The 72089-nt window shown below is 44.2% G+C and overlaps 1 protein-coding gene across 1 annotated transcript; it reads right to left on the bottom strand.

Annotated features, from left to right (window-relative positions):
- Positions 1–28259: 28259 nt before the first annotated feature.
- LOC311229492 (DNA (cytosine-5)-methyltransferase 3B-like) lies at positions 28260–57095 on the bottom strand (the record flags this gene model as incomplete). Its single annotated transcript, XM_084315573.1, is given in 14 exon segments — positions 28260–28395; positions 28851–28969; positions 29120–29189; positions 29779–29864; positions 37022–37170; positions 43093–43153; positions 44130–44146; positions 44149–44277; positions 45455–45539; positions 46149–46332; positions 49073–49185; positions 50709–50788; positions 56736–56835; positions 57081–57095. Coding segments are annotated over 14 exon segments (1344 nt in total).
- Positions 57096–72089: the final 14994 nt, after the last annotated feature.

Raw genomic sequence — 72089 nt, 5'->3', positions numbered from 1 at the left:
TACACACAAATAAGCATATTGGAGAGAAACCATTCAGTTGTTCAGTTTGTGGTAAAGGGTTCAGTATGAAGGGACATCTGAGGAAACACATGATGACTCATACAGGAGAGAAACCATTTAGTTGTTCAGTTTGTGGAAAATGGTTCAGTAGGAAAGGAGATCTGAACAAACACATGATAACTCATACTGGAGATAAACCATTTAGTTGTTCAGTTTGTGGAAAAGGGTTCAGTAGGAAAGGAGATATGAAGAGACACGCAATAACTCATACTGGAGAGAAACCATTTAGTTGTTCAGTTTGTGGGAACGTGTTCAGTATGAAGGGACATCTGAAGAAACACATGATGACTCATACAGGAGAGAAACCATTTAGTTGTTCAGTTTGTGGAAAAGGGTTCAGTCAGAAAGTAAATCTGAAGATACATGCAATAACTCATACAGGAGAGAACCCATTTAGTTGTTCAGTTTGTGGGAAAGGGTTCAGTATGAAGGGACATCTGAAGAACCACATGATGTCTCATACAGGAGAGAAACCATTTAGTTGTTCAGTTTGTGGAAAAGGGTTCAATAGGAAAGAAAATCTGAAGCGACACGTGAGAACTCATACTGAAAAAAAAAAACATTAGTTCAGTTTAAGCTCAGAGTAGACTTGAAAAGAAGAGAGAACGGGTCCCAAAACACAGTTTTCAATTTACATAATAGGATCCCCATGTACTTATCCTAAACAGTATATTCAATAGGATCTCCATGTAGTCATACTAAACCGTATACTCAATAGGATCCCCATGTACTCATACTAAGTTCAAGTTTCAAGTTTCTTTAATAGTTGTCATACAGAAGTACAGAATACTTTTGTACAAAATGCTTCTTACTGTTGCGCTCCAGAGACTGTGCATGACAAGATAAGTATGAAATAAAAACATAGTAAAAATTAGAAGAAAAAAAAGAGGTCACAGTGTTCAGTTTAGACATATGTACAATGTTCGTAGACGTAGTTACCATACAATATACAATACTGTGCAGTGTACTAATATACAATACTATATAGTGCAAGGCATAAATGGACAAGGTGCAGTTTAGGTACAATTCACAGTAGGTGTACGAGTTGTAGTGCAAATCCTTTATCAATAAATATAAAGTGTAAGTGTGTTTGTGTGATCTAAAGTGTGGAGAGTGGGTGCTGCAGTGTGTTGTTTGTTTGAGTGAGTGTGTGTGTGCGTGTGGGTGTGTGTGCTGTGTGCATTTGATGGTTGTTGCATAGTGATTATTGTTCGTTTAGCGATTATTTTTCGTTTAGCAGCCTGATGGCCTGGGGATAGAAGCTCCTTCTGAGTCTTTCTGTGCTCGCCATAAGACTCCGGTATCGCTTGCCTGACGGCAGCAGTTCAAAGAGGCAGTTGTTCGGGTGGCTCGAGTCCTTAATAATTCTCTTAGCCTTCCCCTTGCACCGCTTGTTGTAAATGTTCTGGAGGGTGGGAAGCCCCCCTCTAATTGTGCGTTCGGCTGAACGTGTCACTCTTTGTAGTCTGCTACGGTCTTGTGCAGTGCTATTCCCAAACCAGGAGGTGATGTTGCCGGTCAGGATGCTCTCTATTGTACATGAGTAGAAGTTCCTAAGGATCTTCTGACTGACTTGGAACTTCCTTAGGCGCCTGAGGAAGTAGAGGCGTTGTCGTGCCTTCTTCACAACACTGTCAATGTGTTGTATACTAAACCGTATACTCAATAGGATCCCCATGTACTCATACTAAACCGTATACTCAATAGGATCCCCATGTACTTTGTTTTATGTCGCTCCACACCACTGCGGGACACAGGACGATTATGAGGTAACTATCACCATAGCCAGACTCAGAGGATTTGGAGCAGCTGTCGTGTATTAAGCCAGGCGTGTATGCTTTCCCCAACGCAGTTGTGTTTCCGCGTTCCCATTTTGCGCTCTCATTGGCCGCTGCCCTACCCTAGCATGCCCCCCTCGCTACGCCCGCTAAACCCTCGCTATCCACAAGTCATTGATAAGCGACGGCCATATTGGACACATAGCCATAATTTAAGATATAGTTTATGCATTCGCAAATATGAGAGCTCTGTCATTGAAGTCGGTGGTGGCACGCAACAGCGTTCACCCTGATGTAAACAAGACGAAAGTGAAAGTCGTAGCATGCGTAAACAGCTGTTTGCGCGTCACTCATAGCGAGGGTTTAGCGGGCGTAGCGAGGGGGCCGTGCTAGGGTAGGGCAGCGGCCAATCGGAGCGCAAAACGGGAACGCGGAAACACAACTGCGTTGGGGAAAGCATACACGCATTAAGCCAGTGGTTCTTAAACCAGGAGTTCTTCCGGTAGTTCCAGAGGGTCCCCAGAAAAATGGGGCCAATAGTCCAATGAGAGAATACAGTACATAGGTTTCACTTACTACTGTTATCTCAGCTATAGAAGCTAATCTCTGGACTAAATCACATTCAACAACAAAGATCTTCTCAGATGGAGGGTCCCTGAGACAAAGTCTAATCAAATACGCTGGATTTTATCATTTTAATCCCACTGGATTATATTATGCAATGTATCAAGCTACAGAAGGGTCTGTTTTGAGATTTTCTGCAATTTGGCAACCTTTCTTGACATTTAAAAATTTTTCAAGAAAAACATCGAAAAAATTTAACCAGAGAATGTAACCCCATAATATGTTTATTTCTGTATGTGTGTCACAATGTAGCCTACTGTTTTGTATAGTTGAAAATGTACAATAAAAATACCCTGATCAAAAACAAATAGTTTGCTACCTAACTAGCCACTTTGTTGTTTCTAAAGTGTCTCGTCAATTTTGGCCTAAGCAATTGAATGTACTACAGTGGGCTGTGGGGAAATGTATCAATACACTTTTCACACTTGCATTCACGCAGTGGCCGACTCAGGCTGTTGGAAGGGCAGGGGCACCTAGCAATTGGTTGGTCAATTTAAATGTTTAAGAGGGGAAGCGGGTATTTATCTTTCCCGACTACGCACCGGAGATTGCCAGGAAGCGGGCTGCCTTCACAGCAGTGAAGCACCTTCTTTATGAATATGACAAGCCATACGTCAAATTCGGCCTCCGCTTCCCTGCCATACTCCGGCTCACATTCAACGGAGTGGAGAAATCATTCGAGGACCCCGATCTGGCCATGTCCTACGTGAAAGAGAAGATTCGATCAACACCATGACATGAGTATGGTCAGGTAATGGCTGTATTAGCCACAATTTTGTTTCGAACTTGAGATGCTATTGTACCTATTGAATGTAGATGATTCAGAGCCTAAATGTCACCTATCTATGTCAAAGGTATGTCAGTATTCCAATGTACAGTGCCCCCCCCCTACCCAACCTCCTCCAATGCACAGTTTCTATGTCAAATGTATATACTCTTTCTGGATTTTTTTAGTATCACAAACAGTACTGTATTTGCAAATCTGGTATGTCATAAATGTATAGATGTAGCAGTACTGTCTATCTGTATGTCGGGTGTGTCATATGATGAATTGAAAATGGGGGACCCTGATGGAAACAAGACGAAAGTCTTTCTCAGGTCTGCATCCTCTTAACAATTGTATGTATTGCGCTGTACTGTACTGTACCCATTCTGCAATCTGTTAATAAACTTTTCAATCAATCAATCAAACCTAAGTTGTACCATATTCAAGCGTCCAGGAGATGGACCCAGATGCTAATTCTTTTACTTGATTTACAGGCCAGACAATAAAGTCCATTCCTTTCTTTTTTTTCTTTATTTGGGTTCCCATCCTACGCCCTAAGCATCGGGCCCTACTAAGTAAGCGGTGGGGCTAATCTAAAGGACTGGACACGGACGCGTTAAACTAACCTAAAGTTAGTTGTTCACCAACAATCTACAGACACAAACAAGCACAGAACCGGACTGTTATATTAAAGGTCCCATGCATTATAAATGTCATTTTTCAGTCTCTAGCATTGTATTATAGTAATAGGAGTTCGTATCAATGTGTTTTAGGGTCTAAATACCATATTGGCGAATTGCTCCGTTTCAGCCCACCCCCTCTGTGCCTCTAGTAAATCGGGTCATTTTGATTTGAAGTCCCTGAGCACGTCACTGGGCGCTGTGGATAGACACAGTGATGCGATTGGCTCTGTGGTTGGAGCTAATGCCCGCCCCCATTCTACCTAGACTAGACAGCGAGTGGGGCTGCGGGGCCGAGAGGAAGAGAGAGCCGAGAGGGAGCCGAGAGAAAGGAAGAGAGAGGGAGGGAGGGAGAGAGAGGGGGCACTTGGGGGGGGGGGGACCTGCCGCACGGAGGTCCGCGCGACACACACCTCCGAACGGGAGAGTGATAGAAAGAAAAAAAGGAAGAGGGAGGGAGGGAGAGAGAGGGGGCACTTGGGGGGGGGGGACCTGCCGCACGGAGGTCCGCGCGACACACACCTCCGAACGGGAGAGTGATAGAAAGAAAAAAAGGAAGAGAGAGGGAGGGGCTTCTCTCTCTCTCTCTCTCTCATGGTATAAATGATTATTTGTGTAAATAAGGTTATACGCCGACCATTAAGAAAATACATGTTAGTTTAGGAATAAGGGGCAGGTAACTATATAACTATAAGATTTATTCTTCTTCCTGCTCCTTTTGTCCATGGAATGACTATTTATGATTTTTTAATGAAGAAACTATGATTGTATTATTCCATGTGGCAAATAAAAACTCTGAACTGAACTGAACTCTCTCTCTCTTCCCCCCCCTCCCTCCCTCCCTCTACCAGTGCAGACTGTGGTCTGACTGTCACTCAAAGTGCTTATGGGCGGAGCCAGGCCATAACAGCCTGATTTCTCGAGGCTGAAAAATGATGGTTTCGAGTACTTGATTAGAAATATAAAACAATGAATTTTTTTGAAAAAGAAATTACAAATGTCTTCAATAGACTAACAGGAATTGTGTAAAGTTGCCCAAATAGTGCTAGGAATAGCAGTGCATAGCCCCTTTAAATTAATTGATTGCTGTTTAACGCGTCCGTGTCCAGTCCTTTAGATTAGCCCCACCGCTCATTGTAAACCATGATGCATGTAGTTACTGTGTCTGTGTGTTGTTGTAGCCACCGGGTAAATCGTGATTTTTTTTTATTGGTCTGTCATGACAAACCAATTACATAATCCAACATATGTGTAAAGGCACAACATATTCCAGTTAACGGTATTGTTTTTTAATGATTCGTTATGGCGCAATCAATACTTCCATTTGTATAAATTGCGTTCGGGACCTCCATGTTTTGGGGGTATTCATCAGAAAAATCGGATCCGGGATTCGGCTCCCATCAGTCGGGCAAGAACTGCGGGTTTTCAGCCTCTCCCCTCTCTCCTGGAGCTTAAGGGGGAGCTTAGTATTCCTGCCTCTGAGGAGCGCGTCGCGGCTCATGCACATGCGCGCGCTCGGCCAATCAAAGCAACGCGGAAGGGCATGTTGGTTGCCGAAAGTGTTCACGCCTGCCGGCCGCTGCCGGCCGCTGCCGGCCACGCTTTGGTTACTGAGTTGGATCGTTACGTCACATCACTACACCTCGTTCCAAATACAGTTCAGAATGAGGAAACACAGCGAGAGTTACGTTCGTGGTCATTCTTCCTCTTTTTCACCTATGTTAATTATTGTTATTAAATGTGTCTAAATGTTTAAAGCAGTAGATATTCCTGGTCATATGGAAATATATAGAGTTGATATTTGATGTGTTTACCGTGTATACATGGAGAATGCATGCTAATGTAGTACCCTCAAAAATATGTGAATATTCTTTTGTATTTTATTTTTTTATTATTTTTTAAACAAACGCATAAACAAACATGACAACATAAAATTAGATATACAAGCATTAATTAACAGTGCACATCCAATGAAATCACCATTTAGATAAATGTCTTATACAAGATATACACCTAATACCTGCTATCTAATACTCTACATACATATGCTCCTGCTCGCTACCCCCCCCCCGGACCCCCCATTGGATAATCCATCCATTATCATTCGCTCCTAATCAGGCATTACCATTATATGCTAGCTTTTATTCTCTCCACCACTTCTAACCACATTGTCATTTTGGATTCATTGAGACCCAAAATTCTTGCTGTAGATATTTCTAGATAAATCACATCGAGATATGTAAGAATCCAGACCTTCCGGCACATTTTTTCCGGTTGAAACCATCGTGATGCTATCAGCTTTTTAGCCACTGTGATACCAGATAAAACCAATCTCTTTAGCTGTATAGGTACTGCACACTCAAAAACATCATTCAGCAGTAATACAGAGGGGTGTACAGGTATATTCAGAGTTAAGAGATTTGATAATTGCTGGGTCACTTCTTTCCAGAATATCTTAACTGGTGGGCAGTCCCAGTACATGTGCATAAATGTCCCCTCGTCCCCATTTGTACATAAGAAGCATTTGGAGTCTTGTTTAAGACCCATTCTGTTCAGTCTTATAGTATGTCCTATGAATATAGTTAAGATTGATTTGTTGATGGTCCGGGTTCCTTGGAGTGGGCTGTAATTGGCTGAGATACGTCACGTGGTGTCAGTGAAAGTTGTAAACAGGAAGTTGCGGGGAATTTGACAGCCAGAGAAGGGATACGAGGGGGAACTGGTGAGTGGATGTGAGAGTAAGCGATTTGTTTTCAGAATGATAGTAGTGTTGTGGTTTTTTTTAATTTATTTTTTCCACTTTGTGTTGTGGTGGTTATTGACTGAATGTGTGTTTTGTTTCACGGTTTGTAACATGTTGGAGAAACAAATTAAAGCTTTTGACAACTGAGTGGCATCCTGTCCATCCCTTCACCCCAGCTGCGGGCGCAAAGCAGCACAATATGATTATATTCTATAAAAAAAACTAGAGCATCTGGCTGGTTGTACATCTGAAATGAAAGTGCGTGCAGGAAATCACCAGAGAAAATGTGAGATGGGATGCACTATTCCTCTCATTCTCACCACTGATCATATTATTTATCTCATTCTCACCACTAACTAAATTGTTCAGGGGGCCACATTGTCAGAAACCCAAGGGGCCAGGGGCCGGACTGCCACGGCGCCTCCCCGTGCTATGAATATATGTACACTTGACACAACACGCAACCACATTTTCGCAACTTTTATTTAACTACATTGCAAAAGTAGTATACTTTTCAAAAAAAGTGCTTCATTTATGTGCCACATCTGCAACATCTCCTGCAAAAACTGCTTAATTTATGACTGTGCAACAACTGCAACATCTCCTCTTCAACATTTCAATATAAAAATAAAATAAAAAACAAACAAGTGCATGATGTGCATCTGAACATTCTAACATCAACACTTGAACAAAAAAACACATTTATAGTGCAGCTGAGCTTATGAAAAAGTGCTTCATGTCTGTGCAACAACAGCAAATCACAGCATCTTATTAGCACTTATTGTCCACTCTTAACTCTCAAACATCAGGGGGGTGGGGGGCAGACAGGCCTAGCCTACATACACACATCTAATGAGAGCGATTGCACTTCTTTGACTGGGCAATGGCAGAGAAAGAGGGTTCATAGGAAGTGAGGGCTACCCGCAAACAGTGATGCAAATGCTCATTTGTCAAGGAGGCACGGTTGCTTGTTTTAATGGCATTCATGTGAGAGAAACTGGATTCACAGGTGTATGTTGAGCCAAACATTGTTAGCACAGATATTGCGAGCGTTTTTATTTTGGGGAATGTCTTGACATGAATACACTTTATCCAAAATGTTGTGGTGGATTCATTCTCAAGTGCCTGCTTCAGAGCAGATGATGCTTGCATGTCAATTATTTCAAGTGATGATTAAAAAAAAGATGATTAAAAAATTATAATAATAATAAAAATAAATAAAAAAGATTTTGTTTAAATTTTTTTTTGCAGTCAGGCCACTGAACTTAGAAACAGGCCAGGACAGTGTTTCTAGTTGCAGCAGCGCAATAGTTAGATAACCTAGGTGGGGAACAACCAGGAGATCACTGCAACTCACACAAGTTGGAGAACTATCTCTCTCTTCTCTCTCTCTCTCTTGCTCTCACACACACACACAAAAGGAGCCGCATGTGATTGGTGGAGGCGGGACCCTTACAAAAAACTGTTGTTGCTAATCATTGACACATGCTAGCCTGTAATAATCGCCCCCAGAAAAATCTTCTTTGCATTTGATATATTGCAAATATATGCCATCACACACACTGGCATTTAAAGGGTTAGAATTATCAAATTAATATGTGGTGTTATGATCAGGGCTGAAGTTGAATAAAATATTGTGTTATTTTCAATCTGACATTACAAAAAAACTGAAAATCCATCAAAATCAGTGTTGTTGCTAATCATACATTTATGCTAGCCTGTTTTTTAACAATAATTTGTGATGCCATCACAAACACTGGCATTTAAAGGGTACAAATAAAAAAATCCCTGCACCAGAATGCAGGAAATGAAGTCTTTGTAACAAAAAAAATGTCCTGGTGGGGGACCCCCAGACCCCCTGCTTAAAAAGTGGCCTGACTGGGGCTATATTTCGCACTATATTTCCTGGCCTGAATGATTTCCCCAGTCCGGCCCTGGTTAAAAGCCTCCAATGCTTATTAGTGTGTGTGCGTGTTTGAACGTGTGCATGTTTCAACCATACATTTCCATTTATAAAAAATTAAAGTGGCTTTTATCCAAAGCCACTTACAAGTTCTGTACGACTGTAATTATTTAATTAATTACAGCGCCCCTTTAGGCCAAGTGGGGTCACGTTTGTTGGAGAGCATTTACACACAACCCAATGGGAGTTCATGTTGCTACCGCATTTACCATCGCACAGGAATTTGCTAAAGCATTTCTGAAGGACATGTGCTTGAAACCCTAACAATGATTCCATTCCTTATCTACAGAAAGACCGTCACCTTGGACTTCTAGACTGACTGCGAGGCAGCACGACCTAGAGACCTGAAACTGCTCCAGGGGGCTCCCCTGCGCTCTGACCTCTCTGAAGAAATGTGTAACTTCTAGGAGGGATAATTATGTGAAAAGACAGATTTCAATTGGCTTGTGTATATTGACAATAAAATAATCTTCTACTTCTTCTTACACAAAAAAGGGGGGGGGGGGGGCAGAATGGTTTGAAATGGCACCATGAAATTATGTAGATGGAAAAATAACAATACATCATTATCATTTAATTTAGCTGTAATTAACTGCACAACACAGGGATTCAATGTCCCCGATTACATGGTGGCCTCATTAAAACTGGTTTACTCTTAATTAACTAAATTAAAGTGTGCAATTTTTTTATTTCTTTGATCAAATCAGCGTTTTTATTTTCTTTGTGAAGCGGCCATTTAAACCGCTGACATACAGTAGAATAATCCATTTCGACCATTAAAATCCTTTTCTATGCGGTGATGCTTGTGTGGCTAAAACGATATACTGTTGTATACTCAGCGTTATGCACGATGAGTCAGTGAAATGCGCTGCGGGGTTGATGTCCTGCTCTAGCAAAGTGGCAGCTGACGCAGTATCACGGTACAGCCCGTCCCCCACGCCCACGCCCACGTCCCAACCAGACCCCGGCATATGGAGCTGCTGATAGGGGGAGCCGTAAGGGGTCTGTCCCCCACACCCATGTCCCAACCAGACCCCAGCATATGGAGGGGGAGCCGTAAGGGGTCTCGCACGAAACCGTTATCTCCTCGTACGATACCACTCCTCCCTCTTCCTCTAAAGTTTCAAGTTTTGTTTTATTTGTCACATAAAGTACATGTACATTACAGTGAAATGCTTGGTTCTGTATGAGCCCCCCATACAGTAAAAAAGTTAAAAGAATAAAGTCCAAACACTATACAAAATATACAATATACAAACGTACAACCTAAAGTACAAAATGCAAACAATGAGGTACAAAATGCAAACCTTTTCAAATGCAAAATGCAAATAGGGATATTAATTACTTCGGATCAAATAACAAACTCAGCAAGGCCGACGGCTTCTCAGTTACAGTGGGTGACAATATTGTCACAAGGAAAGATGAAATTACATACATAGGTTCCATCCTAGAGGCAAATCTTTCCTGTGACAAAATGGCATCCAATGTAATAAAAAAAGTCAACCAACGAACTCGATTCTTGTACCGGATCTCCTCTCTGGTAAACAAGAATACCCTGAAGACTCTGGCAGGAGCACTCATTCAAGGGTACTATGACTATGCTTGCACCTCATGGTACCAAAGCACCTCAAAGGCGCTAAAAACTAAATTACAAACATCTCAAAACAAACTGGTCAGACTACTGCTTGACCTGACTCCTAGAACCCACCTCACCCCTGCCCACTTTGACAACCTAGGATGGCTTAGAGTAGACGACAGAGTACAGCAACTTGCAATGGGCCTGGTCTACAAGATACACTACACCACTAAGGTACCCATGTACATGTCAAAATACCTCCCAAAGGTCAGTGAATACCACGATCACAACACCAGAGGGAGCTCCACAAATCATGTTAAACCCAGATTCGGCTCAAACAAATGACTAAACACGTTTCGCAATTATGCCACATCAATGTGGAACGCCCTACCCAAAGCTGTAAAGGAATGTGAATCACTACCCACTTTCAAAAACACTCTCAAAGAACACCTACGGGAGACTGCAATTCGAAACTGGCCCCAGTAAATGTCCTAACCCAACCCCCTCCAATGTACAGTAAATTACCAAGTATGGTCTTGTCAATATTCCAATGTACAGTTGTTTGTACAGTTGTACAGTGTCCCCCACCCACCCCTCCTACCCAACCTCCCCCCCCCACTCCTACCCAACCTCCCCCCCCCACCCAACCACCTCCAATGTACAGTTTCTACGTCAAGTGTATATACTCTTTTTTCTGGACTCTTTTCGTATCACAAACAGTACTGTATTTGCAAATCTGGTATGTTATAAATGTATAGATGTAGCAGTACTGTCTATCTGTATGTCATGTGTGTCATATATGTTACGATGAATTGAAAATGGGGGACCCTGATGTAAACAAGACGAAAGTCTTTCTCTGGTCTGCATCCCTTTAACAATTGTATGTATTGAGCTGTACTGTAATGTACCCATTCTGCAATCTGTTAATAAAGTGATCAATCAATCAATCAATCAATCCATCAATCAATCAATCAATCAATCCGTTCAGAAAAGTGAAAAGAAAACGTCCGCTCGGCAGATCATGTGAAATCAAACCCTACACATACGCAGCAGCTACACTAAACGTTGTCGCCGCCCAGCGGTTGTACACAGAAATGCACGAGTCGTACTCTGAAATGATACTAGGTTGGTTTATTATTATCTTCAACATGATCACACAACTGAACTGCACATTCACTGAACAAGGCGAGAGCCTATAGCACCCATGTATCTAGTGATGAAGTGTATCTTCTTAATTCATGTATCTCTTATCTAAGTTCATTGATCGTATAGTGTTCTATTTCACCCTTTCCTCTGCATGGTTTTAGGTATTTTCAGATGTTCGGTTTCAAGTAAGAGGAAACTGACGATATGGTCAAAATCAACGGGCGGCGGTGTTTATTAATAAAACAGCTTTAGGAATTAAAACAGTACATCGTCTCTTTCATTTGGCTGTTGTCTTCTCTCGGTGCTGTTCGCTGTCTTAGGTTGTCCATGGCCAACACCGAGTCCTCTTCTTGTGGTTCGCTGGTCTGGTTGTCAAGACAACCTGGTCTCCTCGCCGATCAGTCAGGGAGTGCTTGATTTCGTATCGGCGGAGTCCGCTATGAACCTCGGCTCGGTCATCTGGTCTCAATGGCTCTCTGAGTCATCGGCTCTTCAGTAGCCTGAGTGGCGAGTCGAGTCGCGAGTCTCCCTCTGTCGGTGGAGGTTTTCAGCGCTCCAGTTGCGATTCGATCTCTGTCATCGTCTGTCCCCATGTCTCTGGGTCTTCAGGTCCTTTCTGGTGTGTCAGCGCTTCTCCTGATGAGAAGCGATTTCGTCTGTCATCGGGTCTCAGTCCCTCTGTGTCACGGCTTGGCTCTGCAGGGATCCTTCTCCGTCTCCTCTGAGTGTCACCGGGTGTGTGTCTCTCCAGGTTCCTTCTGGTGTGAGTCGTGTGTGTAGTGAGTCGCCATTCGCCCTTTTTATCAGAGGAGAGAGAGAGAGGGGGCGAGAGAGAGGGAGGGGGAGACAGAGAGCGAGAGGGACGGGGAGACCCTGCCTATTCCTGTCACATTCCAGCAGAACTTGTCTGAGGGTGTCCTGTGACCATATGTTACACAATTTTCCTCTGCTGACACAACCAGTTGGTTCTGGTGACAACGGTTTTCACAGTCTATGGGGAGACAGACTGGCTTTTGATGCATAAATAATAAAACATGAGCTATTTCCATCTACAAACTATTTACCATTCTGTGATTGCATTTTAGAATACTAAGATAATTCTTTATTGTCTAGCCAGTGACTCACTTTTTCAGACAGTGTCCAGACAACAAACCATATCTCCCCGTCCTTTAATAGAACACTTTATTTTCCTGATGAACATTTAACCAATACTTATTCTTTATTGTGACTAAGTTATTCTAATAGTTTCTAAAAGTTTATGCCTACATGTAACCTTATTAGTTTTCTCTATATCCTGGATGCATTTTGAACATTTGGCCTTACTTGAGTGCTGCTGACTCGTCTATCTGAGAGGCTCTTTTTACCACTCCTTTTACTCTGTCCCCTAACCATTCTGCCATGTCGTAACTTGAAAGTCCTTACTTAGGGTAGGGGTCAGTTTTATTGTCTTTAAGGTCAGCCATCTGTTTTCTGGGGAGTCAACCGCCTCTACCCTAGGGTCTCAGGAATACCTTCACATGGTGTTCTAAATAACCTCTCTATCAAGCAGCATTTTGTCTTTCAAATCATTTTCCTTGTACATTTTCACTTGCATTTATTCATGGTTTCATTTAGAAATATACGACAATCCACCCTTAGGGGGTTTAATAACCTCCTATACAACATCAATATTCTAAATTAAAACATGTTAAAAATCATATCCATAATTTTTGCTAATATTTTTCAAAATTTCAAAAAAATCCAAAATTGACCCAAATCGAACTACAAAACCCTTTCCATCTGTACAGTTACAAAATCATCATTTCACCTACCTTTTCCTCCTTTCACAGTTTATACACATTATCAGTTATTATTATGACATCCAGTCTAGGTCCGTCTCTCTATGCAAAGAGATGATCGTACCATTCTCAGCTTCTTTTCGTTTAAGACTATATTTATCCATGTACTTAGCTTAAATGTCTATTTTGTGTAATGGACTCTGCAAGAAAAGATTAATACATCACACCACTAAAAGATTAACTCTCTAAACATTTGAGGGAAATTCAAACAAGCAACATAAATCATTTTTACTCCTTAAAAAGACCACTGAGGCCTCAATTATCCTTTGCTTTCATCCCTGTCAGTTATCCCTGTTTAAACCTCCTAAGGCCTTTACTGCTAACTCGTTTTTGACCGTTTTCTTCTTGTTGTATCTTGTGCTAACCACCGCCCCTTCTTTGTTGTATGCAGGTCTCTGGTACTGCTCCGATTTTCCACAGAAGGAATCGATTTTCCCTCTGTCCTTTTTGCATTTTGGATTATTATTTACAAAACACACAATAGATTGGAAACAGTTATTTTCGCAGATACATTCTCTACTGTTCTGCATTTTGACAATACATTTTTCTCCAATTCATTATCTATGTATTTCACAGCTTCTTACGTTAGCATTCAATCAAATCATCTTTGTCCCATTTCTTTTTGTGCTGTACTGTTTTACTAGATTCAATATCTCAAGATCAACACAACTACCTCCACCCTTGACAGTGGAATAACTATTATTTCACTTCCAAATACCTCGTTTCCCGACAGCTCCTCGGTCCGGACAGTCAGCTCTAGACGAGGCCAATCACCAACAGAACCTATGTGCATGGTCAACAAACCACAGTCCCTTTAAACACACATCACACACACTCCGCCAGCTTTCAACAAGCCGGTGCAGAGTCTTCCATAAGTCAATCATCAAATTCACATGTCTGCACCCTACATGAACACTAACTGGCCAAATTGCGACCAACAACCCACAGAGCTTTCTTATAGACAGAGAAATATGTTCCCCCAACACTTACCACAACCCAAAAAGTGACACAACCCTCCAGATTCTACATCTGGAGCCTTAATGAGCGGAAAACAAACCATGAACCAGCTCCCGTCCATCCTCAGTTTCCAGCTCATTATATCAGACCTCCTACCAGTCTCGCTGTGTCACCACCACCTGCTATCCCTGACCGGCGAGAGAACCCCCCCAGCCAGCCAGTTCCTAAAAAAAAATATAGTCAACCAAAAACAAAGAAAATCAAAAATAAACAAAAAAAAACTGTGAGTGCCTACATGCTACACACCCATCCAACAGAATTAAACTATCATCCAGAGGCATAAATACCCCCGCAAAACTAAGACAGCAAAATTAGAAATCCAAAAAGAAATAAAATAAGTAATGAAATAATAATATTGTTGTTCTTTTTTTTTTTTTTTTTTTTTTTTTTTTTTTTTTTTTTTTTCCCACCTTGACCACCCTTTGATCAAGTATTGTAATCACTACTATAAATAGTCCTTTGTTTCTAACTCTGTCTAATATCATATGTTCCATTGTTCCTGTCTAAAACCCAACTGTTTAACCCTTCTCTGACACCGTCTGGTTCAGTGTTCACATGACCACAAGAGCCATTGCGGTGACCATCTTTCTCTCTCTCTCCAATCTGTGCAGCCGGGCCAGGCTGCACAGGTGGGAGATACCAAAAATCGTCCACCATACCATTCTCCCTTATGTTTTCCTCACTGCCACAGCAAGAGTTGATCAGACACACTGTAGCAAAAAGGAAAACCCATGATTTGTCTATTAATTAACTGTTAGTACGATTGGCTCATGCATCTGTCAGTCATTTCATCTCTCCCTGTTAGTTGCACATCCATCTTAGTCGCTTCCACTCATAATCTAATGTATCAACGCTCCTATATATTTTTTTTATTCTATTTTTTGTTCCAATCAGTCCTTCTTCCCATTTTAACTTATTAATAACTCTATTTTCCCCAGCACTATTAGCTCCGCTTGTGCATTCCTGCCTCGTTCTTAATTAACCTATGACCTATGCAGACACCCCCTCTGACAATGTCCCAACTCTCCACATTCCCAGCAACCCTGTTTGGACTCTTGCTTCCTTCTGGACGGTCGCTGAGGCCTCCACCCTTTGTAACATGACCGAGCGAAATGGCCAACCTCCCCACAACCCCAGCACACAGCCGACGCCGGCCATCCCAGGGGTTCCAGTTCACCCAGTTTACCACGACTCCCACAGTCTCTCGGCTGGCCTCCCACCGTCCTCTCCAGGTCCACCCCTCTCCTGTCCTCTGGTCGCATGTCCTGTTGCCTGGAGGAGAGAGGGGCATACCTGTCCTTTTCTGCTGCCTCTCCTCGGGCCTTCTCTTGTTGGGAGGGGCCTGGAAACTCACCCCTCCTGCGGTTCTGTTCACCCTGTCGCGGCCCAGCTCCCTGTCCGGGCAACGGAGCACAGGGCACTCTTTGATCACAGCGGCCTAGGTCAGACGCCCGAAGCATGATCTCAACAGCTGTCGCTTCTAATAGCACAGTCTTTCTCGCCAGTTCTCGTCCCAGTCTCTGAGTCTCGTGTGCGGCCTGACCGATCTCCAGCTGTATCTTCATCAGATCTCGATGAACTGCCTCGTGTTGTTCGAACGCTGTCACAAACGCTCTCTGTTGTCTATAGTATGCTGCCTCTTCCCCCATCTCAGCACGGGCGGTTTGACATCCCACCGTTGGGCTCCGCCTCTCATCTTGGCTTTGGTGCTGAGGGCAGGATGGATGTGGGAAACGGGTGGGTTGTAGAAACTGTTCGTGTATTCCATACCTGCTGTCGGTCTCAGTTCCAGCCATCCGGCCAGAGTGGACTTCGTGGGAAGGCTGTAACCTCAGTCTCTTTTTCTGCCCCTTGGTTAAACCGCAGTCGCCTGCAATGGACACTCCAGCTTGAATCGGTTCTGGTTGGAGTAACACCGTTGTCACTGGTTCACTCCCCTGTGTTGGAATCAAAGTCATCATTCCAAGTCCCTCTGTCGTACTGGTCACATGAGAGAAGTCCATATTCAAATCAATCAGATCATCACTGGTATAGTCTATCTGGGAAATGTCTGCAGAGGCCCTCGGCCTACTCCCCCCAATGGCCCGATCACTAAGGCCCTCTTCCATATTGTCGTTGTTGTTATTCTATTGTTATTGCATCTAACGCTTCAGTTGTTCCTATCAAATGTCCCACTAAAGTGAACTTCCTATGTTACTGTCATTCATTCCACTTTCAACACTCTCTTGTAATCACCGTTTGAAAAAACAAATTTCTCCGTCTTACACTATTTTCTACTTACTTGAGTTAAAACACTCACACTGTCAAATTTTTACTGTGCAGACAAGGATTGATAACTGGCTTATCATTCATACTTATACCAAGGCGCATTAAAGCCGTTTTCCCTAGATGGTTGTGGAAGTCGTTAGAGCTTCTGTCCGGCCGAGCATCTGTATAGAAAGAAAGCAGAAATCCAGACTTAATACAGTGGCATTTCCCTTATTATTTCCACTCTTCGTTACGCATTGGAAATGTCGGGCAACACTATACTAATATTTTAAAGAGACACAGTGTGATTTGCTTGAAAAAATAACGATACAGCTTATCTTGTTTTTTGTCCGTTCCTTCAACAGGAACACTGGAGTTTTCCAATCCCCTGTGTGCTCTCTCCTCTCGATTTCCTGGGAAATATAATCATTAATCCCCTTCCTATCCATTTGTCTAATAATCCTTTGTAAACCTGGTCCTTCATCTGATTCTTATCTCTCTTTGCTTGATGAATCTGTTCATCCTAACCTTATTTCTTACTTTTAAATGCCCGATTAGCGTATCGACTAAATGTATTATTCGCTTTCGCTTCACTTCTCATACTACATCCATTTCATTCATCCTTACACACAACCATTACCCCCCACAACACTTAATAAAAATTAATCAGTGTTGCTACTGCTACCAACCACCTAATCAGGGAAAACAATAAACTTTTAGCAACTTAGATCACTAAAACCCTGACCGACACATAGTACAGCTGGCCACGTTAATAATTTCATGGACACCCGCACTATGCCACCGCAATATCCTCCCAGTTCTCTGAATATACAAAGAACCGTCAACTCACAGCCCAAAGCGTCCTCCCTTCAGTTTCGAACCTGAACGGAATCACCCCAAGCTTCTACCACACCAAGAATATCACAAATCATCCTACCACCACCTGCACCTAGACAGGCCAGCGCCCATCCGGTACCTACTTCACATATACAATAACAACGCAGTACAAATAAACCTACAACCAAATGCCCACAACACGCCGCAATCTAGGGATGGCGAAATACAAGGAGAGACAGGGAAGGGAAAAGAAAAAAGGAGGGAGGGATACAGGGATCCAGGGACTAAGGGGAGGAAAGGGGGGGGGGGGGGGGGCACACAATGCAACATTAACTATCACCAAAACCGTCTAAATCAACCTTAACCTTAATCAGACCAAAAGAATGACCATGAACATTCTATCAACCCTTATGTAACCCTATTTTAGCAAGTAACACTATATTAACATAACCAAATCTAATATAACCAACACTCCACGCCCATGATGAATTGAAAATGGGGGACCCTGATGCAAACAAGACGAAAGTCTTTCCCCGGTCTGCATACCCTTAACAATTGTGTGTATTGAGCTGTACTGTACTGCACCCACTCTACAGTCTGATAACAAAATCCTTCAATCAATCAATCAATCAGGCAATCTATCCTAAACAAAAACCCCCTTTGTGCACCTGTCCTCTCACAAAGTTAAGCCGGGAGACAGGGATGGAGCGGAGGGGGGCGGGGGGGGGGGGGGGGGGGGGGGAGGGAAGGAGGGAGGGAGGGAGGGAGGGAGGGAAGGAGGGAGGGAGAGAGCGTGAACGAGGGAGGAAGAGACAGAGGAAAAAGGGGGGGGGGGGGGGGTTGTTCACGCCAAATCCCACCAGCGCCATTACACCTGGCCCATAACCAACACAGACCTATAATCAAACCAGTAAACACACCCATCATCAACAACAGAAAAAACCGAACATAAAGAATTTATAAATCCCCACAAATGGTCGCTACTCAAACCCTATAATAATTACAAACCCCTCTCTACTGCCTACTGCACCTCGTTTTACCTGTATAGGTGAAACTATAAAAGAGGCAACAGCGCCCTCCACTGGAACGTACGCTCATCACCACCAACGCACTACAACACTCACCACTTCCTGTAGGAGGCGCCCACGCCTCCCCCGCAAGTGCGTCACTACGTAAACCACCCCAAGACGTCAACTCGACGTTCCACCTCAACCACAAAACTACAATTCCCAGAACCCTCTACACCGGAAGTACCTGTCCATCACCTCTCTAAGATCCCGCACTAGCAAAGAGTAGCAACACGCGAGATTCCCCGAGAGTTCAATCATGCTATTTTGTTAGCACAGGTAGCTTAGCATCTTAGCTTCGTTAGCTCAGAGCCGCTAGCTCCAGCTTAGCCTAGCACCCAACACCACTCCTCCTAAACGGCCCCTTCTTCTGTTGATCCGAGCGGCACAACACATCGCGACGTTTACACAACCCCAGCTACACCCCGTAACATAACTTTAATCCTATTAAGCCCCCGTTTACAGAACCTATATTATTATCCTCATTCTAGCATGCTCGCCCGCTTGGCCCCGGCCGGCTCCGTATTTTAAATCTAACGCTCCCGATCTAGCCCCGTTATTCCAAATCTAACGCACCCCAAGCTCCGACGCTCCCTATGACGTCACCAGCTCTAAAATCCCCGTTTTCTTTGATCTTTACTACATTACTCTTAAACTTCTACAGCCCCGATTTGAAAAATTTCAACGCACATTACACATCTCCTAGATTCCATCTCACATGTCATTCATTCAATTCACTCGAAAACGCAACACAGCGTCCACACGCTAGTCCCGTCGCGCCAGCTAATGCTGGCAGGACAGGGGTGTGGTTTCTCCGTTGCAGCCTTGGCCACCAGCTGGTTCATAATAATACAAAAAATACCTTGACATTTACTCAGAGCTCCTAACATTCATCCATTCAAACACATATACTTAGCAAAACAATTTCCCATTCATAAGCACCATTCATTTATGCACACATTCTTTCCAAACGCATTTGCTTGCTCTTTTCACACAACATCCTCCTATGTTCTAATCTCATGTGCAGTTACCCCACGCATTTCCCCCACAAGTGCATTATCTCCAAAGGTTACTTTCCCCCCCCCCCATCATTCCTCTTCTCAGCCTCTCAATCTTCATATTCAGCGCCGTTTGGGGAGCTTTTACCTGTCTCACCCCCAAATCGACCAAATACCTTCTCAAAAATCCGTACCAAAGGCGAATTTTTTAAGCAGATTCCGTCGGGTCACACTACAACAGATCTGTATGAAAACGTCTTTCTAAACTCGTCTGTTATACGTGCCGATTCTAAGAGTGAAGTCCGCGAATGATGGCGCGGAAAAAAAAGCAACCAATTACCTCCCTGTTCTCTATTTCTCTTTGCGGAACCAGGATTTCCTGTACTACACCACGGCTATCTTATTCTCAGTACTCTACACTACACACCGTTCTCTGTTCTCTTCGTGGAACCAGGCTACCCCGTACTACCCCGGTTTTCTCATTAAACTCTTTAAGATCTGACTACTCCTCTTTACCCTTCTTATGAACCACTACGTCACGCACAGTCCCACTTCCCGCTATCTGTGACTAATCTCCGTTCTACTGCTCCTACGCCGGTACCCTCAAATAATTTACCTAATCCCAAGCCTATCCCCTAAACTGATATAACTAAATACAGACATCTATTTCCTCTCCTCACTTGGCCTTGTACCAATTATAGGCATCCTAACTGAACATCTCTAAGTGCAGCGCCGGTGTGTGGCTGAGACCAGAGCCAGGTTGTGAAACCTGGACCCCGGTACCCCTCCAACACCAACATTATCCTGGTCCATTTCCAACACATTTCTACCTAATGCAACAGCAACCCCAAAAAGCGAGACTGCTTCGACCATTACTCATCTTAAACACCATCATCACTACTTACCTAGTCCCGCTGGCCTTGGCTGAAGTGGACGATCATCCAGTCGCAGAGGGCTTCGATGATGGGGAGAGAACCTCTCTGTGGTTCAACCGGTTTTCTGGTCGAATGCAGGACGGGTCATGGCACCAATTGAAGTGTATCTTCTTAATTCATGTATCTCTTATCTAAGTTCATTGATCGTATAGTGTTCTATTTCACCCTTTCCTCTGCATGGTTTTAGGTATTTTCAGATGTTCGGTTTCAAGTAAGAGGAAACTGACGATATGGTCAAAATCAACGGGCGGCGGTGTTTATTAATAAAACAGCTTTAGGAATTAAAACAGTACATCGTCTCTTTCATTTGGCTGTTGTCTTCTCTCGGTGCTGTTCGCTGTCTTAGGTTGTCCATGGCCAACACCGAGTCCTCTTCTTGTGGTTCGCTGGTCTGGTTGTCAAGACAACCTGGTCTCCTCGCCGATCAGTCAGGGAGTGCTTGATTTCGTATCGGCGGAGTCCGCTATGAACCTCGGCTCGGTCATCTGGTCTCAATGGCTCTCTGAGTCATCGGCTCTTCAGTAGCCTGAGTGGCGAGTCGAGTCGCGAGTCTCCCTCTGTCGGTGGAGGTTTTCAGCGCTCCAGTTGCGATTCGATCTCTGTCATCGTCTGTCCCCATGTCTCTGGGTCTTCAGGTCCTTTCTGGTGTGTCAGCGCTTCTCCTGATGAGAAGCGATTTCGTCTGTCATCGGGTCTCAGTCCCTCTGTGTCACGGCTTGGCTCTGCAGGGATCCTTCTCCGTCTCCTCTGAGTGTCACCGGGTGTGTGTCTCTCCAGGTTCCTTCTGGTGTGAGTCGTGTGTGTAGTGAGTCGCCATTCGCCCTTTTTATCAGAGGAGAGAGAGAGAGGGGGCGAGAGAGAGGGAGGGGGAGACAGAGAGCGAGAGGGACGGGGAGACCCTGCCTATTCCTGTCACATTCCAGCAGAACTTGTCTGAGGGTGTCCTGTGACCATATGTTACACAATTTTCCTCTGCTGACACAACCAGTTGGTTCTGGTGACAACGGTTTTCACAGTCTATGGGGAGACAGACTGGCTTTTGATGCATAAATAATAAAACATGAGCTATTTCCATCTACAAACTATTTACCATTCTGTGATTGCATTTTAGAATACTAAGATAATTCTTTATTGTCTAGCCAGTGACTCACTTTTTCAGACAGTGTCCAGACAACAAACCATATCTCCCCGTCCTTTAATAGAACACTTTATTTTCCTGATGAACATTTAACCAATACTTATTCTTTATTGTGACTAAGTTATTCTAATAGTTTCTAAAAGTTTATGCCTACATGTAACCTTATTAGTTTTCTCTATATCCTGGATGCATTTTGAACATTTGGCCTTACTTGAGTGCTGCTGACTCGTCTATCTGAGAGGCTCTTTTTACCACTCCTTTTACTCTGTCCCCTAACCATTCTGCCATGTCGTAACTTGAAAGTCCTTACTTAGGGTAGGGGTCAGTTTTATTGTCTTTAAGGTCAGCCATCTGTTTTCTGGGGAGTCAACCGCCTCTACCCTAGGGTCTCAGGAATACCTTCACATGGTGTTCTAAATAACCTCTCTATCAAGCAGCATTTTGTCTTTCAAATCATTTTCCTTGTACATTTTCACTTGCATTTATTCATGGTTTCATTTAGAAATATACGACAGTGACAAACCAGATTTAAACATATCGAAATGCTTTACTAAATTAAACATTTACTTAAAAGCACCATCAGAAAAGCATGTCCAGGGAAATGTATTGTAAACTGTAAACAGTTTGATGTATTGAAAGGAACATGGAAAATAGGCTAGTTAGTGGTTTCACTTATGGCTGAGTCATGTTTTCAAGGCAGTTATTTAAGACCCATATGGAATACTGCCCTGCTGGTGTCTGGGGGACCTGATATTTTACACACAGTAAAAACCTACAGTAAAATGTACACAAGGTGTAAGGGTTAAAGGCATGTTCACTTTCTCTCTCTGTATTGAGTGAGACGATAACTCTTGTCATTCTGTGTCAGGCCACACAGTAGGGTTCACACGTAACAGCGTTTAGAGTTATTTGAACACTGTAAAAAAAACTATTCTAGTAGCAACGTATAACATACTTGGGCTGAAAGAGCACTTCCGTCAAATTCCTGTTTACAACACGTACACACATTATATAATGTCACTGACCTCCTATAAATAACATGTTACAAATTGGTAAAATAAGTATGCGTTAGTAAAAACACAAAGTACATTGAGGTTATTGTGGAGAAGAAGATAAAATAAAAATGTATAAAGTTCACAGTTCACAATTTCAAAAGGGGTTTGAAAATGATGTCAAAATGGTCTCTTCCCACAGATGTAAAAACGAACAAAAAGAAACACGGATGAACATGATCAGATTAAACTCGAGACCCCTTGATAATATTACAGTATAGAGAGCAATATAGAAAAATATGCATTGTTTCAAAAGTTTCAAGCATTTCAAGCAATAGTGTTTATTGTTCGTTTAGCAGCCTGATGGCCTGGGGATAGAAGCTTCTTCTGAGTCTTTCTGTGCTCGCCTTAAGACTCCGGTATCGCTTGCCTGACCGCAGCAGTTCAAAGAGGCAGTTGTTCGGGTGGCTCGAGTCCTTAATAATTCTCTTAGCCTTCCCCTTGCACCGCTTCTTGTAAATGTTCTGGAGGGTGGGAAGCCCCCCTCCAATTGTGCGTTCGGCTGAACGTGTCACTCTTTGTAGTCTGCTACGGTCTTGTGCAGTGCTATTCCCAAACCAGGAGGTGATGTTGCCAGTCAGGATGCTCTCTATTGTACATGAGTAGAAGTTCCTAAGGATCTTCTGACTGACTTGGAACTTCCTTAGGCGCCTGAGGAAGTAGAGGCGTTGTCGTGCCTTCTTCACAACACTGTCAATGTGTGTGGTCCATGTCAAATCCTCGGATATGTGGGCTCCGAGGTACTTGAAACTGTTCACTCTCTCAACCGGTGCCCCGTCGATGCTGAGGGGGCTGTAGTCCTTGACCCCCGACCTCCTGAAGTCCACAATCATCTCTTTTGTTTTGCTGACGTTCAGGGAGAGGCAGTTCTCCTGACACCACTGTGACAGGTTCTCTACCTCTTCCAGGTAGGCCCTTTCGTCGTTGGCAGAGATCAGGCCCACCACTACTGTGTCATCAGCAAATTTGATGATGGTGTTGTTGTTCCGCTGTGCTACGCAGTCATGTGTGTACAGGGAGTAGAGGAGGGGGCTCAGAACACAGCCCTGGGGGGCCCCTATGTTGAGCGTGATGGATGAGGAGGTGCAGTTGCCTGCTCTTACCACCTGGGGTCTGCCCGTCAGGAAGTCCAAGACCCACTGGCAGAGGTCATAGTTCAAGCCCAGGTCCCTGAGCTTGGCTATGAGTTTGGAGGGGACTATGGTATTGAATGCTGAGCTGTAGTCGATGAACAGCATTCTCACATAGTTCCCCTGCCTCTTGTCCAGGTGTGATGCTGCTGTGTGCAGCACATGGGCTATGGCGTCCTCCGTGGACCTGTTGGGGCGATATGCAAATTGCAGAGGGTTGATGGGGAGGGAGGAACAGATGTAGCCCTTTACTAGCTTCTCAAAGCACTTCATGGCTATGGAGGTGTCAATGGAAAAAGTAAATGGAATTAACCATTCCAATGAATTACATTAAATAAACGCAGTGCGTTCCTGCATCGCTTAAAGCCCATCCAACAGTGGTGAGGTAGACACTGTAGTGAGGGTTAGGGTTACAGTGGTGACGTAGACACTGTAGTGAGGGTTAGGGTTACAGTGGTGAGGTAGATACCTGTAGTGAGGGTTAGGGTTACAGTGGTGAGGTAGATACCTGTAGTGAGAGTTAGGGTTACAGTGGTGAGGTGGATACCTGCAGTGAGGTTTAGGGTTACAGTGGTGAGGTAGATACCTGTAGTGAGGGTTAGGGTTACAGTGGTGAGGTAGATACCTGTAGTGAGAGTTAGGGTTACAGTGGTGAGGTGGATACCTGTAGTTAGGGTTCAAGTTTCAAGTTTCTTTAATAGTTGTCATACAGAAGTACAGAATACTTTTATACAAAATGCTTCTTACTGTTACGCTCCAGAGACTGTGCTAGACAAGATAAGTATGAATAAAATAAAGTAGCATGTAAAAAGAAGTAAAAATAGAGGTCCCAGTGTTCAGTATAGACATATGTACAATGTTCGATGCAGACTAGAAGTAACTGAGTTACCATACAATATACAATATACTATGCAGTGTACTAATATACAATACTATATAGTGCAAAGCAGAAATGGCATGAGGTACAATTTAGGTACAATTTACAGGTTAGGGTTACAGTGGTGAGGTAGATACCTGCAGTGAGAGTTAGGGTTACGACACGGGTTCACTGCTGACGAATGAACACGGACGGACGGACGGGCGGCTGCCTCTTCACTTCCGCCCCCATGTTAACGGACGATAGTAGGCACACTGGCCGCAAGCGGGAGCGCGCCTCGCGAGCGGCTCCCGAGTGGCAAGCTATCTTTTCGCTTCAATCCTATTTGAGGCGGCGCGGGAGGCGTGCGCCACGCGCATTGTCACAGAAATACAATTGAATATCTGCATTCTTACCACAGATATAGATGTTGTTCAACCAGCTGTGTCTGTATCTGCAAATAAACGCCTCGAATGTTTGTCTGTATGTTTGTTTATACCTATAACTATTACAATGTTGCATAATAATAATAATAATAATAAGCTCTTGCTGCTGCTGGGGCTACACACTGCTCTTTCAGGAGTACAGTCACAATGATCATCATTCTAAAATGACTGACTTCGCATATAGACTAGGCATTTACAGCTGTCCCAATGTAAATGTGCCTTCCTCGGTGCGCTTCCGCGCGCTCAAGTCGTAGGTCCAGTGTGCCTGACCAGGCGCGCGATCTCACGAGGGAGCCGCGCGTGAAATTCATTCGTTAGCAGTGTGCCCGTGCCGTTACAGTGGTGAGGTGGATACCTGTAGTGAGGGTTAGGGTTACAGTGGTGAGGTGGATACCTGTAGTGAGAGTTAGGGTTACAGTGGTGAGGTAGACACTGTAGTGAGGGTTAGGGTTACAGTGGTGAGGTAGATACCTGTAGTTAGGGTTAGGGTTACAGTGGTGAGGTAGATACCTGCAGTGAGGGTTAGGGTTACAGTGGTGAGGTAGATACTTTTCAGGTACTTACAGGTTAACCGTCTGTAGTGTGGTAGTGAAATGGTTAACCTTCTGTAGTGTGGTTGTGAAAGGGTTAACCGTCTGTAGTGTGGTAGTGAAAGGGTTAACCTTCTGTAGTGTGGTTGTGAAAGTTTCAAGTTTCTTTAATAGTTGTCATACAGAAGTACAGAATACTTTTATACAAAATGCTTCTTACTGTTACGCTCCAGAGACTGTGCTAGACAAGATAAGTATCAAATAGTATAGCATGTAAAATAGAAGTAAAAATAGAGGTCACAGTGTTCAGTATAGACATATGTACAATGTTCGATGCAGAATAGAAGTAACTGAGTTACCATACAATATACAATATACTATGCAATGTACTAATATACAATACTATATAGTGCAGAGCAGAAATGGGATGAGGTACAATTTACAGTAAGGTGTACGAGTTGTAGTGCAAATCCTTTACCAATAAATATAAAGTGTAAAGTGTGTTTAGGTGATCTAAAGGGTTAACCATTTGTCGTGTGGCAGTGAAAGGGTTAACCTTCTGTATTGTCGCATTGAAAGGGTTAACCATTTGGTAGTGAAAGGGTTATATATGCACCTCTGTGCGCCAATAAGGAATATTCCTCGGAGGGAACAAGAATGTTCTGAATACTAGCATGGAGCCAATGTAGATAATATTTGTATGGGTTGTTTTCCCAATACGTCACATTGTGTCCCAAATCTAAAACGTGCTGTAAGTGGTATCTGCATTTTGGCTAACTTCCTGTCAAACTATAGGTGTCTTCCTGTCAAACTAGGTGATCAAATATGAATTTAAAACCCAGCAGTTCCATATCCCATTTCTCATCTAAAATGTCCCCACACCGATTTAGTCGAGTTCTCTCCCCGGATTGGATAAAGTGGGAACAGGATACTGGAACATGTATTTTCTGTTTACTGAGCGGAGGGACTGGGAGACATATAGATATATATAAAGACTAGATGGCGCAAGGCGGAGTCTCCCGCGTAGTTCACCGGCGGCCATTTCGCTACAGTTAACTACTGACAAAAATACTCTTAACTCGCTGAAATCTTGACGGATCTACAAACGGTTTGGTTTATTACAAATGTTATTAACGTGGCTATGATTGAAATAATTATCTTTTTTTTTATCTACCTTTTCTCCTTTTTCTGTGTTTTTCTCCAATCCCAATTTAGTCGTTATGCCAATCCCCCCCCCCCCCCCTGGTCGTTGCGCGCATTTTCCCCCCACTTGCCGGTCTAGGTAGGCTTGAAGCCTATCACATGTCTCCTCTGATACATAGGAGACAGCCAGCCGCTTTTCACCTGACAGCCAGAACTCTCATTGGGGAAGTGTAACGCGTGGGAGGATCACATTACCTCACCCAGATCCCTTCCTCGCTGAGCAGGCGCCCCGACCGACCTGTAGGAGTCGCTGTTTATAACGACCAGGATACACACCCCCCGCCGGCTTCCCACCCTCTAACTCTGCCAATTGTGTCATTATGGACGACCGATCAAGCCGGAGGTACCGCGGCAGCTGGATTCGATCCCACTGTCTCTGCGGTGGTAGACAGACGCTTAGTCCGCTGTGCTACCCGGCCGCCCTGATTGAACGAATTTTCTTAATTTGTATTGAATTTAAAAAAAAATCATATGAAAATCCATTATATTTATGACGTTTTTAACAAACCAAATGGTTGAAATGGTTATTTCAATAGTACATGCACTATAGACATTCATGTTACGAGTGGGCGTGCTACCCTGTAGCAAGATGGCCGACATGTGGCAACGTCGGTCTCCATTGTTGACCAGCAGCGCGGGTGAGTCATCTAGTCTTTATATATATCTATGCTGGGAGACCCCTGTTACTGCCAAACACTTTATATCAGTGATGGCTAATGGAATATAGAACTATTTAACACTTATTTTAACAAAGAAAATACCACGTACAGCACCTTTAATTGAACCGACTGGCTTCCGGAGCCAAAAACGTTGTCATTGTTTACGAATACGAACAGTAAAACGGTCTATAGAAAGGACACAAAATGGCCGATATAAAATGGCTGCAGAAGGGCATCGTGACATCACGTGAAAATAAAGGATATCCTAGCTATCATATGCCGATTTCTGATCATCAGAATGAGAACTTATTCTACTTTTTGTAAACAGGATTTATGAGTATCAGAATATTAGTATTTGTGTGCATGTAAAAACACTTTGAAAAGCTGGTAAAAAAAAACAGCCGGATAATTTGGACTAGCCTACCTATAAAGCAGGAGGACAAACATGTAGGTTTTCCTCATTGCGTTGATGTGCTGCATACACACATTTAGAAAACAAGTAGGTCATTGCTAAAGTAGTTTTGTTGTACTATACATCTTTCTCTACACACTAGACACATTGTCTTTGTTTTAGAATCCTCTCAAAGAAAAATTCAAAGAAAAAAAGAGCTACGTTGCCAAAGCAATACAACAAACACAATAAACACCAAACAGCAATCAAAGAATAAAATCAAACAAATGAATCCTTAGACAGTGTTGTAGTCGAGTCACTAAATATCGAGTCGGGAGTCGAGTCTCGAGTCCCCAGTGTTCGAATCCGAGTCCAAGTCTGAGTCACCAAAGAAGAACTCGAGTCTGAGTCCTGGACTCAGTACTATAACACTGTCGTTAGAATATAATGAACCCCTTAAGCACAACCAAGATTTATTTCACGTCATAAATAGATTAATACAGTCTTGTATACATTTTTGTTGCTTTTGGTTTTCAAATGTAGCCAAGAGTAAAGAGCTCCAAGCGGCTCATGATCTCTTCATGGACATTCAAAGTAGTCCTTCAGGGGGGCCAGCAGGTGGCGCAGGACCGGGGCGCTGCACGCTCCACCCAGAACCCCCTGACTCCGCCCCATGTTGTTCACGTCAGTGGAATGTTTGGGAAAACCAAAGATCCTAGACAAAATTAAATTATATAAACAATGTTAGAAAAAAAATAAAGATTGTTGTGAAAAATCCCATTCTACAAAAAGGCGATTGACAATTCTGTAATGACGGATGTTCATAATATCCCGCGTTTCAAACACAATTCATCTCCGAGATAAGATAAGAAGAAATATTCCTTCATAGATCCCCTTGGGGAAGTCCGGGCGTCATAGCAGCATGGGGGGGGGGTACAGGTATGGGCCCGGCTTCCCACCTGCCAACACTGCCCAATGTGTTCGTAGGGACGACTGACCAAGCCGGGAGTACCGCTGACAGCTGGATTCGATCCCAGAGTCTCTGCGGTGGTAGTAGTAGGCGAGTGCTTAGTCCACTGCGCTACCCAGCCGCCAGAGAAATTATATTCTACTGTACTGTACATCTCAAACATTGCATTAAAGCGAACGTTATAATGTAGAAATGCTTACTGTACCATCTCGGTGCACAGGTCGTCCAGCTTCCCATTCATGGTGACGGGAAGCTGCCCAGTCTTCCCCTGCTGCTTAATGGACTTGGACTGTGTAGTGATGGTGCGGCCTTTGTCAAACTGCAGGAAGAGGCAAACAAGAACTAATAAGCAAAGTGTTTAACACCATTTTCATCATCCGATGGCCGGACAGACTGCAGTATAGTGTCAGTGCTTCAAGTACATGGCAACCTAAAGGCAACGTGGAAATATTGCAAAACTCAATTAGACCTTTGCGATGCGTCCGACCTCCAGGCAGTCTTTGAGATCCACCTTGTCGTCCAGCGATGCGGTCAGAGGCCTAGAGAGACACGTGAGCCAACAGAACCGGTTATTTAGGCATTTCAGGAGGCGTGTTTGACTCTACCAGTGTTAAGCGTATGCATAATGTGAGATAAGATATTCCTTTATTGACCCCCTTGGGGAAATCCGGGGCGTCATCGCAGCATGGGGGAGGGGGGAGGGGGGGTACAGGTATGGGCAGGGTAATAGCAGCAGGGGGGAGGGGGGGTACAGGTATGGGCAGGGTAATAGCAGCATGGGGGAGGGGGGGTACAGGTATGGGCAGGGTAATAGTAGAAAGCCATAGCGATGGCCAAAGAGCAAACCCTCCTCCTCTTTAGCCCCCCCCCCCCCCACACTTTTTGTATGCAGATTGGAGGTTTTGCTCTTCGGCCATCGATAGGCAACACAATTTGATCTGAATATAAAAATACGAGATAAAATAAACAGTGTAAAACCATATAATTAACTCTGAATAATAAGAAATATGAGAAAAATAAACAAAGTGTAAAACAAAGGTGCGGCTGAGGGTCTGTAATGTCCTATCAGTTATATTATAAGTTAAGGCAATGAAGAATTTAAAGAATGTGTTTTTCAACAGTATGTACCTGTTCATTCCAGGGAGGTTGCCCCAGAAATAGCGAGTGCGGTGAGCAGGGCTGACCTTCCCAGCGTCAATGAGGACAGGATTACACTGGGAACAGAGAGAAAGAAGGACTTGAGCTGTGATAGGGAGGTGTAGTGGTAATGAGGACAGGATTACACTGGGAGCGGAGAGAAAGAAGGTAACCTGGGCTGTGATAGGGAGGTGTAGTGGTAATGAGGACAGGATTACACTGGGAACGGAGAGAAAGAAGGTAACCTGGGCTGTAATAGGGAGGTGTAGTGGTAATGAGGACAGGATTACACTGGGAACGGAGAGAAAGAAGGTCACTTGAGCTGTAATAGGGAGGTTAGCTTCAATTCATCATGAGAGAAATATGCAGACGCACTTGGTTAGCTAGCGCCGCTAGCAGTGTGTTAGCACTCGGGTGGCTAGCAGTAGCAGCAGACCATTTAGCCAGTTAGCTTTCTGCATCATAACGTTAGCTTTCTGTATCAAAACGTTAGCTTTCTGCATCATAACGTTAGCTTTCTGTATCATAACGTTAGTCTTCTGTATCATAACGTTAGCCTTCTGTATCATAACGTTAGCTTATTAAATGACTAGTCTCACCTGATACCTTGTTAGTTTCAATTCATTATGAGAGAAATATGTAGACACACTTGGTTGGCTAGCGCCGCTAGCAGTGTGTTAGCACTCTGGTGGCTAGCAGTAGCAGCAGAGCCACTTAGCCAGTTAGCTCCCACTAGCGATTCCTAGCACTGTTCCACTCAGAAAACATTAGCGTTTAAATTGCACAAATTGCACTTTCCTTAAGTTGACTGTCCGCATCCTCCTGATGTGTGTATGTCCCTCCGCCTTGGTCTCACCTTGACGTTGAATCAACCACGCCACATGGGCACTTCACTATGCGTTCCATATGGAAAACGTTCGTCCTGGCGGTGCCCGTCCGGTATAACGTTGATTCCAAAAAGGATGTCCCAGTTATTGATTGCCATCTGGTAGATCGATATGTCCATTGGCTGATGCTATATTCCTTTACTGCATACTGAATTCAGCGTCGCAATAACTAAGTATTCCATGGGGCTGGGGGCAGCCCTGGTGCTGCTAGCTTCTTCCCCCCACAAGGCCCTGCTGTGGCTGTGGCTGCTTCGGTCGGGTCGCTGTTTTTTGTGATAAATGTATCCAACGAACCTCTCATCGAGTTATTGAACACTTCTTTTTTCTTTGCCTTCTTTCGTTGTAAATTCCCAGAGCCAAATTTCCACCCTTTATCACGTTCTCTCGTTGACATTGTGTTAAAATAATTTAGCACCACTCTGACTCAGTCATCCACCTTACTCTACACACCTGTGAGTGACCACCACTGCCACCAGTCCACGTGCCAGCGCTTAATGGCAGCTTTTTATATGTGTAACGGGTGCCTGTGAGTATATCCAGTCACAGAAACAGGTGTGTTGAGAAGTGACTGTGGCAGTAAGCGGGCTGGGAAGTTAAACTCACTTCCTCATAACAGGGTTAATAGACGCACGGTATGGTACTTAGCAGTGGATTCACTTCTTAGTGCAGCGGTCTATGTCGTCGCCCGCGGAGCGGGAGCCCCCAGTTCGACTCCCCCTCAGGACATCAGCATTTAACACACAACGCAGAGAAGACCAATAAGATCCGTCACATATGCGTGCCGCTTCAGATAGATGACGCACGCATCACGCTGCCTGTTGCAGGCATAGTGAGGAGTCTAATGTGAAATATATAAGCATGGATGTAAGTCACATTGTGATGGAAAGTGATTGTTAACATTATTCATTTGTATTTTTATATATATATAAAAAAAAAAGATAATAATTTTTTTTTCTTCTCTTCTTCTTCTCGCGAGGCCCTAGGAGCGCGAGGCCCATTGCGGTCGCACTGCTCGCACACCCCTAGCGGCGGCCCTGGGTGTAGTGGTTACGTCATTGTCGTTTCCCGCGCGGTCCACCCCTCTGTATTTCCAATGGACACATTTCTAAATTGTCTCGTTTTAAAACAAATAAAGCATGAACATTGGCATGGTGTACCTTCCTGTGTGTATTCATCCGCAATCTATAGCGCAACATGAAAAAATGCACAATTAATCGTAAAGGTAGCAAAATAACTACGTTTATGTTTTCGTTCACTGAGGAACTACACTTCACTCTGGCACTGCTGACTGACGTCGCCACAGAGCAGACTCCTGGGCCCTGTTTCATGTACGTGGTTCAACTAAGTCGATCAAGATGTCCATTATCCAGCTTCAGTTAACCCGATGTTCGAAGCCGGGATTTTCCTGTTTCACAAAGGTGGATTCAGTCTCGTTAACTCAAGCCAGACTTGCGAGTCAGGCTAAATGCGCGCGGCCGTTTTAGGTGAAAAGCCAGCACGTATCGATGGCAGAGATCCTGATTCTCAACGGCATTGATTGATTAATTGATTTAAGACTTTATTGACAGATTGCAATACGGCTCAATCGCCTCGCCGACAAGTTAAATGCGTTATCTATAGGCTAATTCTAAGTCCCTCATTACCTCAATCAATCAGATTATATTTCTTTAAACTTGCCTGCTGGATTGAATAATCAAATGAGATCTTGCTAGCGAAAATTATTAGTTAACTGTTATACAGAATTACGATACGGCTCTCTTACCCATTGATTGATGTATAGTCAATCTTTTACTTATCTTCTCTGTGGTGTAACGGGTTCTTCTTTTGACTTTCACACGGACGACCGGGGTTCAAGACCCTAGTCTTTTCCTTCTTTTTGCAATATAGGAATAATTCAATTTGGTGCACGTTGAGAGCTATATAAAGAATGACATCCTCAATGCATGTAGATTTATAATATTTTAACTTAAAACCAGGCTACTTTGGCGTATAATCATTAATATTATATTCAAAAAAATCATATTGGAAACACCGGGATTTGAACCCCGGTCGCTGGATTGGCAGGCTTGAGCACTACCGCTGGGCCACTGGGCCAGATGGGATAAATTCATTGTTTATACATTAATGAACGAGAGACCCGTGTTTAGAATATCCTTTGTTTTGAATGAAGTTTATCTCTTTATCCTCATTCATTAATGTGACGTCAACGGCTCATTCAATTTCTCAAATCCGTCAAACAGCGCATCTCATCAGACATCTTAATCCCAGTTACAATTAAAATAACCACATCATGTGTACATCGCACGAGCGAGCGCCACCGTCGCCACGGTATATATAACGTGCATTATTTAGGACAAAGTGAATTTAATATCAGCATTTTGGGTCTATTTTACATTTCAAAAGCCCCCTCTGGAAGAATGGAGCACAAAAACGTAATTCAGAATGGTATAATGCAGATCGTAGACTGTGGGAATAGTTTCAGGAAACGGGCTGTCACTTCTTTGCGGGGGCGTGGCGATAGTTCAGGCTAACTTGAACTTGAACTCTGCTTTCGAGCAGGCTCAAACTTTTGGATCTGTTGGCATGGTGATCTGGAAAATCCACGTATATGAAACCGGAAAGTCCGGCTAACCCAGTTATCCAGCTAAAGTTATCCGGCTAACTCAGTTATCCAGGTACATGAAACGGGGCCCTGGCTGTATTAGGCAACAGCACTGAACGACCGGCGTTCTACTGGTAAGTGTAGTTATTTTTTAACCACCAATTAAACAACCTTATAACTAACTTTATTTCAACCAAAAATGCTTAAAACAATAATGTTAAGTGATAGAAGGGAACTCATTTTGTGCAAAAATGGAAAGCTTGCCAATGTTCATGAGGCAGAATGATTACAATATCATTTAGCCAGTTAGCTTTCTGCATCATAACGTTAGCTTTCTGTATCAAAACGTTAGCTTTCTGCATCATAACGTTAGCTTTCTGTATCATAACGTTAGTCTTCTGTATCATAACGTTAGCCTTCTGTATCATAACGTTAGCTTATTAAATGACTAGTCTCACCTGATACCTTGTTAGTTTCAATTCATTATGAGAGAAATATATAGACGCACTTGGTTGGCTAGCGCCGCTAGCAGTGTGTTAGCACTCTGGTGGCTAGCAGTAGCAGCAGAGCCACTTAGCCAGTTAGCTCCCACTAGCGATTCCTAGCACTGTTCCACTCAGAAAACATTAGCGTTTAAATTGCACAAATTGCACTTTCCTTAAGTTGACTGTCCGCATCCTCCTGATGTGTGTATGTCCCTCCGCCTTGGTCTCACCTTGACGTTGAATCAACCACGTCACATGGGCACTTCACTATGCGTTCCATATGGAAAACGTTCGTCCTGGCGGTGCCCGTCCGGTATAACGTTGATTCCAAAAAGGATGTCCCAGTTATTGATCGCCATCTGGTAGATCGATATGTCCATTGGCTGATGCTATATTCCTTTACTGCATACTGAATTCAGCGTCGCAATAACTAAGTATTCCATGGGGCTGGGGGCAGCCCTGGTGCTGCTAGCTTCTTCCCCCCACAAGGCCCTGCTGTGGCTGTGGCTGCTTCGGTCGGGTCGCTGTTTTTTGTGATAAATGTATCCAACGAACCTCTCATCGAGTTATTGAACACTTCTTTTTTCTTTGCCTTCTTTCGTTGTAAATTCCCAGAGCCAAATTTCCACCCTTTATCACGTTCTCTCGTTGACATTGTGTTAAAATAATTTAGCACCACTCTGACTCAGTCATCCACCTTACTCTACACACCTGTGAGTGACCACCACTGCCACCAGTCCACGTGCCAGCGCTTAATGGCAGCTTTTTATATGTGTAACGGGTGCCTGTGAGTATATCCACAGTCACAGAAACAGGTGTGTTGAGAAGTGACTGTGGCAGTAAGCGGGCTGGGAAGTTAAACTCACTTCCTCATAACAGGGTTAATAGACGCACGGTATGGTACTTAGCAGTGGATTCACTTCTTAGTGCAGCGGTCTATGTCGTCGCCCGCGGAGCGGGAGCCCCCAGTTCGACTCCCCCTCAGGACATCAGCATTTAACACACAACGCAGAGAAGACACCAATAAGATCCGTCACATATGCGTGCCGCTTCAGATAGATGACGCACGCATCACGCTGCCTGTTGCAGGCATAGTGAGGAGTCTAATGTGAAATATATAAGCATGGATGTAAGTCACATTGTGATGGAAAGTGATTGTTAACATTATTCATTTGTATTTTTATATATATATAAAAAAAAAAGATAATAATTTTTTTTTCTTCTCTTCTTCTTCTCGCGAGGCCCTAGGAGCGCGAGGCCCATTGCGGTCGCACTGCTCGCACACCCCTAGCGGCGGCCCTGGGTGTAGTGGTTACGTCATTGTCGTTTCCCGCGCGGTCCACCCCTCTGTATTTCCAATGGACACATTTCTAAATTGTCTCGTTTTAAAACAAATAAAGCATGAACATTGGCATGGTGTACCTTCCTGTGTGTATTAATCCGCAATCTATAGCGCAACATGAAAAAATGCACAATTAATCGTAAAGGTAGCAAAATAACTACGTTTATGTTTTCGTTCACTGAGGAACTACACTTCACTCTGGCACTGCTGACTGACGTCGCCACAGAGCAGACTCCTGGGCCCTGTTTCATGTACGTGGTTCAACTAAGTCGATCAAGATGTCCATTATCCAGCTTCAGTTAACCCGATGTTCGAAGCCGGGATTTTCCTGTTTCACAAAGGTGGATTCAGTCTCGTTAACTCAAGCCAGACTTGCGAGTCAGGCTAAATGCGCGCGGCCGTTTTAGGTGAAAAGCCAGCACGTATCGATGGCAGAGATCCTGATTCTCAACGGCATTGATTGATTAATTGATTTAAGACTTTATTGACAGATTGCAATACGGCTCAATCGCCTCGCCGACAAGTTAAATGCGTTATCTATAGGCTAATTCTAAGTCCCTCATTACCTCAATCAATCAGATTATATTTCTTTAAACTTGCCTGCTGGATTGAATAATCAAATGAGATCTTGCTAGCGAAAATTATTAGTTAACTGTTATACAGAATTACGATACGGCTCTCTTACCCATTGATTGATGTATAGTCAATCTTTTACTTATCTTCTCTGTGGTGTAACGGGTTCTTCTTTTGACTTTCACACGGACGACCGGGGTTCAAGACCCTAGTCTTTTCCTTCTTTTTGCAATATAGGAATAATTCAATTTGGTGCACGTTGAGAGCTATATAAAGAATGACATCCTCAATGCATGTAGATTTATAATATTTTAACTTAAAACCAGGCTACTTTGGCGTATAATCATTAATATTATATTCAAAAAAATCATATTGGAAACACCGGGATTTGAACCCCGGTCGCTGGATTGGCAGGCTTGAGCACTACCGCTGGGCCACTGGGCCAGATGGGATAAATTCATTGTTTATACATTAATGAACGAGAGACCCGTGTTTAGAATATCCTTTGTTTTGAATGAAGTTTATCTCTTTATCCTCATTCATTAATGTGACGTCAACGGCTCATTCAATTTCTCAAATCCGTCAAACAGCGCATCTCATCAGACATCTTAATCCCAGTTACAATTAAAATAACCACATCATGTGTACATCGCACGAGCGAGCGCCACCGTCGCCACGGTATATATAACGTGCATTATTTAGGACAAAGTGAATTTAATATCAGCATTTTGGGTCTATTTTACATTTCAAAAGCCCCCTCTGGAAGAATGGAGCACAAAAACGTAATTCAGAATGGTATAATGCAGATCGTAGACTGTGGGAATAGTTTCAGGAAACGGGCTGTCACTTCTTTGCGGGGGCGTGGCGATAGTTCAGGCTAACTTGAACTTGAACTCTGCTTTCGAGCAGGCTCAAACTTTTGGATCTGTTGGCATGGTGATCTGGAAAATCCACGTATATGAAACCGGAAAGTCCGGCTAACCCAGTTATCCAGCTAAAGTTATCCGGCTAACTCAGTTATCCAGGTACATGAAACGGGGCCCTGGCTGTATTAGGCAACAGCACTGAACGACCGGCGTTCTACTGGTAAGTGTAGTTATTTTTTAACCACCAATTAAACAACCTTATAACTAACTTTATTTCAACCAAAAATGCTTAAAACAATAATGTTAAGTGATAGAAGGGAACTCATTTTGTGCAAAAATGGAAAGCTTGCCAATGTTCATGAGGCAGAATGATTACAATATCCGATAGGAGGTGTAGTTTCCCGCGCGGTCCACACGTATAGGGATGTATCATTGGGGGAAAGGTATTATCGGACCAGAGTCCTGCTGGAACACCTCACCTGCAGGAACCTGCTGATGTCGGACTTGTCGCGGGAGCTCATGCACACCGCGTTCTCAAACAGCCAGAAGAACGGACGCTCGTCGTCCTCCTCGGGCCTCATCAGGGTCAACATGCGGTAGAACTCAAAGAAACGCCTTCCGGTGCCTTCTGAGAGGAGAGAGAGAGAGAGAGATATTAGAGACAGATACAGATATTAGAGATATTACAGAGAAAGAGATATATTAGAGAGAGATACAGAGATGATAGAGAGACAGGTTAGAGAGAGAGAGACTAGATAGAAAGACATATTAGAGAGAGAGAGACAGAGACAAGATAGAGACATATTAGAGAGAGAGAGACGTGATAGAGACAGATATTAGAGATAGAGACATATTAGAGAGAGAGAGAGAGCGAGAGAAAAACTAGTAATGAATTCCTATTTCTGCCTTAACCTCTTAACTCTTTAATTGCCAGACCCGAGATATCTCGGGTTTTGGTCGTTTTTTCTTTTATTCACTATTTTTATTCATTATTCATCCATTGACCTCGGTGTTGCCATATGAAAGGATTTTGAGATCGCCAAAGTGCAATACCGGCCGCATCCTGCCACCCTTTGAAACCTTATATCTAACTCTGTGTTGATGTTGACTCTACACATGTGAGTGCATGGTTTACCAACTGTTTTGCCTGTTTTACTGCAACACTACTATCACCGACATCTAAGAAGGGAGATCCCCCCTTGAACGGCCCTTCTAAGGTTTCTCTCCTCCACATTGCCTGTGGTGCCTTTTTTCATATTGCTAGGTTTTAGTGAGTTTTTCCTTACAGTCGCGTGGGGTATGTCTGGGAGTGTTGCATTTATCTATTTATAAAAAAAAATCTGGACTTTATGGTGTTTTTGTTTTGTTCTTGACTTGTTTAAAGAAGACGTGTCCGGCCCACGGGGACATTAACATGTGTTGTCGGGCCTTACAAATACATTTGATTTGATTTGTGTTACACTCAAATGTCACCGGGCGTTATATTTAGTTGGAGCAGGGTAAGTGGCTTCATCCCAACACTTGGAAACACATCTGGCTCTAACCAACCCTAACCCTCTCCATCCATATGTTGTGCCAAATTATGTTCGGGACCAGACGGACACCAATACTGGAAATCGCGATCAGACAATTGGAATATTATTTTTGGAATACCACCGACCACAGGTAAGAACTATCTGACATCAATTTCAGCTTGATCCAACAATGTTTTGATACCGATCCAGCTGATTACCGATCCAGCGTTTTTAGTGTTCAATACGAATGCCGTTACGGGCAATCAAAGCATCAGAAACGACTCCCCCCTTTCATGCATTCATGATGAAACACAATACCTATTATATACATTTGATTTGGAAATAGTAGCATGTCCAGGCAAGAAATGCCAACGCTTATAGTAGAATTCACGTTGCGCCCACTAGCTTCCCAGGAATTATCCCGGATCACTCTGAAATTATACTTATATTCACCACGGGATAACGCGTGAACGTATGCATGATGAAATTATCTCTTTTTTGCATCTTGGACGGAAGAAAGTCAGTGTCAAATGACCATAGTATTGTCCCCATAGCTATAATATAAAATATAGATATAGCTCTACAAACAAGGTGACGCACTCCTATCTTTAACACATTCAGCGCCGGAGCTATATGACTGAATTAGGTCTAGATGGCCACCGCTTTAATCAATGGGAGGACGGGGATATTTGCGAGTGCTTAAAATATATCTTAAATTATGGCTATGGGTCTAATACACCCGTCGCTTATCAATGAGTTGCTTGCAGTCAACATGTACAAAATGGATTGTTTTTTCATCTGTACATTTCCGTTTTATACCGTTTTGAATATGAATATAGTTTGGGTGCTTCTGTGTAATTCCAGGAAAAGACGCAATAATAGCATTTTAGTGGAATACACAAAACACGTCATTTGTCGCTTGATTTATGAATCGTTTTCAAATGATGATTCAAATGAATGTGTCCTCATGCACGATACAGAAGCGGGCTGAAAAATCGCTTATCCGTGCCTTGGTCGGCACCAACGGCACGCACACACACACAGACACACAGACATGTTGTGATCGCTGTGAAAGGAACATCTGATTAACCCAAGATTGGTAACATAGAGTCCTTACCTCACATCTGATGTCCTGCAAAAAGATTAATCCAATTCCTGATCGTCATTCCAAATATTGATCGTGTTTATTGATCCAACGTTATCCAATACACATAATCCACGCTGCTCAGTGTCCCGAGTCAATGTGGTACAACGATACTGCATGCCCGAGAAGGAAAACCTGGACCGGATTATTTTTTTTATCCCCGGCCAATCCAATCCAATGATGTACAATACCATCCGAGAGATGATAGGCGGCGGTATTTGCCCTTTTGCGAGCTCAGACCCATTCCCAGTGATAACATCAGGTTGGATGGATGAAAATGAATGGATATCGCTAATAAAAGAAATAACGATTAAAACCTGACTATACTCGTGATTGACGCTCAAGCGTCGGCGAGTTAACCCGATTATATTCGGGTCTGGCGTCCAATGTGTTAAAGCGTGGCATAGCTACAACGGGACCCGGCTAATGGCTGGCGCTGAATGAGTTAAGCCCTAGCCATATTTTCAGAAAACTCGCCTAAAAGTACATACCGAAGTAAATGGAAGATTGCTCCACTTCTACAAGGTCCATTTCCGAGTTGTTGGTATCTAGGGACATTTATGGACCTCAGGGAATGTATTCCCAGTGTCAGAAATATTGTGTCTGTTACTATACTTGAGTAAATTGTAATGAGCCAAAAGGAGAATATCATTTTGTTTTTCTTTTTTTTCATCTTTGACGGTGAATAACACCATGCTAACATTGACCAGACGTGAAAAATTGCCACTGAGCTCATTCAGCACCTTCTTGAGATCAAGTGTACTAAAGATCTAAGCTAATTAATAAAGGGCAGGGTACAGGGGGGGGGGGGGGTTATATACAGTAGATACAGTACTGATACAGTAGATACAGTACTGAATTTTGCCAATCCGGACACATGCTATTTGAAATATGAATATAGAATATCAGGCCTATAAATTACCTTATTATGGCCAAGTCATACATCTTAGTACCACCAGGCGCCCCTGACAGGGCAGCAAAAACCATGAATGAAATCTACTGTAAGTACAGTTACTTTTGTATAATGTCCATAGCTCCGCCATTTTTCACCTGATTGCGACGTGTTTATTTTCTAGATGTTCACAGAAAGGTAAAGAAACAATATACATTGTATTTCATGGCAATAATGTTCAAGTTTGTTCGACCCGTGACATATAATCACGAAAATAACATTCAAAAATTATTTTCACATCAGCCGGCTTCAAGTTTGACAGTGGCTGGTGTGAGCTGGGTAGTGTAGTTTTATGAAATGTTGACGTCCATCAAAAGCCCTTAGTCTCCTCTTTCTTAGGACTAGAACGATTTCATGACGGTGTAATTTCCTCGCGTCTATATCATCCGGTTTCCAATTCAATGCACAGAGAATTCTCATATTTAGCTAATAACACTTAAAATCATTGGTAAACAAACGTAGTGCTGAAAATATACACTTTGACTGCTGTTTTGATAGGGTTAGGGTCTTTACTCTTGGCTACATTTGAAAACGAAATGCAACAAAAATGTATACGGACAGTATTAATCTATTTATGACGTGAAAAAAATCTTGGTTGTGCTTAAAGGCCAACTTGCAGGTTGTATTTTTGTTCAATAAACAATGAGGACTAGGCCAACGGTGACTTTCATGAAGAAGAAAAAAAAAATTGAAATTTACCCAGTTTTAGCGTTTTTATCAAACATTTTGTCTGCCCAACACAATCACCACAAACCAATAAAATCGTTACTTTACATCAGGGTGAACGCTGTTAGTAACACCACCCACTTCAATGACAGAGCGCTTGACTCAGTGGCGTTGCGCGTGATGCGCGACAATATTATAAAATACAATATTATAAAGCACTTAGCAGCACTTAGCACTTTAAATTTACCAGAACATTAGCACGCGGAGGCGGAAACAGGCTTCGACAGCGACTTTAGAAGCGGCTGATTAAACAAGACGAAAGCAAAATACGAAAGTGAAAGTCAAGTCGTCGCCACTCATAGCAAATATGAGAGCTCTGTAGCGATTTTATTGATTTGTCATGACAAACCAATTACATAATCCAACATATGTGTAAAGAAACAACATATTCCAGTTAACGGTATATTTTTTTAATGATTCGTTACGGCGTAGTCAATACTTCCATGCGTATAAATTGAGGAAGTTGAGAACACACAGGGACCTCTGCCGCACTGCCGCACGCTGCAACACACAGAGGAGCTTGGCGCGGCGTAGCGGCAGGCGTGGATAAGGGGCCGTGCTAGCGCGGGGTCACGTGGGCGTCGTGGCCATTCAGAGGAACCCGGAAACCGAACTGCGTTGTATTTGGCATAGACGCTGCCGGGATAACAGCCTACTCCTGAACATTGGTAAAACCAAGGAGCTGATCGTGGATTTTAGGAGAATACAGCAGGGGACACACACGCCACTGTGGATAAACGGGGCTATCGTGGACAGGGTGAGCAGTTTCAAGTACCTGGGAGTCCACATCACAGAGGACCTGACATGGACAACACACATAGACTCAGTCGTAAAAAAGGCGAAACAGCGCCTCTATCACCTGAGACAGTTAAGGAAGTTCAGAGTATCGGGGAAGAGTACAGCGAGTGGTGCGCTCAGCTGAGCATACTACGGGTATTGCACTACCACCCCTGCAGGACTTATATAACAGGAGGTGCAAATCCAGAGCCTGCAGAATTATGAAAGACCCTCACCACCCCAACAACAGCCTGTTTAAGCTGCTGCGGTCAGGCAAGCGCCTACGCACACACGTAACAAGAACAGAAAGACTACGGCTCAGCTTCTTCCCCCAGGCCATCAGAACACTGAGCACTGAACTCTCCACACACAACTACACATGAGCACACACATACACACACACAACATACATGCTGCAATCTCTCACACACAAATGGTCACTTTAAACAAAATGGAAAGGACACTTTAAAGGAACGAGGAAAATAAAGGTCACTTTAAGGAAAGAACCAATGTGATTCTTGTATAGTATAGTTTAGATATAGCAAGTATAGTATAGCATAAGGATATAGAGTCAAAACTGTATATTGTATAGTAGTGTACATAGGACCCAGTCCCTTAAATCCGTAGCTAACATTGTATTGCACTATCTCAGGACTCTAGTATGTCTATTTTATCATGCCCATTTTATGTCTATTTTATTACCTGTTTATTATGTCTATTTTATTATTAGTATTATTGCACAATCAAAGCGGGCATGGCCACCCGCATTTCACTGTATGCCCTGGTATGTATGTGACAAATAAAACTCTTGAATCTTGAATCTTGTAGTACTGAGTCCAGGACTCAGACTCGAGTTCTTCTTTGGTGACTCAGACTTGGACTCGGATTCGAAACACTGGGGACTCGAGACTCGACTCCCAACTCGATATTTAGTGACTCGACTACAACACTGTCTAAGGATTCATTTATTTGATTTTATTCTTTGATTGCCGTTTGGTGTTTATTGTATTGCTTTGGCAACGTAGGTATTTTTTTCTTGTCATGCCAATAAAGCTACTTTGAATTTTTATTTATAAACAAAGACAAAGTGTCTAGAGAAAGATGTATTGTACAACAAAACTACTTTAGCAATTACCTACTTGTTTTCAAAATGGTTTCTAGATAATCTCTCTGTATGAATGGTTTTATCCAAAGCACTTTACAATGTTGTTCCTCACATTCACACATTCACTCACACATTTAAACACAGACGGCGGGGGCGACCATGCAAGGTGCCAACCTGCTCATCGAGAGCTGATCATCTTGCTCGAGGACAAGTCGACACGCTGCCCGGGAGGAGCGGGAATCCAACCGGGAACCTTCCGACTACCAGACTAACAACATAAGCTAGTAAAAAAAAAGCCCCTTCATTAAAAGTTCAGATGAGAAGTTCCTTACCTAATAATCCTTTGCACGGACTGCCTCCTATCAGGAGGTCAAACGGGCCCCATTCAGCCAGCTGGAACACATCACAGCAGGGGGTCAGTGACGTGATTATCTATTCTGCATCAAAACTCAGGAGAACATTAAGGGCTAGATCCACAAAGAATGGATTGCACGTTGCTAATTGCACCCTTACTTACAGTCTATTATGAATTGAAAATGGGGGACCCTGATGTAAACAAGACGAAAGTCTTTCTCTGGTCTGCATCCCCTTAACAATTGTGTGTATTGAGCCATACTGTATTGTACCCATTCTGCAATCTGTTTATAAAATGTTCATTCAATCAATCACCGCGCAGCAATTAATAGATTGCAGAATGGGTACAATACAGTACGGCTCAATACACACAATTGTTAAGGGGATGCAGACCAGAGAAAGACTTTCGTCTTGTTTACATCAGGGTCCCCCATTTTCAATTCATAATGGATTGTAAGTAAGGGTGCAACTAGCACCGTGCAATCCATTCTTTGTGGATCTAGCCCTAACACTTGTTCTTTCATTGCCTTGTATGATCCACTCCAATCCCAGACGTGTGTTACAGACCCAAGCGCAACACGTGCTGTATGGTCTCACGGCAAGTTGTTTATTTATTACATTTATTATTTAACCTGTATGTAACGAGGCAGGCCAATTAACAACAAATTCATATTTGCAATGACTGGGTAACAGGGAGAAAATAGAAAATAGAAAATAATTTGAAAAGAGACAGACGATACATACATCACTGTGGTAAGGGAAATAATTAAAACGCACAACCAAATAGATGTACAAGGTATGTAATACATGAATGCAGAACAGTCAAATGACAGTTAGAAGGCTGTGTGACGGTTGCAGGTGTGTGTGTGTAAACAACTCTGCGACAAGAGTTCTTAAAAGTAGTGAGGGGAGTCAATTTGGGAGCAGCAAATTGGAAAGAGGACACAAAATGTCACTTCATCATAAGTCACAGTGATGTGTTGAAAAGGGGGCATTTGTAGCGAGTCGTACTCACGTGTTTCCTGGTGATTTGCGCACGTCCTTGACATGTTCCACCAGGCGGCCCTCGTGCTTGATCAAGTCCACGGCAACGGAGTCCTCACCGATCTCTGAGGCGAGGTAGCGTTCTATCTTGAAGCCTAGCTCCTTCAGCACCAGGTAACCTGCCACAGCACACTATCATCAGGTAGCGTTCTATCTTGAAGCCTAGCTCCTTCAGCACCAGGTAACCTGCCACAGCACAGCACACTGTCATCAGGTAGCGTTCTATCTTGAAGCCTAGCTCCTTCAGCACCAGGTAACCTGCCACAGCACAGCACACTGTCATCAGGTAGCGTTCTATCTTGACGCCTAGGTCCTTCAGCACCAGGTAACCTGCCACAGCACAGCACACTGTCATCAGGTAGCATTCTATCTTGAAGCCTAGCTCCTTCAGCACCAGGTAACCTGCCACAGCACAGCACACTGTCATCAGGTAGCGTTCTATCTTGAAGCCTAGCTCCTTCAGCACCAGGTAACCTGCCACAGCACAGCACACTGTCATCAGGTAGCATTCTATCTTGAAGCCTAGCTCCTTCAGCACCAGGTAACCTGCCACAGCACAGCACACTGTCATCAGGTAGCGTTCTATCTTGAAGCCTAGCTCCTTCAGCACCAGGTAACCTGCCACAGCACAGCACACTATCATCAGCCACTCATCTTATTATTCTTTTCACCTGGCAGCGTGGACTCTCACTGGGAGAGTGTAACGTGTGGAAGGTCACACTACCTCCCTCCAGATCCTTCCCACGCTGTGCAGGCGCCCCGACCAAACTGTAGGAGTCGCTGTTTACAACGACCAGGAGGACCCACCCACCGGCTTCCCACCCTCTGACTCTGCCAATTGTGTTAAGATTAACATTAGAATAACCACCATGCAAGGTACCAACCTGCTCACCGGGAGCAGGACACTTGCTCAAGGACACTTCCACCGGAGGAGAAGGAATCGAACCGGGAACCTCCGTATTGGACACTTCAACCGGAGGAGGGGGAATCGAACCGGGAACCTCCGTATTACCAGACGACTGCTCTACCTCCTGAGCCACTGTCGCCCGCCCCCCTTTGTTATAATGCAAGGTATCTAATTGTCTGGCCAAAGCTTCATAGAAGTCTTTAAAGTTTGCACTAGCTTACAATAATAATAAACTTTATCTATAAAGCACCCTTCATGCAATAGAGAGCAGCCCAGCACAGAGAGCACAAAACATTTAATTGACAAATTAATAATAAAATGCATGACAAATTGCATATCACAAGCAATAGAATATATATATATACAAGACAGATACAAGATGAACCAACCTGTTGCGATTCCATCAAAGAGGGACAGCGCCCGCAGCGGTCTGCGTCGATGAGCAGGGATGGAGGGGCAGACTGTGTGTGGCTCCTGTGTTAGAAGATAAGATTAAGATGAGCAGGGATGGAGGGGCAGACTGTGTGTGGCTCCTGTGTTAGAAGATGCGATTAAGATGAGCAGGGATGGAGGGGTAGACTGCGTGTGGCTCCTGTGTTAGAAGATAAGATTAAGATGAGCAGGGATGGAGGGGCAGACTGTAGGTAGACTTTTTTATATATACATTTTGGGGGGGGGGGGGGGGGGGGGGGTATTATTTTCAAATAGCACTTTTGCTAGAAAGTCCCATCCCTAGTATGGGCAGGGGAATAGTAGAAAGACATAAATATAGGCAATAAAATGTTATCTGAATATAGAAATATGAGAAAGATAAACGTAACTGAATATAAAAATGAGAAAAAAATACGGTTATATCGGTTATATTGCACGTTACAAAATAAATATAGGCAACAAATAATTATAATCTGAATATATACTACGAGTAAGAGTAAAAGTAAACAGTATACACAAGGTACCCTAACTGGTACTGTGATACACATCATACAAGTGTAAACAAAGACGAGGGTCGAGAGTTGATGGCCGTGTTCCACCAGCGAGGGGAGGAAATGATCCAGTGGGGAAGGGAGCGGGCTCGTCACTTACAAACTCCAAGCCACTGCTGTTGACAAAGAGCTGCTGGACCTTGACGCTCCAGTCGCTCCTCAGCTTCAGGTGGCCATGGCACTGGGAGGGCAGACACAGGTAGCAGCGCCACGGCTCCACGTCCTTCACTTTATCAAAGGTTCCTGGACCGACCAGGGTGTCCAGGCAGCCCTTACAGAAACACCTAGAGAGAGGTGTATAGATATGGATTAGGGTTAGTGACCAGGGTGTCCAGGCAGCCCTTACAGAAACACCTAGAGAGAGGTGTATAGATATGGATTAGGGTTAGTGACCAGGGGGTCCAGGCAGCCCTTACAGAAACACCTAGAGAGAGAGGTGTATAGATATGGATTAGGGTTAGTGACCAGGGGGTCCAGGCAGCCGTTACAGAAACACCTAGAGAGAGGTGTATAGATATGGATTAGGGTTAGTGACCAGGGGGTCCAGGCAGCCCTTACAGAAACACCTAGAGAGAGGTGTATAGATATGGATTAGGGTTAGTGACCAGGGGGTCCAGGCAGCCCTTACAGAAACACCTAGAGAGAGGTGTATAGATATGGATTAGGGTTAGTGACCAGGGGGTCCAGGCAGCCGTTACAGAAACACCTAGAGAGAGGTGTATAGATATGGATTAGGGTTAGTGACCAGGGGGTCCAGGCAGCATCTGTCCACATCTGTCTGTACACGCCTGCATATAATCCTTATACCATATCTGTAGATGCTATATCTATATCTGTACATATCTCTCACCTACTCTTACTAGTTACGCTGCTGGCCAGTATGACTTACTACCATAGTGTCTTTATACCTGTATCACTGTATATTAATACTACAACATACATCTGATTAGCACTATTACCCAGTAGTACTCATTTATATGTTTTATATCCAGTTTAATGACCTGGGCCCTATTCCCCGTACCTGGCTAACTGAGTTAGCCGGATAATTTTCAGCATAGCTTGACTTAAGCCAGACATTTCCGTTCCCCGACGTCGGATATTTCTAAGTCGCTATGGCAACAGATCGAAAAGTTTGAACCTGCTCCGGAGCAGGTTTAGTTGAGTTAGCTGGATATAAGCTGGCCACTCCCTCTGAACAAAATGGCAGCTCCCTTCCTCAGAGATTGATTAATTGATTGGAAACTTTATTAACAGATTGCAGAATGGGGTACAATACAGTACGGCTCAATACACACAATTGTTAAGGGGATGCAGACCCAGAGAAAGACTTTCATCTTGTTTACATCAGGGTCCCCCATTTTCAATTCATCATGACATTTATGACATACATGACATACAGATATACAGATATATATCATGACATTTATGACATACATGACATACAGATATACAGTACTGTTACATTTGTGACATACAAGATATGCAAATATACAGTACTGTTAAACAGAGATCCTAACAGAAAATATATATACGAGGGGGAGGAAACTGTACATTGGGAGGGGGTGGGTGGGTGGGAAGGGGTGTTTGGACATTTACGGGGGCCAGTTTCGAATTGCAGCCTCCCGTAGGTGCTCTTTGATCTCATTATACCATTCTGAATAATGTTTTCGCGAGATGATTTCCAGAATGTATTGATTTCATAGAATGTGTGAAATAGGCCTATAATTAAAAACAATTAAAATATATTAAACTGGTAAAATAAATGCTTTTGAAATGTAAAATAATAGACCTAAAATTCTGTTAATAAATCAAATTCAGCCTATGGATTTCCTATACTGCACGACACCTGTTTGAGCTGCGGGATGAGGCGCGCTTGTTTCTGATGGAGAATGCGTCCCAGATCGCTGCCCACCTCCGATGCCGACTAGATATCAATTGAGGGGGAATACGCACAGCTATACCTACCTATTCGAAAAAAACATTATCTGCACTGACTTATATGAAAAAATAAGTACAGATCACGTCTGAATGAATGTGGAGGATGATCTCCGAGTCGCTGTCTCCAAAATTAAACCCAGACTGGACATATGCCCATCCATCTCATTAGGTGAGTTGAACATTATAGCCTTCTAAATGAAACACGCTATATGTATTCATTTTATAGTTGTTTGATTATTGTGTTATTTTGTGTAGTTATTGTGCGTGTTAAAAGCCTCCAATGCATATGTGTGCATGTGAACGTTTGCATGTTTCAACCACCTCTATATAATAGTGGGGGTCGCGGCTCTCTGACACCGTTATTTCGGGGGTCGCGGCCTGAAAACTTTAGGAACGATGTATTTATTATATTACATGATACCTAAGCGCATACAGTACAGATATCCTCATAAGTATCTATTAATTCGTATCAATTAGATATACTCTTTATCTTTGGGCTTGTTTTTGTATACTTATTCTGAAAGAGTTTAAATAATTATTTTCGCTAGCAAGATCTCATTCGATTATTAAATTAAATGCATAATCTATAGGCACATTTAAATAAATATAATCTGATTGATTGGGGTAATGAGGGACTTAAAATGTGCCTATAGATTATGCATTTAACTTGTCGGCGAGTATTGAGCCGTACTGTATTGTACCCATTCTGCAATCTTGTTAATAAAGTTTTAAATCAATCAATCAATCAATCAATGGTGTTAGAAAATCAGGATTTCTGCGATCGACACCTGCTGTCTTTTCATGTGAGGCAGTCACAATGATCCTGAGTTAATTGAATCTGGATAATGGGACTTTTGATCGACTTAGTTGAACCAGGTACGGGGAATAGGGCCCTGTACATTGTATATTACTATTGCGCTTTACTGTTACATTTGCACTCTGGTTGGATGCCAAACTTCTTTTCGATGTACTGTGCTTGTGCTGTATAATGACAATACATATGAATCGAATCTTTAGAGACAAGAAAAGCTAAAAAGAGAAAGAGATGTATACTGTACATGTGTATAAGAGAGAGAGACTAGTTACCTGCAGCAGCTGGCGTTGCCACAAAGAATTACCTCTTTGCCTGCGCAGCACACGGTGCAATATGCCTGGTAGCCGTCGTCATCAAACCTATACAGAGTCTCAATGAAGTTCGTCTGCAAAGGACGAGAACGCAGTTTTACAGGGATTTGGATTTTATAAAAAGGGAATCAGTGTTACATATACAGTACAATTTAAGACTTTTCTCCCCTCCACATTGCCCCTGGTGCTTTTTTCCTATTGTTAGGTTTTTTGTGAGTTTTTCCTTACCTTCGCATGGGCTGTCTGGGAGTGTTGCATTCATTTATAAATGTTTCCATTTTATTTTTGATTTCATAGTGTTTTGTTCTTGATTTATGGTGATGTTCTTGACTTGTTTAAAGAAGACGTGTCCGGCCCATGGGGACATTAACGTGTGTTGTCGGGCCTTGCAAATACATTTGATTTGATTTAAGACCTTTTAATACCACTTAGAGCAAAATGTACTACCAATTTCACGACCATATTAGCAAAAAAATAAACAAACACATAGCGACACTGAACTGGTGGCTGCACTTGCACGTATATGCACCAATTTAAGGCCAGACTACCCAGGTGAATAGGCTAAACAATTTGAATAGATAGATATCACTATGAAAATTTCCCAGTTTGTTATGTACATAACAACTAAGAAAAGATGTATAGCAAGTTTTCTGAGATCTTATGTTTATATATGCAAAAAAGGCGTTGCCTATTCACCTGGGTAGTTTCGCCTTAAACCCGACTGCTGCGCTGAATGTAATACTTTTTAATACCCTGATATAGTGATGAAGACTAATTAACTAATTGACCAATGAAGTCCCACCCTCTTTTCTTGATTCTCCAATCGCAACTGTTGCTTTCCCCTGACAAATAGGTCATGAAAACGAATGGATTTTGCAACGGCTGATTGGTAAACTAAAATACAAGACTTAGATGTGACTTAGACGTTTTCTAATTCCGAATTTCAATACAGCTCTTGTGGTTTTCAAAGACAGCGAGCAGCATTGACTCCCCTCTCTCTGATGACAGCAGTGTGTGTGTGTCTGACTCTGCACGGACTATACAGCATATGACCTATATCATGCCAGTTAGGGCCTGTGTCGACCGGGGACGTTTTATGAGTTGTCAGCTCCTTTCTGTCATTCATTTTCCTTTTCCCAGCGCCGCGCCTCGCGTTTTAGCGCTCTCGGCGGCAGCGTTTTTTGGGCGGAGCGCTCCCAGCGCCTAAAGTTGAAACTAGTTAAACCTTTGGAGAGGAGCGGCGCTCACCAAGGTAACTTATTTCGACCGACCAATCAACATCAAGCAAGTGGCGGTCCGTCTTGAAAAAAACGTCCCCGGTGGACACAAAGCCTTAGGGTACCTTCATGTGTATACTGTTTACTGTTACTCATAGTATACATTCAGATTCTGTTAATTTTTTCTCATATTTTTATATTCAGATCAAATTTGATTGCCTATATTTATGTCTTTCGACTATTACCCTGCCCATACCTGTACCCCCCCCCCCCCCATGCTGCCTGATCAATAAAGGAATTTTACATAGTAATGTCATAATGAAAACGGTCTGTTGAAATGGAATACAGTAAGACGGATCACTTGAAACAAGATGACAAACCTTGCACTTCAGACAAAGACTCCCTTCAAACAGTGGGTGGAAGGTTTCAACCTGGGACGATCCACAAGACACTATTATCCCTGTACCCAAAAAATCCAAGCCTGCTTGCCTCAACGACTACCGCCCTGTAGCTCTCACCTCCATAGCCATGAAGTGCTTCGAGAAGCTAGTAAAGGGCTACATCTGCTCCTCCCTCCCCATCAACATGGACCCCCTGCAATTTGCATACCGCCCCAACAGGTCCACGGAGGACGCCATATCCCATGTGCTGCACACAGCAGCATCACACCTGGACAAGAGGCAGGGGAACTATGTGAGAATGCTATTCATCGACTACAGCTCGGCATTCAATACCATAGTCCCCTCCATACTCATAGCCAAGCTCAGGGACCTGGGCTTGGGCTATGACCTCTGCCAGTGGGTCTTGGACTTCCTGACTGGCAGACCCCAGGTGGTGAGAGCAGGCAACTGCACCTCCTCATCCATCACCCTCAACATAGGGGCCCCCCAGGGCTGTGTTCTGAGTCCCCTCCTCTACTCCCTGTACACACACGACTGTGTGGCTCAGCGGAGTAGCAATACAATCGTCAAATTTGCTGACGACACAGTGGTGGTGGGCCTGATCTCTGCCAACGACGAGAGGGCCTACCTGGAAGAGGTCAAGGTCCTGGCGGGATGGTGCCAGGAAAACAGCCTCTCCCTGAACGTCAGCAAAACAAAGGAGATGATTGTGGACTTCAGGAGGTCGGGGGTCAAGGACTACAGCCCCCTCAGCATCGACGGGGCACCGGTTGAGAGAGTCAACAGCTTTAAGTACCTCGGAGCCTACATATCCGAGGACTTGACATGGACCACACACATTAACAGTGTTGTGAAGAAGGCACGACAACGCCTCTACTTCCTCAGGCGCCTAAGGAAGTTCCAAGTCAGCCAGAAGATCCTTAAGAACTTCTACTCATGTACAATAGAGAGCATCTTGACCGGCAACATCACCTCCTGGTTTGGGAATAGCACTGCACAAGACCAAAGCAGACTACAAAGAGTGACACGTTCAGCCGAACGCACAATTGGAGGGGGGCTCCCCACCCTCCAGAACATTTACTACAAGCGTTGCAAGGGCAAGGCTAAGAGAATCATTAAAGACTCCAGTCACCCGAACAACTGCCTCTTTGAACTGCTGCGGTCAGGCAAGCGATACAGGAGTCTCAAGGCGAGCACAGAAAGACTCAGAAGAAGCTTCTATTCCCAGGCCATCAGGCTGCTAAACGAACAATGAATGAACACTACACAACAACAACCACCAAACGCACATAGCACACACATCCACACGCACACACTCACTTTAAACAAACACACTGTAGCACCCACTCCACACACTTATAGCACACACCCACTTTAAACAAACACACTGTAGCACCCACTCCCCACACTTTATATTTATGGATGAAGGATTGCACTACAACTCGTACACCTTACTGTAAATTGTACCTAAAATTGTACCTCATCCCATTTCTGCTTTGCACTAGATAGTACTGTACATTAGTACACTGCATAGTATTGTGTATTGTATATTATATGGTAACTCAGAACATTGTACATATGTCTATACCGAACACTGTGACCTCATTTTCTTCTTCTAAATTCATGCTATATTATGTTATTATGTTATTTGATACTATCTTGTCTAGCACAGTCTCTGGAGCGTAACAGTAAGAAGCATTTTGTATGAAAGTATTCTGTACTTCTGTATGACAACTATTAAAGAACTTGAACTTGAACAAGCAGAAGTCTGAAAGGAGAAAATATTACCAACAATTAAAGGTGCTATAGATAACATTCAGCCACTAGATGTCGCACCAGCATGTAATTTATCCAATCAGGTGCATTCCACATAGGGAAGTAGGGAGGGGCAACATGCACACAACATGTAAACAACATTGATAAATGAATGAATCTATTTCTTTGGGGGGGGAAAGCAATACTTTTATTCAGCACCTTTCTAAAAGCTCTGTGGATGTGTTATTAAAAAGAAAAAAATTATTACTCTAGTCTACATACATTTTCTATCTATAGCACCTTTAACACTTCCAGTGCCAATCACTGATTTACATGTTTCTGACGGCCGACGGTTGAGTGCCATTCACGTGTTAACACGTTTCTGTTTAATACCCTATTCCATCCAGGGAGCCTGCTGTTATCATAGGGAATGAGTCTGAGAACGCAAAAGTCCAATGCTGCCGCCTGGTGGTACGCGGCCGGTATTGCACATCCTTTGAAACGTTGAGTCTTTGTCTGTGCGTCGATGTATCTTGACCGGAAGAAACCCAGTGTCAAATGACTATAGTATTGAATGCATGGCTATAATATAGAATATAGATTTAGATCTACAAACAAGGTGACCAATTACATTGGGTTAATGGGTGGCATGAGCCTATGCACTTCCCAGAAGGGGCGTGGCACCCAATGTGTTAAGTATCTTATTATGGTAAATATCAGACTTAACCTCTTGAGCCCTAGCCATATTTTAAGAAAATGTGCCTAAAAATGCATACCTAAGTAAATGGAAGATTGCTCCACTTCTGCAAGGTCCACTTGCATGTTGTTGGTATCTAGGGACATCTAGGTAATGTATGGAATGTATTCCCAGTGTCAGAAATATTGTGTCTGTTACTAGGCTTGAGTAAATTGTAATGAACCAAAGGAGAATTTGATGGTGAATAACACCATGCTAACATTGACCAGACGTGAACAATTTGCCAAACATTTTGCCATCCAGACACATGCCATTTGAAATATGAATATAGAATATCAGGCCTATAAATTACCTTATTTTGGCCAAGTCACACATCTATGGATTGGGCCAAATCTCCCCTTTCCAATGGCAGAGTTCAATCTGGATCATCAGATGTTTTTTGGCTAGACGTTCACAGAAAGGTAAAGAAACGAACTATGTTCTATTTTATGGCAATAACGTTCATGTTTGTTCAACCCGTGAGATATGATCCCAAAATCACGCTGGAAATCAGATGATTGACAGGGGCTGGCGTGAGCTGGGAAGTGTAGTTTTATGAAATTCGAAAGCACTGGGTCTCTTCTTTCAAAAGACTACACACACAGCCGTTTCCGGTGGCATGCTGTGACACGTTTGGTTGCTTCTCTCCGGCTGCTCCCATTAATCAAATATAAGTATTCCGATGGACTTTTGCTACTAATTAATTAAAACCACTTTGTTCTGAGAAATACTTTTTTTAAATGTACTTTTACTTTTTAGTACTTAAGTACATTTAAAAATAGGACTTTTTGACTTTTACTCAAGTGTGTTTTTAGCCAGATACTCTGACTTTTACTTGAGTCAGATTTTGAGACGGTACCCATACTTTCACTTAAGTATAATTTCTGGGTACTTTTTACACCCCTGAGCATTGTCCTATATTCTATGATTACAGAATGTCAAGGAGAGAAAGAAATCGGAAGAATATTAAAAAGCAGCTGAAAAATACTACGAGAGGCAGCTTCTCTTTGAAAAATTGGGTCCAAAGCAACAATAGTAAGGGAGGAGATAAGGATACAGGTATGTAGTTGTAAGTCCTCACTACTAGCTACGTGTACAAGCTTGTCTCACAGAGCCATAGTTTGGATTATAACTGAGAATCTGGTGCTAACATGTTCAATAATGCTTATTTTGGACAGATAATTTTGTCTTAAACATTTAAATTGACCAACCATAGACCCTTTTCCAATCAAGGCAAGAGGGCTAGTGGTAGTGCTATATGACATATTATTTTATAATACAATTATAACATTGTAGGCTACAGTACGAATATTATATACAGTACAATTATATTACTATTATAAAACAAATAGTATTTGCTCCACCTTAGATAAAGACAGTACAGACAATGAAGATGGAGATATTCAAGAGGGAAATGATGATATCAGGAAAAGATGGTGAAGAAGTGGAGCAAAGATAAAATGAAGAAGTCGAGGAAAGAGAAAATGCAGATGATTAAATGGAGAGAAATGATGAAGAAGTTGAGGAAAGAGAGAATGCAGATGATGCTATGGAGAGAAATGATGATGAAGACGGTCATGGAGATGCTAAAGAAAGCGAGGACGAAAATGATGATAGGGAGAGAAATGATTCAAATGACAACAAATAACTTGAATGCTCTCCTGTTGCCATTAAAATATCCCACTGATCCAGCCAGTATCCAGGTACAATATACTAAGTTTAATGGAGAGAATGGGGAAGATAGAGAGGGGGGAGGGAGAGAGAGAGATAGAGGAGAGAAGGAGAGGACATGAGGAGAGAAGGAGAGGACATGAGGAGAGGACAGGAGGAGAGAAGGGGAGTACAGGAGGAGAGAAGGAGAGGACAGGAGGAGAGAAGGGAAGTACAGGAGGAGAGAATGGGAGTATAGGAGGACAGAAGGAGAGGGCAGGAGGAGAGAAGGGAAGTACAGGAGGAGAGAATGGGAGTATAGGAGGACAGAAGGAGAGGGCAGGAGGAGAGAAGGGGGGAGAGAAGGAGAGTTAGGAGAGAGAAAGGAAGAAGCTCAACGGCACTCAAATTAACTTTAACTGTTTTATATCCTGTATATATATATATGTTGTAAATAGCTTTTAAAGAATAGGTTCACTATCTTTCAACCCAGACCATGCTGTTTCCCAAATATTTATATTCCTCACTGGTAACTTTAGCATTGAGAAATGTACCACTGCAGCAATGGTTTAGGCCATCAAACACCACGATAATCTACTTTTAAAACACCATGATAAATCTAAGTTTCAACCACTATGATAAATCCACTTTTCAAACACCATGACAATTTAATTTTCAAACACCATGATAAATCTACTTTTCAAACACTAAGACAATGAGGTGAAATACACATTTTAAAGGTGTATTGTTCCCTGTGTGTTTTATCATAGAGGTGTGGTTATACTATTCATCTGGGTTGTCTATGTTATTCTAATGTTAATCTTAAAGGATAACTCCACTATTTTGGGAAATTAGCTTATTTAACATCTTCCCTGGAGTTAGACAAGAAGATGCATACCTTTTTTGTCTCTGTGCGTGCATTTTAGCTTTGGGAATAGATGCTCCGTTAGCATAGCTTAGCTTCATCACTGGAAGTGAGGCAGGACAGTAGCCTTACAGTGCCTTACAGTGTATTGCAAGGTCTGACATTGACCAAACTTGATATGCATGACCTTGGTGGGCTCTAGGTCAACTCCTGAAAAGGGGGTCAATGTCAGACCTTGCAATCAAAAGTTAGGGGCGCACTGAAATTATGGCAAGGGTTATTAGCCCCCTAACTTTTGATTGCAAAGTCTGACATTGACCCCCTTTTCAGGAGTTGACCTAGAGCCCACCAAGGTCATGCATATCAAGTTTGGTCAATGTCAGACCTTGCAATACACTGTAAGGCACTGTAAGGCTACTGTCCTGCCTCACTTCCAGTGATGAAGCTAAGCTATGCTAACGGAGCATCTATTCCCAAAGCTAAAATGCACGCACAGAGACAAAAAAGGTATGCATCTTCTTGTCTAACTCCAGGGAAGATGTTAAATAAGCTAATTTCCCAAAATAGTGGAGTTATCCTTTAATCAAGGATGAAGACTATTTCACCATACATGACGCATCATAGCTTTTTTTCCCTCACTGATGGGGTCCCATGTTGTGCAGTAGGTGCCCTTTTTTTCTTTTCGCCTCTGCCCTTCAAACAGCCTGAGTCCGCCACTGCTTGACAGGTTATATGGTCTTTACTCTTGGCTACATTTGAAAAATAAACGCATTTTCTCGAGCAAAACATACCTTTAAGTTTTTGGCCTTTCCCAACCTTTTGCATCATCTCTTCTGTAAAGTAAAAGAAAGACAAAAATAAGTGGAAGTAACACTATTGACATGCGTGAGCTTTACGCACACAGGTTACTTTCTGCAGTCTATGGATTTAAGTCACTGAGTCCATGGGCTGCAGTGGAAGGAATACTATAGTAATACTACATAGTAATACTATAACATACCTCTGTTGTAGTTGGCAGCCACGTGTGCTTTACTTTTAGGAACGCATTTCCTCTTTGGCAGGGGCTGGTAGTCCGACAGGCCAGAGTCTGAGGTTTCACTCTTCAAACCAGAACCTTGAATAGAAGGGGGGAAACTATAATTTTTTAGACTAAAAATGAATGACACACTAATCTCATTGTACACATTAAACTAAAACATAATAAATGAATTGTGCAATGAAATGAGACCATCAGTAACACAGAGATGAAGCACTCGGACGCGGCCCTCATCGTAGCTGGCGATTTCAATCACGCCTCCCTGAAGAAAGTCCTGCCAATTTTTTTTCAACACATTGATAAACAAACCCGCAGGTCCGCCATGGTACAAGGCCCTCCTCCGCCCACCGTTCGGCAAATCAGACCACTCCTCTGTCTTGCTGCTGCTGCCCACCTACAAACAGAAGCTGAAGCAGGCCCCGCCCACCGAGAAGGAAGTACTTCGGTGGGATGACGAATCAGAGGCCACGCTTTCAGCCTAGCGGGGGTGTTCACCAGGATATTCAACCTCTCCCTCACCACATGCAAAGTTCCAGCATGCTTTAAATCCGCCACCATCATCCCAGTGCCCAAGAAAAGGGCATAAACGACTGGCGCCCCGATGGGCATAAAAAAAATATATTGTTGACTTCCGGTTTGCAACATTCTGGTGAACAGCCACATGAAAGAGCTTCCGGTCGGTGAATATCAAGAAAAGGAAGTAAAATTATTCAAAGCGAAATAAAAAGTGACAATTCAAGGATATAAGAGAGGAGGATGGTTGAACACGAGAAAAGGCAAGAGAAAAGCGACCCCAGAAGGAGTACAAATGGTGGCGCTGGAGATGATTCAGACTAGCATGGGCAGCTAGCATGCAGGCTAACATACAGGCTAACACCCAAGCTATAATGCAGATCGCCCAGGACATGCGGGCTAGCACACAGGCTAACGAGCTAGCTAACCAAGTTTTCCAAGCTAACATACAGGCTATCCAAGCTGGCACACGGGCCTGGCTGGAGAAGGAGCTGCAAGCTAGCATGGAAGTTAACGCGATGAATACGAAGCAGCAAGGGATACAAGCTGACGCGGTGTTGGACCGCAGCGAGGCCTGGCTGGAGAAGGAGCTGCAAGCTAACATGGAAGTCAACATGAGGAATACGACGCAGCGGGGGATACAAGCTAACGGGGTGTTGGACCGCAGCGAGGCCTGGCTGGAGAGGGAGCTGCAAGCTAACATGGAAGTCAACACGAGGAATACGACACAGCGGGGGATACAAGCTAACGTGGTGTTGGACCACAGCGGGGCCTGGCTGGAGAAGGAGCTGCAAGCTAACATGGAAGTCAACACGAGGAATACGGCGCAGCGGGGGATACAAGCTAACGTGAGAGGGATGGGTTTCTCTCAGGGGGATCGGAGCGGCTGGGCTCTGCCCGGCGGGATCCTGTGTGTTGGGGGGTCGGTGGGCGTGGGGTGGGGCTCTCGTTGGCATGGGAAATGGCGGGCTTGGCTCAGTGGGGGGGAGTCCCCTATCCTTTCCTCTACAGGGCTGGCCCAATTGATTTAAGGGACCCGTGTCGCCGGGGGCCCACGCATCGGCCTGGGATATGGGGGGCTCCTATGGGCTTAACTCAGGGGGGGGGATGTCGGGGGAGGGGGACCATCGTTTCCGCGGTTTGGCCCGGGAGAGTGGGGTCTTGGATGTAGTGGGGTCGTCGGCCGTGGGGTGGGGTGCTTGGTGACATGGGAGGTAGCGGGCTTGGCTCGTGGGGGGGGGAGTATCACCCCTCGCCCCTCTACTGGGCCTGGCCCAATCAAATTCAAGGTACCCGTGTCGCTGAATACTCGGCCACGCGTGAGAAGGCCCTGGGATGTGGAGGAGCCCTGTTTCTGGGGGTGGATGGCGGGAGGGGGGGACCCCTCTCATGGAGGTCTGGGAGGCTGAGCGCGGCCGAAGTCAAGGGGCCCATGTGGATGTAATGTTGTGTTGTTGATGTCATTGTAGGTATGGTGTAAATGTTGTTTGTCTATAAATGTTAATAAAAAATGTAAGTTTAAAAAAAAAAAAAAAAAATTTTTTGTTTCCTGTTGGTTGTCAGTTAAGGCCATGGGTAGGTAGGGAATTTATTTTATGTTATTCTTTCCCACGGCGACTATGGATAGGGAATTTCTTTATTTAATTAAAATGTTCACAACAACATGGATGCATGTACTCTGCCAGCATGTTTAATATCCATAATACTAAAGGTTTGACTAAGATTTTTATGAAACTTTATTGTAAAAAAATAACATTTCTTCTTTTAGGCCTTGCTCTCACTCCCATAGTGAGCAAAAGCCTGCAGAGGATTGTGAAGAAGTCCATCCTCAAAGAGATCCCACCCACCCTAGACCCCCACCAATTTGCCTACCGACAAAACCGTTCCACAGACGACGCAATAAACACTGCCCTCCACCACGCCCTCATGCACCTGGACAAACCCAACACCTATGTGAGAAAGCTGTTCATAGACTTCAGTTCAGCTTTCAACACCATAGTCCCCTCCATACTAGACACCAAGCTCAGAGACCTGGGCCTCAACCCCAACCTGTGCAGCTGGATCCTGGACTTCCTGTCGGATCCGGGCCAGGTGGTGAGGATGGGCTCCAACATCCCTGACCCCCTGACCCTCAACACAGGAGCCCCTAAGGGCTGCGTCCTGAGCCCCCTCCTCTACTCCCTGTACACCCACGACTGTGTAGCCACACACAGCTCCAACCTGGTGATCAAGTTTGCAGACGATACGACGGTCATTGGCTTGATCACCAACGGCGATGAGACAGCCTACAGGAGTGAGGTTGTAAACCTGGAAAAGTGGTGCCAGGAAAACAACCTCACTCTCAACGTCGACAAGACCAAGGAGCTGATCATCGACTACAGGTGGGGAGGAGAGGGACACGACCCCATCCACATCAACGGGGTCGCAGTGGAGAGGGTCGCCAGCTTCAAGTTCCTCTGGGTCCACATCACAGAGAAGCTGGACTGGGGAGAGCACACTGGCCATGTGGTGAAGAAGGCCCAACAACGCCTCTACCACCTCAGGCGACTTAAAAAATTTGGAATGGGGCCACAGATCCTTCTACAGAGGCACCACGGAGAGCGTACTGACAGGATGCACCACTGCATGGTTTGGAAATGCCAACCAAAGCGACCGCAGAGCACTGGAGAGAGTAGTGCGAACGGCCGAGAAAATCTGTGGAAGCAAGCTACCCACCATAGTCAGTATCTTCACCGAGCGGTGCATCAGCAAGGCACACAGGATTCTGAAAGACCCAAGCCACCCCAACCACAAACTGTTCAAGCTCATGCCGTCTGGCAGACGGTACCGGAGTCTCAGATCCACCTCCAAAAGAACTTTGAACAGCTACTTCCACCGGGCCAACAGGCTACTGACTGAGAGACTCTGAACCATCATGGTCACCTAAAAAATGTCTTGTTAAAGTAATATTGTATAGTATAGGATTAAGTATAATTGTTGTATTGTATCTCAAAAAACATCTACGGCAGACTGCAATTCGAAACTGGCCCCTACAAATGTCCTAACCCAGTTGTACAGTAAATGACCAAGTATGGCTTTGTCAGTATTCCAATGTACAGTGTACAGTGTGTGTGTCCCCCTACCCAACCCCCCCCCCCCCACCTCCAATGTACAGCCCCCCCACCCCCCCTACCCAACCTCCTCCAATGTACAGTTTCTACGTCAAATGTATATACACTCTTTTTCTGGACACTTTTTGTATCACAAACAGTACTGTATTTGCAAATCTGGTATGTCATAAATGTATAGATGTAGCAGTACTGTCTATCTGTATGTCATGTATGTCATATATGTCCTGATGAATTGAAAATGGGGGACCCTGATGTAAACAAGACGAAAGTCTTTCTCTGGTCTGTATCCCCTTAACAATTGTGTGTATTGAGCTGTACTGTATTGTACCCATTCTGCAATCTGTTAATAAAGTTTTCAATCAATCAATCCACAGTCCCCCAGCCTTGGCACTAGTGTGCACTGATTCAAGACAGCTCATGGTACCAAAGCACCTCAAAGGCGCTTAAAACAAAATTACAAACATCACAAAACAAACTGGTCAGACTACTACTTGACCTTACCCCCAGAACCCACCTCACCCCTGCCCACTTTGACAACCTAGGATGGCTTAGAGTAGATGACAGAGTACAGCAACTTGCAATGGGCCTGGTCTACAAGATACACTATATGACTAAGGTACCCATGTACATGTCAAAATACTTCCCAAAGATCAGTGAATACCACGATCACAACACCAGAGGGAGCTCCACAAATCATGTTAAACCCAGATTCGGCTCAAACAAGGGACTAAATACGTTTCGCAATTATGCCACATCAATGTGGAACGCCCTACCCAAAGCTGTAAAGGAATGTGAATCCCTACCCACATTCAAAACCGCTCTTAAAGAGCACCTACGGGAGGCTGCAATTCGAAACTGGCCACCGTAAATGCCCAAAACCCCCACCACCTCCTAATAGACAGTCTCCTCCCCACCGCATGTATATATTCCCTCCCCGCCGTATGTATATTTCTCTCCCATCCACCCACCCCCTCCTAATGTACTGTACAGTCCCCTCCCCATCATATGTATATACTCTGTCAGGATCTAGGGGTAACAGTACTGTATATTTGAATACCGTTTATGTCACAAATGTATCAGTACTAAATACCTATATGTCCATATGCCATAAATGTCATGTATGTTGTGTATGTCATAAATGTCTATATGAATTGAAAATGGGGGACCCTGATGGAAACAAGACAAACGTCTTTCTCAGGTCTGCACCCCCTTAACAATTGTGTGTATTGAGCCGTACTGTATTGTACCCATTCTGCAATCTGTTAAATAAAGTTTTCATTCATTCAGCTTTTCAAAAGTCACACTTACCGTTGATATCCTGCATTCTCTCTCCTGTCTGCTCCAAATATGCACCGGTTCTGACGTCAGACGCCTGGATATTATTTCACTGTTAGGAGCTCAGTTGTTCAGCGTGGACACAAACATGTACTTTAATCCACAGAGAAAATCTATAACCATATCACCTCTTTCTCTCTCTGTCTGACCTCTGGCTGTTGATGTCTGCACTCTCAGGGTTAGAGGGCCCTGACCCTTGAACTTGATTGGTTCCTCCCAGATTGTGGGGGAGGCATCTTAGCAGCCAGTGTGGGTGTGGTCAGGACAGAATGTATCCAGACAGACAGGCATTGACTCTTTGAAGTCAGTTCTGTAGTGTGTGTGTGTGTGTGTGTGTGTTGAGGGGGAGGGGGGGGGCATTGTAATAGCAAGATGGGGTGGGGGTGGAGGAGTTGTATAGATTCGATTCAAATGTATTGTCATTATACAGCACAAGCAGTACAACTAAAATATGTTGCCATCTAATCAGAGTGCAAATGTAACAGTAAAGTGCAATAACGATATACAATGTACATTAGATTAAATATGATATATTTAACAAGCTACTGAGTAATATGCTAAACTGATATTATGTACAGTATAATTAAGTGCAGTGATACAGGTATACATATACTATGGTAGTTAGCCATACTGGCCAGTGGTATAACTAGTAAGAGTAGGTATGGGATATACATACAGGTGAACATGGATATATTATATATTAGCTGCCAGAGTTGTACCCTTCCTGATGACTTGTCGTACAGAACTTGTAAGTCACTTTGGATAAAAGCATCAGCTAAATGACTAAATGTAAAAGTAAAATATGCAAATATCCAAACAGTTGTAGATAAATATATGCTATATACAGTAGTATAGTATTATTGTACATGTCGATCATACAGGTATGTAAACAGTCATATATGGGTAGACTATAGGATGAGGTAGGTAGTTATGATTACAGTGTAAGGCCATTGTAATAATAATAATAATAAACTTTATTTGTATAGCACCTTTCATACAGAAACTGCAGCTCAAAGTGCTTCACAACAGCCCAACAGGCCACATGGTTTATGGTTAGATTCAGTTTTAAATAGACAATAATAAAAAGAGTAAGATAGAATAGACAGAGTAAAATAGTGCACATAAAGTGCAGACATATAAAATCACAGTTTTTTACAGTGCAATAAAATAGTTCTGGATGACTGTTTAACAGTTTAAAGTCACTGCCTTTAACAGTGAAGGCAGTAGATAGGTATAATTATCCATCAACATTCAGGCAGACTTGACTCAGCTTCTTCTCTCAGGCCATCAGAACACTCAACACTGATCTCTCCACACACAAGCACACAAGAACACACACACACACACACACTACACATCCTCATTAACACCCTCTCACATCCCCTATACATAATACGCTACAAAAAGGTCACTTTAAAAAACGACTGTATACATCTTTGCACAATACATTTTTTTTGTAATTTAGCTGACGCTTTTATCATTTTATGCTGTGTATCTTTGCCATGCATGGAATATTTGGGAAGTGGTTACCATGGTTACTCGCTGCCTTGCTGGATGGCCGACAAACTTAAACATCTTAATTGCAAAAAAAAAAAAAGCACAATGTCTCAGAGAGGATGGGGAGACAGAGAGCATGCTGGGAAGGGTTGGACACTGCACAGTGCACATACAAGAAGAAGTATGTCTGTACGTTCCTCCTCTCCGTTGATTCCTTCAAATCCTGTCTGAAAAAAACACACTTTTATTATTTAACCCTTTCACAACCACACTACAGAAGGTTAACCCTTTCACTACCACACTACAGAAGGGTTAACCCTTTGTCGTGTGGCTGTGAAAGGGTTAACCTTATGTATTGTCGCAGTAAAAGGGGTTAACCCTTTGGTGGTGTGGTAGTGAAATGGTTAAACGTTATTATTTAGTCATGAATGAATGAATGAAATGAATGAATGAAAACTTTATTTAACAGATTGCAGAATGGGTACAATACAGTACGGCTCAATACACACAATTAAGGGGATGCAGACCAGAGAAAGACGTTTGTCTTGTTTACATCAGGGTCCCCCATTTTCAATTCATATTGACATTTATGACATACACAACATACATGACATTTATGGCATAGGGACATACATGACATACAGGTATTTAATACTGTTACATTTGTGACAAATGTACAGTACTGTTACCCATAGATCCTGACAGAGTATATACATAATGATGGGGAGGGGACTGTATATTAGGAGGGGGTGGGTGGGTGGGAGAGAAATATACATACGGTGGGGAGAGAATATTATACATGCGGTGGGGAGGAGACTGTCTATTAGGAGGGGGTGGGGGGTTTGGAAATTTTACGGTGGCCAGTTTCAAATTGCAGCCTCCTGTATGTGCTCTTTGAGAGCGGTTTTGAATGTATAGGGATTCACATTCCAAGCTTTGGGTAGGGCATTCCACATTGATGTGGCATAATTGCGAAACGTGTTTAGTCCCTTTTTTGAGCTCTTTGGTCAACTGTAGCCGAGTCAAATACACTTCATTTTTGTCTTGAATTAACAAACAGGCATCAGATGGGGCTTTGCGACGTCATGAGAGAGAGACACAAACAGACACATCCACACAGACAGCCCAGTCCCAGCCGCCAGGAAGGAGAGAGGGGGGCTCGTTCTTCCACCCCCCCAGGGAGCAGAGCATTACAGACTCTTCAGAGGTCCCTGGGGGGTGGAAGAACGAGCCCCCCTCTCTCCTTCCTAGCGGCTGGGACTGGGGTTTGTGTATTGAGGGTGGGGGGGGGGGGGGGGGGGGGGGGTAGATGCAGTGGAGTGCCCTGGCCTTGAATGGCAGATTGTCCTCGCTAATCTTTTGGGAGCCTGTCGCCCCCCCCCCCCCCCCCCCCCCCCCCCACATACCTTGGAGAGTGGGGCCCTGTGATGGGGCTGGTACTTAGCAGGTTGTTAACCTGGAGGGGGGGGGGGGGGGGGGTTGGCAGAGGAAATAGTTGATTCACTCTTTCAATTCAGGTGGTGAATTCTCCTCAGAACTGGAGAAGAGAAGAAGGTGATGATTTGTTGTTGTCGCTTTCTGTGTTACTTCTTACACCCAGGGTTAGATGCCTGATATAAATGGTAAAAAAAAAAATTGATAAGATATTCCTTTACAGGTGTTGCCAAATTTCTATCAGCATGTGACCTGTCCCACCAGAGGCGAGAACATATTAGACCATGTATACTCGCAATTTAAGAATGGGTATAAGTCACAGGCTCTTAGTCCATTCGGTAAGTCCGATCACGCCGCCATATTCCTTTTGCCAAAGTATAAACAAAGTCTCAAGCGAACGCCGGTGGTCTCGCGAGAGGTTAAGCGTTGGGCCGTGACGTCAGAGGAGTCACTCCAAGCTGCACTTGAATGCACAGACTGGAGTGTATTCCGTGATAACACAGCCAATATTAACGAATACACTGAAACGGTGCTTGACTATGTCTGTACTCTGGTAGAAGAAACAATCCCCTCCACCACAATTAAAATCTACCCAAATCAAAAGCCCTGGGTAGACAAATCCGTCCGTGAGGCTCTGAAAGTGCGCACATCAGCATACAACACCGGGCTGGAGACAGGCAACATGGAAGAACACAAGATGGCAAGATACAACGTCAGGAGAGCAGTAATAGAGGCAAAACGGCGTTACAGGGATAAAGTGAACTTCAGTTTGAACAGGCTGACTCTAGAGGCATGTGGCAGGGCCTCAGAACAATGACAGATTACAAAGGCACCTCCCTCAAACTGAACAGTGACATCTCCTTAGCAAATGATCTCAATTCCTTCTATGCGAGGTTTGAGGCTGTGAATAAAAACACCAGCCTACAAACCACGGCAATGGGGGGGGGGGGGTCTGCTGATGGAGACTCAGTGTTCACAGAGCATGAGGTGAGACGGATCTTTAAAAAAGTGAATATCAGGAAGGCAGCAGGACCGGACGGCATCCCCGGCCGCGTCCTAAAAGTCTGTGCCGACCAACTGGCCCCGGTATTCACTGACATCTTCAACCTGTCCTTAGAACAGGCTGTCATCCCCACCTGTCTGAAGAAGTCCACCATCATCCCTGTACCCAAAAAATCTACGCCCGCTTGCCTCAACGACTACCGCCCTGTAGCCCTCACCTCCATAGCCATGAAGTGCTTTGAGAAGTGTTGTGGCTGATGGTTGTTTAACACAGCAGGAGACGATATTTCCAATTTTAACAAGTAGGTAATTTATTTAGGAAAAGAAGTTTTAACAGCAAAAGCTATGGCTCAGTAGACGGTCACCACAGTTGAAGGAAAACACTCTAACTCTCAATCCCCCTGCTTGTCCCCTAAATCCCCTCTCAGTCCTGCCCCCACATGACAGATATGATGACGTGTCATATCATGTCAGATATGACATGACGTACATTAAGATGACACGTAGATTTAACATCGGAGAGAGATAAAAACATTAAGAACATCGAAGAGAGATAAAGACATTAAGAAGAACATAGATTTAGATAAAAACATTAAGAACATCGAAGAGAGATAAACAAGATATGATGTACACACACGATATGATGTAAAACATTAAGAACATCGAAGAGAGATAAAGATTTAGTGAGATGTGTGTGTGTGTGTGTGTGTTTGTGTGTGTGTGTGTGTGTATGTGTGTGTGTGTCTGTGTGTGTGTGCGTCTGTGTACAGACGTGTGTGTATTGTATGTGTGTATTGTGTGTGTGTGTCTGTGTGTGTGTGCGTCTGTGTACAGACGTGTGTGTATTGTATGTGTGTATTGTGACACAGGGAATGTGTGTGTGTGTGTGTGTGTCGGTGTGTATGTCTGTGCGACTGTGTGTGTCTGTGTGTGTGTGTGTGTGTGTGTGTGTCTGTGTGACTGTGTGTGTCTGTGTGTCTGTGTGTGTGTGCTGTGTCTGTGTGTGTGTGCTGTGTATGTGTGTGTCTGTGTGTCTGTGTGTGTGTGCTGTGTCTGTGTGTGTGTGCTGTGTATGTGTGTGTCTGTGTCTGTGTGTCTGTGTGTGTGTGCTGTGTCTGTGTGTGTGTGCTGTGTATGTGTGTGTCTGTGTGTCTGTGTGTGTGTGCTGTGTATGTATGAAAGAGAGAAAAGACACAAGATTAGAGCACACGATATGATGTACTGAAATGTCCATCTGCCTATCTTGAGGTTGTTTTAAGAACATCAGCCAGACTGTCGCCCTAGTGTCTTTGAGCTCTGCTAGTTGACCTAAATTAAACTAGTCAAGACTAACCCCTTTCCTACCTCCACCCCCGTATACACATTTTCCACAACATTCCCCCATTTGGGGCTATCCCTAGTCCCACCCAAATCATATAACCAAGAAAATGTGAACGTCTAACTAAACGAGAAACCACAATTATATAATAAAAGTTTAAATGCCTAATCTAAACCAGAAACCTTACTTCATTCACTGGACCCCTAACGGACCAACAAAGGCTGACTACCGTTCTTACCAAAACACAAAACCGTTCCAAACAAGAGTAATAATAAAACATCAACAAAATACCCCAATTTATAATCCTAACCTGACAGACAAATCCCCCCAACCTCCACCGCTTACCAAATGAGCCACAGTTCCGGCCGGAAACCGCGACTCTCATCAGGGAAAGGAGAAGTTGACCGTCAGAACTAAACATAGAACATCCCTCCCAAAAAAAAATGACATTGTCTCTTCCATAACATTGAGTCCTAGTGTCCATCGCTCAGCCCCCCTTCCATGCCCACGCCATAGTCTCCTCACCGTATTGCCAAAAAGTCACATTTTGCCAATACCGCAACCACCACGCCACACCTCCAGTCCCCGTAGAAGCATGTCCCCATGCCTGGACGGGAGGCGCTGGTCCCGACCTCACCACGTGTCCCCCCATCTTCGACGGGAGGTGCCCATCTTGCCCACTGCGTTAGCCCCCCCCCTTTGTCCCTCCAGTCCCCAGAACCGATCCCCAGACCACTTCTTCTCAATGCTTCCTCAGGCTCAGAACCGACACTCTGCCGATGCCCCTTCCCATTCCGGTTTGACCAGGACCACGAGTAAAATAAACAAAAAATAATAAAAAAATAAAAAATAATGCAATGATTTTCAATGGTTGCAATCTCTATGCCGAAGGATCATTAGAAAATCAGACTAAAATTCCTAGTTAAAGGAATAAACCAACAAAACTGCACTCAGACCATCCCCCGTCACTCTTAAAGGAAAGAACCAACAAAAAGAAAATGTCCCTACCTCACCATACCCCTAATCCTCTATCCCCTCGTCTCCCTCTAAGGCAGCATAAAGCTGAGGACATGGCCCGATTTGTGGCTCAATCTCTTTCTGTCCCACCATCAGCATTTGGCTCGTTACGTGTGAAGTTACCAGCCTACCCAAGAGAGGCATACCACAACAGAAAAGGAGAACCAATATCAACCCTGCCACCCCAATGGATATCCCCGTCTGCATCACTATGCTTCCCCACTGTCCCAATCTTTCCAACACCCCACTCCCCCACCATTCTTCATTCCGGCCAGAATTCCCCCTCAACTCCTCCCTCAAATCCTTCAGCTTAGCCATGGCCTCGGAGAACTTTCCCCCTGGCCCCACATTCGTCGGAATGAATGTGCAGCAGTACTGTCCAAACATGGAACAGACTCCACCCTTCTCCGCCATTAACCAGTTCAGAGCCTGTCTATTCTGCCACGCCACTGTACTGGTCGCGTGCATCTGGTCCCCCATTGCATCCAACGCCTCCTCGGTGTAGTTGAGATACCGCTGCTGATTGTAAAACAAATAGTTGATCCACCCGGTGTTCTTATTGACCGATATCCATGGCAGAATAGACTCAAACCCTGCCGCAATCTCATTCTTAGCCATGAACTCGGCTGGAATGCCCCTTGGCTGTCCTATGCTGTCCAGATACACCCTTGGGTCTGCCTTGTAGCTACGCTTCGTTCGAGAGATAGGAGACTCAGAAGGTCCTTCCGTCACTGATAATGGTAGGACCACCATTGGCATGATCGCCTGAACCCGGGCACATCTACCTGACCAATCTAAAGGAAGTGTATTCCTCAACCTCCTACCGCCGCAGAGCCAGTATTGGTCCGCCAGTGCCATATCCTGGACATGAAAAGGGCAAGCTACAGGCCGTGGGTTGGTATCCACTCCCTTTAACACGACCCCGTGTCCACACTTTCCTTCTTTCGTGCAGTTAGTCGTGATGCTCCAAATAGTAGTGCACCGCCCCTCTGCCACCTCCCCTACGTCCCGGGTCCCCTCCTTTTGCAAGCACTCGAAATCCTTGGTCAGCCATAGTTTGACACCTCTGGGTATTGGCAACCCCGTCGCTACCCCCTGCACACGTACATCCAATTTCCTACAACGTTACTAGAGCCGAGAAACCCCAAACACTCTGCCTCGCACCAAGGGCGACTATTATGGGGCCCCTCCCATGCCTAAACCACTCATTCCCTAAAGCCGCCCTATACATCGGGTCAGCCTCCGGGTCTTCCTCGTCATAGTCATAGTCGCCCCCATCTTGTTCCCCGGAAGGAAGCAAACCCCTCAACCTGGCCCAGAGTGAGCCCACTGAGTCCCTCAACGTTCCGGCTGTCCTCTGGAACATATCCTGTCCCCCCACCTCTTCCGACTCAGTGTCCTTGACCTCCCTTTTTCCCCTCACCCCTGTCCCCTGTGATTGGTTCGGGACAGGCTCAACCCTCCTATCTACCCCCACAACCCGATCCTCGTTAGTATAATGGTAAGTATCCCCGCCTGTAACGGGGGAATGGTCAAAATCAAAAACATGCCCTTGCGGTCCTACGGGAAACACCCCTTTTGGTTGTAGTCTTATCTTCTCCCCCCCTTCCTCGATGGAGGGCAGAGGGGGCGCCTGATTCTGAGCCTGGTCATGAAAGCCTGCCGGTACTTGAGCCTGAGCGGGACCCCGTGGGACTCCTACCCACTCAAACCCGTCATCCTCAAGGACGGGTCGACCGTGACGGTTCTCAATGACGTCGTTGTGCCCGGCCGACCGTCCGCACACTGCTGCCAACATCTGCGGGAGCATCAGCAGGCACTGCACCTTCCAGTTGCCGTCTCGGACCCTCCATGTCGGGTTCTGCATAACTGCGATCGATTGTATCCCCCAAGAGATCGCCGCTGGCCTTTATGCAGTGATTGAAGTGGAACCAGGTCGCTGATCCTTTGACTTGGACTGCCGTTCCAGTCGATCGGATCACCTCGTACGGGCCCTCTCTCCGGGGTGATGACCACTTTCTCTTGTGGACCTTTACGAAGACCAGGTCCCCAGGGATCAGTCTCGGTTTGGTGGCTTCCTTCTCCGCCTCCTTCACCCCCTTTTTCTCCTTTCTCTGCTCCTGTCGAAACACAGCTTCATGTATTTTAGTCACTTGCTGAAGATATTTTTTCAGATCTTGCTCAAAAATATCTAATGCCGGGCCCCTAGCCAGGTGTCTAAATGGCGGTGCTGGCATGCTGCGGCCTGTAAGCATTTCATGCGGTGTTAGCTGTGTTTGGCGGTTTACGCTGCTTCTAATAGCCATCAGAGCAAGTGGCAAAGCATCAATCCAGTTAAGCTTAGTTTGCATACAGATTTTCAACAGTTTGTTTTTAATGACCAGATTGGCCCTTTCCACCTTCCCCTGCGACCCGGGACTATAGACACAGGAAAGGCGCTGTCTTATACCTAATTTCTGCATCAGCCCTTTAACCACCTTGTCGATGAACTCGCGGCCATTATCGCTTTGTAATATCGTGGGAATTCCAAATCTCGGAATGACCTCGCGACACAGGAACTTGATCACTGTGTCCGCGTTCTTGTGTTTAGATGGAATGGCCTCAATCCAGCGACTAAAGCAGTCCTCTACTACCAGGAGGTATCGTTTGCCCTGCACTGGCGTTATCATATCTGTATAGTCCATAATCAGATGTCTGAATGGTCCCTCAGGGAGGGGTGTGTAAGCCGCCACTGTCGGTACTCCTTTGCGCACATTGCCCTGTAAGCATGTTAAACACCTGGCTAGTGTAACGTCAATTTGTGCCTGAAGCTTTGGGGACCAAAATCCCATTTTCGTGATTCGTTTCAGGGTCTCTGCTCTTCCACAGTGATCAACACCATGAGCCTCAGGTATCACCAAGGACAGAAGATCGATGGAGGCGACTATCAAACCGTTATGACTCCTCCACAGACCATCTGCCCCCCTTACAGCCCCCCTCTCCGTCCACGACTGTTTCTCGGCCCGCGTGGCTGAGTCCTGAAGATCACTCAAATTATCCTCAGTTACCTCAGTCGTCAGTTCGGCCGCAAACATCAGAACAGCCGTGGACGGCACCGCAGCCGCCGCCTTCGCGGCCTCGTCCGCCGCGTTGTTTCCCGTCGTCACAAAGGACAGGTCTTTTCTGTGTGCCTGGCACTTTACGATAGCAATGCTTTTGGGCAACTTTACAGCCTGAATAAGCGCCACAACCTGCTTGTGGTGAAGGATCGGTGAGCCGTCCGATTTCTTAAAGCCTCTTGCCTTCCAAATGGCCGCGAATAGGTGGCATACGCCATGCGCATACGCAGAGTCTGTAAAGATGTTAACCGTGCGATCTTTAGCTATTATGCATGCTTCTGTTAGTGCTATTAGTTCTGCAAGCTGGGCCGAACATGGTTGCATGCATTGTCCGGCCTTTCTTGTTAGTGTTTCTCCGTTAGGTTTGCACTGTACGACGGCGTATCCTGACCTTAAATTTTCCCCCTCCCGATAGCAGGACCCATCCACAAAAAGTGAGAGTTCTGCTATCGCGAGCGGGTCGACTCCCAAATCAGGACGGAGTTTCACGAAAGCCTGTACCTCCACCTCGCACTCATGCGGTTGACCCTCGCTCGGGAGTGGTACCAGATCCGCCGGGTTACTGCCGTGGCATGTTTTTATCGTAACGTCCGAGTACTGCAGGAGCCTCATGTAAGCCTGTTGCCGTTGGCTGGTCAGAACAAATTTGCCTCTTTCAATCAAGTTTGCCAATTTGTGATGTGTCCAAATGCAAATGTCATATCCCATTGTCACGGCCGTTGCCTTCTCATACATCAAATGTGCTGCGGCCAGGGCCTGATAACAAGGTGGCAGACCCTGCTCTACCGGCGAAAGAGCTCTAGAGTAATATGCTATCGGTTGTTTTTTCCCACTCACCCCCTGTGTTTGAGTCAGGACAGCTGTCGCATGCTGCGCTCTATGTGAGACGAATAGGTGGAAACACTTCTCATAATCCGGCAGCGCCAGGGCAGGGGCCTGTAACAACAGACGCTTAATGTTTATGAACGCGTCCTCCCCCTCCTCGGTCCATGTC

The sequence above is a fragment of the Notolepis coatsorum genome (assembly GCF_963971535.1).
Source record: "Notolepis coatsorum genome assembly, chromosome: 6".
NCBI classification, from domain to species: Eukaryota; Metazoa; Chordata; class Actinopteri; order Aulopiformes; family Paralepididae; genus Notolepis; species Notolepis coatsorum.
This window is presented reverse-complemented; position numbering and strand designations above follow the sequence as displayed.